The 72,089-nt window shown below is 34.5% G+C and overlaps 1 protein-coding gene across 1 annotated transcript; it reads right to left on the bottom strand.

The window, feature by feature from the left end:
* Window positions 1–23,484: 23,484 nt before the first annotated feature.
* Window positions 23,485–48,243, bottom strand: LOC127127427 (uncharacterized). Its single transcript, XM_051056607.1, has 24 exons — window positions 47,786–48,243; window positions 47,565–47,674; window positions 47,323–47,395; window positions 46,862–46,923; window positions 46,344–46,485; window positions 43,188–43,403; window positions 42,979–43,045; window positions 41,019–41,418; window positions 39,622–39,769; window positions 39,352–39,512; window positions 38,687–38,786; window positions 38,357–38,431; window positions 38,098–38,232; window positions 36,958–37,047; window positions 36,027–36,209; window positions 35,833–35,937; window positions 34,498–34,656; window positions 26,048–26,092; window positions 25,721–25,942; window positions 25,435–25,541; window positions 25,034–25,090; window positions 24,487–24,556; window positions 24,134–24,382; window positions 23,485–23,778 (listed from the first exon to the last, which is right to left on the bottom strand). Exons 1-23 carry the CDS (start codon window positions 47,924–47,926, stop codon window positions 24,221–24,223), a joined length of 3,030 nt encoding a protein of 1,009 aa, XP_050912564.1. The 5' UTR covers window positions 47,927–48,243; the 3' UTR covers window positions 23,485–23,778; window positions 24,134–24,220.
* Window positions 48,244–72,089: the final 23,846 nt, after the last annotated feature.

Genomic DNA, 72,089 nt, shown 5'->3' with positions numbered 1-72,089 from the left:
TATTACTCCTAATATTCATACCTATGTTTAAGACTTGACAACTCTTTATCCATGATCCATGAGATGTGATCATCAGTCTACAAACATAATAGTCTTAATGCTTTAATGTTATCCCACTTCACATTAAAGCTCGACTACGGATACTTTAAGAATAGTATCCTTATGTTTAATGTGTTCTCATGATTAAGTCACACTTAATACATTAAACGGACTATCTATTCTAGGGACTTTATTAATCAACCATAATAAAGAAAATGCCTTTTATTATTAATAAATAATTCGATACAAGTACCAAAAGTATTGGCCTCTAGGGCTTACACCAACACTCTGGTGGACTAGGTGAGAAAATGGCTGAAGAGAAACTTGTAAGAAAGATTCTCAGGTCCTTGCCTAAGAGATTTGCTATGAAGGTCACAGCCATAGAGGAGGCACAGGACATCTGCAATATGAAGGTGGATGAGCTCATTGGTTCTCTTCAAACCTTTGAAATGGGCTTGTGTGAGAATGCTGAAAAGAAGAACAAAAGCGTAGCTTTTGTATCTAATGTTGAAGAGGAGTCAGAAGCAGGATATACTGAAGGTGATGAAAGTATATCAGAAGCCTTAGCCATGCTTGGGAGACAGTTCAACAAGCTCATAAAGAAATTTGATCAACAGGGTAGACCTAATGTCAAGAACATCCCGTTTGACATAAGGAAAAGATCAACTTCTGAAGAAAAGTTCAACCAAGGCAAGGGAATCCAGTGCCATGGATGTGAAGGATATGGTCATATTAAGGCTGACTGCCCTATCTTTCTCATGATGCAAAGGAAAGGGCTATCTGTCACCTGGTCAGAAGAAGACACTGAGAGTGAATCTGAAGGAGAATCTGCCAAACATGTCACTGCTCTGACCAGTGTATGTGCCTCAGAGGATAACTCAAGTGGAGATGAGCTCACCTTGGATGAACTTGCTGCCTCATATAAAGAACTATGTGTTAAAAGTGCAGAAGTTTGTATCCAAGGAGAAAAGCAGAAGAAACTCATCAAAGAGCTAGAAGCTGAGAAACTAGAGCAGCTGAAAGTCATAGAGGGTCTGAAGGGTAAGATTTCCTTGCTGACCTCTAAGCTAGACCAAATGACCAAATCCATCAAAATGTTGAATAAAGGATCTGACACCTTGGAAGAAATCCTAAAGGTGGGACAGAAGTCAGGACTCATGTCTGACTTAGGAAGCACTAAGTACCCTTCATCTGAACTCAAAAAGCCTAAGGCTGTATTTCAGAAATTCAAGCAGAAGTCACATCCAATGTCGCAACATCGGAGAACCAGAATGAGCAATCATCAGAAGAAGAAATTTAAGAGATGGAGATGTCATTACTGTGGTAGATTCGGTCACATAAAACCCTTCTGCTATAGGCTGCATGGTTACCCAAACCATACCTCGCAAGGTAGGCCTAAGAAGAAGGTGTCTAAGCATAATGTCCCCATTAAGAAACAAACATGGGCGGCTAAGCAGACATCTCAGGTCAATCCTAAGCAGCAGGCATCTAAGCTTCACTCCTATCCTGAGAATCAACAATGTGTTGCTAACCTTGCTCACACATTTTCAAGGGCACATATCAGACAAGACTGGTACCTTGATAGTGGCTGCTCAAGGCATATGACTGGGATGAGCAACCTATTGGTGAATCTACATCCTCCTACCACCAAGTTTGTGACATTTGGTGATGGAACTAAAAGAGAAGTCGAGGGTGTTGGTAAGCTGGACTGTCCTGAAGCTCCAAAATTGAGTGGTGTATTGTTAGTAAAAGGACTAACTGTGAACCTCATAAGCATAAGCCAGCTATGTGACCAAGGATGCAAGGTGGAATTTACTAAGGGAGGATGTGTGGTGTTGAATGGTGACAATCAGGAAGTTATGAGAGGAACCAGGTCCAAAGATAACTGTTATCTGTGGGAACCTAAAGTCTCTAACTTTTCCATAATATGCTCCTCAGCCAAGGAAGAACAGAAGGTGAAACTGTGGCATAGACGACTTGGACATCTCCACTTACGGGGAATGAAGAAGATTATATCCAAGGAAGCAGTCAGAGGGATCCCAAAGCTGCTTATTGATGAAGGAAGAGTCTGTGGAGAATGCCAGGTGGGCAAGCAAACCAAGATGTCACATCCGAAGCTGGGACATCCTACAACTTCCAGAGTTCTGGAACTGTTGCATATGGACTTAATGGGACCTATGCAGGTTGAAAGTCTTGGTGGGAAGAGATATGCCTACGTGGTGGTTGATGACCATTCCAGATACACGTGGATAAGCTTCATCAGAGAGAAGTCAGATACATTTGATTTCTTCAAGGACCTGTGCATCAGACTTCAAAGGGAAAAAGGCAGTTGTGTGGTCCGGATTAGGAGTGATCATGGTACGGAGTTCAAGAATTCCAAGTTTGATGAGTTTTGCTCGTCTGAAGGAATAAGTCATGAGTTCTCCTCCCCTATAACTCCCCAGCAGAATGGGATAGTTGAAAGAAAAAATAGAACTATTCAAGAATCTGCCAGAGCAATGATTCATGCAAAGAAGCTCCCCATGCACTTTTGGGCTGAAGCAATGAATACCGCGTGCTATGTTCACAACAGAGTCACCTTGAGAAAAGGAACCTCCTCCACTCTATATGAAATATGGAAAGGCAGAAAACCCACAGTGAAGTACTTTTATATCTTTGGAAGTAAATGATACATTCTCACAGATCGTGAACAGAGAAGGAAGCTGGATCCCAAAAGTGATGAGGGTATATTTCTAGGATACTCCACTAACAGCAGAGCCTACAGAGTTTTCAACTACAGGACCAATGTCCTGATGGAATCCATAAATGTTATTGTGGATGATAAAGAGGAAGGGATCGATGTCATAGAGGATGTTGAAACATTCCTTGACAGTTCAACTGACATTCCAATCAAGTCTGAAGAAGTACAGGAACCTCCTCCTGAATGTGAAGTAGATGCAACCACCAAAATGCCATCTATCAGAATTCAGAAAGACCACCCTAAGGATCTTATCATAGGGGATCCTACTAGTGGTGTGACTACCAGGTCACGGGGAATAAGCTCAAATTCCTGCTTTGTATCCAAGGTTGAACCAAAGAATGTGAAAGAAGCCCTGACTGACGAGTACTGGATCACTGCCATGCAAGAGGAACTTGAGCAGTTCAAAAGAAATGAAGTATGGGAGCTAGTCCCTAGACCTGAAGGGACCAACATCATTGGTACCAAGTGGATCTACAAAAACAAATCTTATGAGAAAGGAGTAATTACTAGGAATAAAGCAAGACTAGTAGCTCAAGGATACACTCAAGTTGAAGGGGTTGATTTTGATGAGACATTTGCTCCTGTGGCTAGGCTTGAGTCCATCAGATTGTTGTTAGGGGTAGCATGCATTCTGAAGTTTAAACTATTCCAAATGGATGTGAAGAGTGCATTCTTGAATGGCTACTTGAATGAAGAAGTCTATGTGGAACAACCTAAAGGGTTCTGTGATCCTAACCAACCTAAGCATGTATACAAGTTGAGGAAAGCCTTGTATGGGTTGAAACAAGCACCTAGAGCATGGTATGAAAGGTTGACCGAATTTCTGACCTCAAATGGATACAGAAAAGGTGGAATAGATAAAACCTTGTTCGTGAAGGATGAAGACGGCAAAATCATGATTGCTCAAATCTATGTGGATGATATAGTCTTTGGTGGTATGTCAGAACAAATGGTATCACATTTTGTTCAACAGATGCAATCTGAGTTTGAAATGAGTCTGGTTGGGGAACTAACCTACTTTCTTGGAATGCAAGTCAACCAAATGGAGGACTCTATGTTCCTCTCCCAAAGCAAGTATGCCAAAAACATCGTTAAGAAGTTTGGTATGGATAATGCTAGGCACAAAAGGACTCCTGCTCCTACTCATCTGAAGTTAACCAAAGATGATGGAGGGCCTAGTGTTGATCAATGCTTGTATAGAAGCATGATAGGCAGTCTACTATATCTAACTGCAAGTAGACCTGACATCTCTTATGCAATTGGAGTGTGTGCGAGATACCAAGCAGAGCCTAAGATGAGCCACTTGAATCAAGTCAAAAGGATTCTCAAGTACATCAATGGGACTTGTGACTATGGAATGCTGTACTCACATGGGTCTGAGCCTGTCCTATCTGGGTACTGTGATGCTGACTGGGCTAGGAGTGCTGATGACAGAAAAAGCACATCAGGAGGATGTTTCTTCTTAGGAGACAATCTCATATCTTGGTTCAGCAAGAAGCAGAATTGTGTATCTCCGTCCACTGCAGAGGCTGAATACATAGCTGCTGGAAGCAGCTGTTCCCAACTGGTTTGGATGAAACAGATGCTCATTGAGTACAATGTCACTCAAAATGTCATGACATTGTTCTGTGATAATCTCAGTGCCATCAATATCTCCAAGAATCCCATCCAACACAGCAGGACCAAACATATTGACATTAGACACCACTTCATCAGAGATCTGGTGGAAGACAAGGTGATTACTTTGGAACATGTAGCCACTGAACTTCAACTGGCTGACATATTTACAAAGGCTCTGGATGCTACTCAGTTTGAAAACTTAAGGGGCAAACTGGGAATATGTCTCTCTGAGACCTTATAGCAATCATTGATGTTTGGAATGTATTTATTGGAACTATGTTCTGATTGGTCAACAGATCATAGCTTTACCACTTGCAACAAGAGGGTAAGGAGACACCCTAACGTGAGAAGACCTATGCACCTGCAGGAATTCAAGGACGCTGTTCATGCAGGAGTGGTTCTGGATGTCAGAAACAAAGTCATGGCATCTGATATGGTTGTACCTACAGTCAAGCAAAAGTGGGTGATTACTTGATCAAAGCTGTGAAGCAAGATCAAGTGGGTACTAACTTGGTTGAAACTGTGAAGTAAAACCAAGTCTGTAAGTCTGTTTTTTTCTGTTTATGTTGTTGGCTTTGGCAATATTTGTGACAAAAAGGGGGAGTAACAGGTGATACCCCAGACAACAGATTGGTCTGTGAAAACAGACGTTCATGACATATTCGAAGATTCCCCCCCCCCTGCAGCAGCTGATGTGTGTTGAAGTTTTTATTTAACTTCTGTATGTGTGCTGCTTTGTGAAGTTCTTATTTAACTTCCATGTATGTGAGTGTGCTGCCACTCTGAGTGTATTAGCTAGGTTTATTTCCTGCTAGATGTGTGATTCCGCTGCTATGAACTCTGTTATGGGGATCAAAGTGTTTTAGCCAAAAATTTGCCAAAGGGGGAGTTTGTAGGTGTTTAATTGGCTGCATTATATGGTAAAACACTAGCTGGATTCTATTGTCTTGACTGATGTCATGACATGGTGTGTATGTGTGACTGCATTGTAGGTTAGAATATCTAACTGTACTCTGATGTCTTGACTAATGTCATGACACACTTGAGTAGTTACTGCAGGATTAGCTAATACAGGATTTAGTGAATGTCAAACTGGAGACTGTGACATTCATCCCTGTCAGCAGCTACTGAGGAATAGAACAGTTGGTGTTCTATTAGAGCTCAGTATTCATTTGCAGTCTGGTTATCAAGGAAGAACCAGACCTGGCATAAGGCCTACTGTATGAATGTCAAACTGGATGTTATGACATTCATCATGGACAGTATATACTGAATAATAGACAGAGTGGTGTTCTGCTACACTTCAGTATGTTTCTTAGTTTGTTCTTCAAGAGGATAACAGAACTAACTTAAGGCCAAATGTGTAAATGTCAAATTGGATACTTTGACATTTATTAATGTAAGTTGTTACTGTAGTATGGTCTTTTTGGTCATGTACAGGTCAGCAAAATTGTACAGTCTGTTTTCTGGAAAAACAGACTCAGCATATGATCCTTGATGTCAAGCTGAATGTCGTGACATTCATTCCTGACAGCATATGCTATATTGTAGGTTGTTCAGTTTTCTGTTTCAGCTTTTTCTCAGGCTATTCTTCAGGGATTCAACAGCTTAGAGAAAAACCAGGAAATCAACAACCAAGCTACATTTAATGAACCTAACAAATAGCCTATTTGTTAGTAACCTAGATATTGAATTTATGGGAACTCATGTGACCTTAAATTCAAGAGAATACAAGTGCAAAAGCCCAGGTACTGCAATATAAAAGGAAGTCGTTCCTTCATTCAGTTTTGGGGATTTTGAGGCGTGAAGATTAAGTGTGTCCATCATACTTCACTGCTGTATTTTTGTGAGTCCTGTATTAGACATATCTTGTAAGCCAAGCCATTATCACGTTGATGATTGTTTTGGTATAGGGTGTTCATTGAGTTGTAAGTCTTGTGTCGCTCAAAGCTTTTAAGCGTGAGTGCTGTGTATCTTGATTAAAGTTGTCAAGCACAATCAAGAGTTGTTTGAAGTGTGACTTCAAAGTTGTCTTTAATATTGATTAAAGGTAATAATCACTGAGGTGATTGAGGGGGAGTGAGTAAGAACTCTAATCTTAGAGTAAGATTGAAATTGCATTGGGTAGGGATTAAGTGACGAGTTGTAAACGGGTGAGTTTAGCTTTGAATTAATACTACTGATAGTGGATTTCCTCCCTGGCTTGGTAGCCCCCAGATGTAGGTCATGTTGGACTGAACTGGGTAAACAATTACTTGTGTTATTTACTGCACTTACTGTTAAGTTCTGCATAATTCTTGTCTGTGCAGAATTGGATGTCATAACAACCCGTGTGACATCTAAAGTCTGATAACTAGAATTTCACATATCATAAAAATTAAGCAAGTTATGGCCTTGGGAAGTTGATTTTCAAATTAGGGTTTAGACAAAATGACTTATAATGTTTCAACATAGAAAATGATTTTCCAAGCAAAACTAGCTCTAGGTCTCAACATGAAAGTTGTTTGTAATGTCATTTAGAGTAACTTTCCACTTGGAATCATTTTCATATGGTGAAATTTGTAGGAGATAGGGTCTAGGGAGACCCAGCTTTGATCAAATGAATTCATCTGGCCAACCACCATCAACCAACTTGCTAACCTTCAATTCTCTTGACTTTTTAGGCTCATGGTAGACCATATATGCATAATATGATGAATTTTGAAGTGTCCCTTGAGAAATTTGATCAATTGGTGAGATAGCTTGTTGGAGAAGTTACTTAAGATACCCAGTCAAACTAGGGTTTCCAAGGCAAATCACCTTCAATCTCTTGAAGAATAATTGATCATTATGACATGTAGAGATCATTGGGACTCATATATGATGCTTTGGGACATTGTGGATCAATCTTTGATTATTCTTTTAGTCATGAGGGTCTCAAACCCTAGGTATGAACTTGATGAATTTTGATGATCATGCCCTACCTACAAAAGAGTTAGGCAAATGCAAAGACATATTTTTGGTATTTTGGTTAGTAAAATGATAAAATACAAGTATGATACAATCACATGGTGCTTGGTAATCTCTCCCAAAACAAACCCAATGAGAGTGGGGTAAGGAGAATGCCAAGGTGTGATCCCAATGCTGATGCATGTGATGAAATTGCATGAGGGGTCTTAGGGTCAAATTTGGGGTCTTACAATGGCGCATCGGGGGATAACTTATCACTGATGCAAAGTATTGAAGATGATCAAATGATCAACTTACAATAGATTTGTAACAATGAAAGTTATGCAAACCCCAAGTCCATCTATCAATAGCTTGACAAAAGGAAGACTATACCAAATCAAGGGTTAAAGGTTAATAATTTGATTAAATGATTAGGTTAGATAAGTTATAATGATCAATGTTCAATATGAACAAGTTAACCATAATTATTAATGGGTTAGTATAGAATAGAAACAAAATGGAACAAATGAAACCACAAGTTAGTATGTACACAAACAAAGCTTCATCTATGTGTCAAATGGTCCAAGTTGGTTTCTATAGAGACAATATATCCATGCTTCAAAGTACCATGAATGAGCCTTTCATCATTCATTAGTAACTTTTAAGCATAAAAGGTTCAAACATCGATAATTAATCCAATATCATGACCTAATAGACTTCATTAGCTACCCAAGTTCAAGACCTCATAAGTCCATAAATAATTGCTCAAATGACATAAAATAAAATACAATAAAATAGTAGAGACAAAAATAACATGAGTTTGTGTTGGAAAAAATTTTAGAAAAATAAATGTAAGTGGCAAGAAAATCAAATGAAATGGAAAATAAATGGGGTGAAAAATAAATAAAATAAAGGAAAAATGAATAAAATGGGACAAGTGAGCATGTTGGGAGTTAAACCCCTGACCTTGGGGTCATTGGGGGTCAACCCCCTCATCCACTAGGCCAAACGTCCTTTGGTGATTCTGAAGCACATTCATATAATAAAATAAAATAACGAAAAAAGAAAATGGGATGTGCGCGCTCGTTGGCCAATAGGAACAAGCCAACAAATATATTCAAATTTGAAAACGTGTGTTACCAGCTTCATCTTCAACCTTTGAACACTAAAATCAAATCCTCAAAACACGTGTTTTTCATTGGATTTGAACCTGGAAACATCAATTATGCACAACAACGAGTCAACATTCACACTTATGAGCCATTGATTGGCTCTGAGTGTAGAGTATTTTCCAGAAACTCAGAAGAACACACTTGACCTAAATCAAAAATTAAATGAAGGATAATGGATAATTGACACTCAAACCAAAAGGGTTAATGATCAGTGACTGATGTCGAGTTGATTGGTAACTTGTTTGAGTGAAGGGGGAGAGTGTGGCTACCTAATCAAAATCGATTTCAGGTATGAACTCCGATGAGTTGGTGCAACTCAGGTGAGGTGTTGGGAAGGTGAGTTAGTGTTTGGAAAAGTTTCAATGATTCTTAGGGAAGGATTATAGGTGGTTTGTTTGAATTGAAAAGCTTTGAAACTCAAAAATCGTATCTTTATTTTCAATGGTGGAACTCAAGTTTGCAGCAAGATAATTTTGGATTTCTAAGATTGGTTTTTGAGTGGAACATATTCCCCTATTTATGGGGAAGGTGATGGAGTGGTTTAGAGAGAGAATGAGGATGGTTTGCTTTAGAAAGGGCAAGGGTCGAAAATGTGAAAAGAGTGAAACTCGTGGAGGAAGGGTGGCTATGTTCTGACTTGGTTTCCCCTCCACTTAATCTGTTTGTATTCTAACATCAAAAAGAAGGGACAAAGATGCTTGAATCAGAGCTGTTATGGATTTTTCTTTTTGCCATTTTGGGGAAAAGGTGGCTTTTGACTTTGGCTTCGATTTGACTTCATGTGACCTTGATCCTCTCCATTCTGACTTGCAAATGTGTCTTGGAGTGTTTAGAAACATGTTTGGAAACAAATGGGATCATAACAAACAATTTTAGTGGCCTAAAACAAGATTATGCAAAATTCCGGTTAAGTGTGGTCTGGCTTGTGCAACATGGCAAGTCAACAACTTTGAACTTGGGCCAAATGAAATTGGTTCGTGCATTTTGCATGAAATTTGTGCCAAGTGTTCCTTGTCATATCCTTGATCAGATTCAAAAAGAATCAAGTAAAAATTAGTTGTGTTTTGGAAATGGAAATGTGGTAAAGTGGTGGTCTTGGTCATGTTTTAGGGCATGCTAGGCACATTGGACCAGCTTGGCCAATGCAAAAATTGATGTCCTTGCTCAATGAATTAGGTATTGGAACTTGAAACAAAGTTGAATAGAGACTAATTTAGGACATTTGGCTCAAATAATATCTTTAAAATCTTTCTAGATGAAAAAGTTATGGACTTTGGACCAAATCATAGGTCATTCTTGCCAAAATGTGACCAACCAACTTGACCTAAAAATGTGACTTTGAGATTTCTTGATTTTTATGGGTCAATGGTGGATGTTTGAAGCCCAAATGATCATATCATGATGTAAAATAAGGCTTGGAGCTTTATGGAGTGATTTTAGATCATGCTTATAGTTGAATCCAATGCCTTGAAAATTCAAAAACCAAGACCAAACCAATTACTTGTACAATGAATTCAATGGGTGTTTCAATGGTGAATTATGGTTGAAATTATCTTTAATTTATGTTAAATGAGTGGTGGTATGATATGGTTATCAAATGAAACAAGATCGTGGATCAAAGGATGCCCAAACTAGGGTTTCTTGAATCACAAGCTTCATCAAGAACCATGGCCAAACAAATAGGGTTTGGTGATGCAAGGGATATATTGAGATGATTAAATGGATTAGGGTATAACAAACTTTTGATTTTAGGGGTCCTCAATGACTTGGTCAAGATTCAATGTGAACCATGACTTGTACAAGCCAATGAGGGTCAAGAGCTAAGGCTAAAGTCCTTGGGTGGCCAGATGAATCTTTATGTGTCTTCAATGGGGACCCACCATCTAATTAGGGCTTGGAGAGTGAGTGAGATGTCTTAAGTAATCCTTTAAGCTTGTTGGGATGCTTGAGGATATAGATTAGGGTTAAGATGGCTTGGGCACACCTTCACATGATCAGAGGGTCTTGAGCTTCATAAATGAAACCCCATGACTTTGGTTTGTGGGACATTGTGGATATTAAGTATAAATGCATATGATATGACATGTGTGGGTGGATGCTCATGAATTAGGGTTATAGAGGGTGATGTAGAGGTAGGGTAAATTTGAGGGTATGACAATCTTCGATGTGTATCCTTTTTTGTAAAGATAGTGAAGGTGGTAAAGGTGGTGAAAGCGATGGTTTACTGATGCGAGCACCTTTGATAGAACTTTTTTTGGATTGTGAAATTGGAGAGTCCAGAAAAATTTTGTCGACATATCAAGATATGATGGAGATCGATTGGTTAAATTGTTACTTGTGTTAGTTTGACCTTCTTATCAACACCCTTTTTTTACCGATTATGCGGGTGGTTTTAGATCCATGGCTTCTGGATAGGAAATCTTACTTAACTTCTTTTTGATTTTAAGTTTCATGTTATCACCACCTTTCAAAAGTCTCTCTTAAATCATCTCCCATTATGTTATAATAGATATGTTTGATTTACTCTTCTTTGCCATAGCATCACATCCAACCGGAGTCTTTTCCAACAATGAGTATACCTTATCCATACGTATGGGCCTATCAATTTTCATCATTTTGGAAATTAAACAACCACACTTTGAGCTACCTTAACCTATTTTCTTTGCTCGCTTAACTTCATAATAAACAAAATCCAATCATGCTCGAGATATATTATTGACCAACCATGAATAAAGATTTGTTTCTCTAAATCTGTGTTCTAATACTATGATGCTTTGACTAAATTATTTTTGGATCTTGTTGTGTTAGTTTTGAATCATTTTGTTCATGGCTTCCTAACTCGTACACAAACCCCTATACTATTTCACAATCAGCTCTTCATTATAGCATGGGCATATCCAACTCTATTAGTTGTAGTATTTCTAAAGTGTCTAACCCGATTAGTATAAGCACAAACAACCTTCTCTTTCACCTGGTCTAGAATTGTGCTTTCAATATATTTCAAGAAATCCAGATATTGTCATACACACCCTTCTGAACAATATGACTGATTTGGCATATAACTTTTATGTAGAAGAATTTATTATAGCATTTCCAACATCCATTATGCTTTCCAATATCACACTAACTCTATGCCAAAAGAGAGTTTAGGCAACACCCTTTTACCAGAGCTTATATATATAAAGTGTTGCTAAAAACAAGAGTGGACACTAGGTAGCGCTTTTGAAAATAAGCGTCGGCTAAGGTATCCTCATTAGACAGCGGTTTATTATATAAGATTTGTTGTATGTTTGACAAAAAATAATAATTTAAAAATTATATATTAGATAGCACTTTTGTTTGACACATTGCTCAAAAGGAAAAAGCGTTGCCTTAAGTTATACATTAGGCAACACTTATATTTTAAGAAAAGCATCGTTTAAATAGGACATTAGAAAGTGCCCGAAAATAAATAAAAAGTGTTGTCGTAAGTAAAATTTAAAAAAAAATGTTGTGATGGTAAACCTTCTTAACCATCCAAGATTGTGTTCTTCTAATGATTATTCTCCTACATTTGTTTTTTATTAACACATTTAAAAAGAAAAACTAAAAATATCAAAAATTCTGTAAATTCTTGTATTCATTGGAATTGAACTCAAACCTTCTCACTTAAAGATATAACTTTAATATAATTTTAATCCATGCAACCTATAGCAATTATATGAATTTATGTTTCATATCTAATATTTATTAATACATTTTAGATAAACACAAAATCAACCACAAATATTTGTTAATATTTTTATTTTTCTATATCTATTTCAACTACATTATTTATTTCATCTCACTAAGGTTTATGATTTCTTCTCTTTCATTATTAGGATTTGTGATTTCTTTTCTTTCATTTTTAGAGTTTGTGATTTCTTTTCTTTCATTTTTAGGATTTTATGCTTATTTTCTTTATTCTTTAGGGTTTGTGAATTCTTCTATTTCTTTTTTAGGATTTTATGTTTGTTTTCTTTATTAGGGTTTGGGAATTTTTTATTATTATTAGAGAATATGAAATCATTTATTATGTCTAATTTTTGTTGTTTATGTCTTTATGTTACAACTTTTTGATTTGAGGTATTCTCATAGATCTCATGCTCGTATTACTATATTCTTATTTTTACATATCTTAGATTACTAGGAAATAAAAACTTTGCTTGTATGCAACGTGAGTTGGGTTTTCTTTTGGTTAGATTCTAGAGTTGTTGTTGTTTATCAAAACACGTTTACATGTTTAGCAACATATTGGGTACTAAATTTGGTGCGAGTAATAATTTCTCTTATTATCATTAAAGTTTTGTTAATTTGTATTTGAAAATTTGTTACAAGTTATAAGAAATCTCTGAAAGAAGAAATTTGAATTATGCTATTATGCAGATTCCAATATGAGTTGGTGTAGCTGCATACATGGAAACTTCATTGTTCACGAGGAAAAGATTAATAGCTTTCATAGGTGAACAAGGAAAAAAGTCTTATAGTATATTTGGTTTAACGTTGAATTTAAAAAAATCACGGTAGCTTTTCACGTTTACACAGAAGCTACCTTTTGGAGCTTCTAGAAAATCACGGCAGAGTGGCATTTGAACGTGAGTTTGATTGGTAAAAAGCTAAACCAAACATGCTATTAGTAATTCAATTTTGCAGATGCAAGTTTTATCTATAAAGTTTTAACTCATTAGCATTTTAATAATTAATAAATTTCTACAAATTATCATCATAGGTTTCATCTTGCCTGCTTAGCAAAACACGTTGTTGTCATGTTTGATGTAACTGAGTTTTTAAATTAAAATCTTCTTTAAAATCATAACTCACTTGAAAATTTTGTTGGTTAGAGTTCTAAAATGAAACCTTAAATCATAATCTGCTTGAAAACTTCGTTGATTAGAGTTATAAATTAATGTGAATCCAAATTATTCGTTTTTAATTTGTGTAGTTTTCTCGTCAACTCAATGGTATAGATTGCGGTTACTTTATCTTGAGGTTTATGAAAGAGACTCTTATTTCAAATCAAACTAAGATTTCAATGGTATGGAATTATAATTTGGTTACTATTTGAATACTTCATAATCTTTTATCTAATTAGTTTTAAATCAATCATATTAACTTTTATTATGAAGTACTTTGATGACTTTAAGTATTTTACTTTAAAGATAAATTGAATGAAATTAAGGAGGATTTGAGTGAATACATGTTTGGGCTAAGAATTATATCATAATTTTTCATGTAAAGTTGAGTTTTTATCTTGTTACACTTTGGTGTTTGTTTTTATTATTTTCTCTTTTACTTATTATGTAAGGATAAAGATCAAGTGGAAGTTGAATATGTTTTCATTTTGCAAATACGGATATGTCAAAGAATAGTTACTGGGAGAAGTTTGTTAGTTACCACTTGTGATCCTAGAAGTTAGATATATTCCATTACTCCAACAACATGTGGGGTATGTAATATCTCATGTCCTCTTAAATACTTTATTTGTTGTCAGTTGTGACAGATTGAGCTCTTATATGCTCTATTTGTTATCAGTTGAGAAAGATAGAGTAATTAGTGAACTTAGTTGATCTTAATTCTTACTCAATTCAATTGACATTTATTAATAAGTAAAAGAATGTACATTTTGGTAACATTAATGAATGGTCAATTCTCACTAGAAGAAATGTCTCTTTTTTGATATTTTCTCTCTTTTCCTCTTACCAACCATTTTCCCTTGTTAGAAGAAACAAAAGGAAGGAAAGAAGAAAGTTGGTAAGGAAAAAACAAGAGAAGAGAAAGAGAGATAGAAAGGAGAAGAGAAAAAGAGAATAAATAGAGAAAGACTTGGCAAGAGGAGGAATCAACTTGCTTCTTCAAGAATCATCCCCAACTTCCATCATCTTCTTGATTCAAGGTGGATTCCTAGTTAGACATAGCTATGGTGGGGAAAATTCATGAATGGGAAATCAGGGTTTGTGTGTTTTGCTATGATAATGAAACTGGTGTTAATATATGATGTTCTTGTTTTTTTCTATGTTTGCTTGTGATAATCCATGATATTTGGTGCCATTGATGCAGTATGATGCTATGTAATGATGTATATTTTCTTATCTCTCTTCCTGCTACATTTTGTTACTGGTTTTGTTCTGGCTTTCTTGCTAGACGAAGGAATAGCTTGTTAAGAGAGCGTATCAGTTCCCATGCAGAAGTTGTTCTACAACTTTCCCTAGGTGGGGACAGGTCTCGCTAGGGGAGATGGGTGATTTTGGTAGGACATGACATTCCAGAATCCTTTGCTTGGACCTTTTCGGGAGCTCTCCGGGTGATAATTCGCTTGGACGCCTCACTTAGAGCTCGCTAAGTAAGGAAGAGAAAATTTCCAGTTTTGAGCTTATTGTCTTGTCTCGATAGGAGCTCACCCCGAGCTCGCTAAGTGGGAGTTATGATGCATTGAGAAATAGGTAGTTTTCATGTTTCCACCATAGAACAGGAAACGTGACTCCGGTTTTTGAATGTGTTGGAAAACTAATAAAATGTTCTACCTTTTGGTAAAAAAAACATGCTTATGTTTCAAATATTACTTGGATATTACTTGGATAATGATAATGAACTATGATGTGTGTTTCATTTATCATGTTGTGATGTGTATGTGTATAAATTGCATGGTTGTTGAATAAAAAAGTTCCATGATGATAGTGAGAGTAAACTTAGAGTTATAGCTAGGTGAATGGAACTTGGAATTCATTATATACACAAGAGAAGGCAAGGCACTAAGTTCCTAGAAGAGGAGTCATAATTAGTACAATCCTAGTAAAGCATTAATTCAACTGAATGGAGTCGTAATTAATTATACACACTAAATTCCAATCGGAATGGGTCGTAACTAGTAATGGTAGGACATCTACTAAATCCAATTGATCGGAGTCATAATTAGTTGTGCGCTAGCTACACCAGCTAAATTCCAATTGGGGAGGGTCGTAGTTAGTAGTGGTAGGTCATGTGCTAAATCCAATCGAGCGAGATCGTAATTAGTTATGGGACTAAGTTCCTATCGGAAGGATTGTAAATGATATCAGTAACTTGCTTCTATTTGGAATCGTAAAGATACATTGATACTAGTAAGGATATCAGAAAATATGTAACTTAATTAATACGCTAATTGATCAATTTATATGTTGTCTGAATAAAATAGGATAATGTGAGAATACTATGGAATTGGTGTCATACTTGAGGCTAGATTTATCCGGACATAATGGGCGTAAAGAATGGCTTATTACACACTTAGCCCGTAAGTGTAACCATAAGCCTTAGTTTCTATAAATGGTATACATTTATTGTAATAGGCGGTAATCATTCTAGCATTCTCTCATGATACAGGGCTTATTCTCTAGTGCCCATGGATCGTAGGATCCCGTAAAGATTGAGATCTCTTTAGAGCCGAGTGGACCCATAAGATAAGGGAACTTGCTGAGATTATCATGTCATCCCATTATTGTTGTTGTTTTTTAGGTAGTTCTTTGCAGGTGAAAGGAAGGGATAAGCTTGCTTGATGATGCTTTGGTGATCGCATTTTTGGATTATGATCTTCTGTTTTGGATCATGTGGACTCTGTTATAGATCCTAGTTTTGTTTAGACACATTTGTATATCATGTTTCGTTTATGTATTTTTTTTTACGTGTGTGTATATATATATATATATATATATATATATATATATATATATATATATATATATCCTTGCTGATAGACTCTTATGTATATTCAGTATCAATTATACTATGTATAATATATTTTTTTAATTGTATATTATATGTGGATGTTACATGGTCAAAGTTGCACAATTGCAACCATGCATGAACTAATTTTTTCAATATGTACCGACAAATATGATACGCACTAGCTTCCAAATTACTTTATCACCTAATATATGTGAAATATATCGTGTACCATCATTGAAATTAATAAAAAAAATAGTTAACTAGTTAAGTTGTACATGTTTCTTTTATATGCTTATAACATATTCTAATTGTTACTTGAAACTTATTTGATACGTATGACATATATTGATTGTTACTTGATTTATATGACATATATTGATTTTTACTTAAATGTTTTTGTGCTAGGTACATAAAAATGAAAGATTTGAAAGAAGATATTATTGAAGTAATTAAATATCATATTCTCAATAAAAGAGTTTCAAGAAGCATACATATATTTTAATTTTAAAAATGAATGAATTATACTTTTATATAACATGGAGATTATATAATTTGAATAGACATAGGTTATCATTTTTATCCATATATGTACTTTTAAATTTGTATTAGAGAGATTATGAACTTTATGCAAATTTAAGTTAATTTACGTATGGTTCTTATTGATCATAATACATAATTAATATATGATTATGAGAATTATAGTATTTATAATATTTGAATTGAACAAAAAAAAATTGATATTGAAAAAATATTATGAATATTCACTTGCTCGGTCCTCTTATCTTGTTTTATAATTATATATTTCGTGAGAATTTATCTCAAACTTTAAGTCAAGAAAAAATAAGTGTTACCTAAAGATGGCTTGAGCTAACGCTTTTCAATCAAAGCAATGCCTAAAGTATGTATAAAACCGCACTTATTAATATAAAGTGTTTATTAAATATTACTTGAAGCAAATAAAATCATTTGTAAATTATATAAGACAACGCTTACTAACAGAAAGTGTTGCCTAATGATGACTTACAATAGTGCTTTTAGTAGAAAGTGTTGTCTAATGATGCCTTACACCAGCTTTTTTGGCAAAAAATATTGCTTAAGGAAGACTTATGTCAGTGCTTTTGGAAAAAAAATGTTGCCTAATGATGTCTTACGTCAACGCTTTTAGCCAAAGCGATGCCTAATGATACCTTCCGCCAGAGTTTTTATCACTAAGTGTTGCCTAAAGATGATTTACACCAGCACTTATAACAGAAAGTGTTGCCTAAAGTGCACTTAAGCCAACATTTTTACATTAAAAAAATATTGCATATACCTATAGCAGCACTAGAATATATAGTGCTTGAAAGAGCTGCCTAAAGTAAAAAAAATGATGTCTAAGGTCTTCTTTGGCATAGTGTAGGTTTGACCATTTTCCCGTCTTCACTCTGAATTTGTTTGGTCCTTATTGCAGGATTAAGTCTACCTCTGATTTTTTTTGTTATACATTTTAAAGCATGTGATGTATGAAACACTTTTGCAACCGAGTTCATCAGTGTGGTATCATGATTGGTGACAATCACCTCTAACATGTTTTTTCAACATAGTCTTACACACTTCCAAAGCCCATGTAACATTCTCCTTTTTTCACTTTCCAAAAATGCAAACCCAATTTAAAAAGTCACATTAGTAGAAGTAACAATTAAAATTTCCGAAAGTGGTAGCATATACTTGTTGGTTTTATATGTTGGATAAATTATCAATATAATGGTAAATATGTTGAGCAACCTTTTGGAATCCAGATGAGTCCAAAATATATCTCGAACTATTTTTCCATCCCTGTACACTATGTACCTAGATACATAATGATCATCATCAAAAAGCTTCAACAATTATTGCATTTCAGATTTTGGTTGTTCTGAGTGCAAACATTTTACACTTGCCTGATACTTGCGACACTTTTGAGTATTTTCCTTTTCAAAGTGGAAAGTGTGTTTTTAGGGTGAACCGTGTTTAATGTAATGTTAGAGACAAGTTTCTTCTCTTCAGAATTCAGACGACATACAATGGGGTGATAAGCTAACTTATAGCACAAAGCATGATAATGTATATAACAAACCACATTAACTGTCCATGTATTATTCGACTTATGGTACCCGCGCAACTTAAAAGGACACTCATAGTTCCTCGTTTCGATCTCATCGAGTTTCAACTTCTAGATAGGTTATTTATACTTACCACTTCTTTCGTATCTCATCATCAAAAATGCATGTTTTCTATCATAGCCAGAACCCGGCCTCGGGATTACAATGCCAAACACTAATTTGGCAGCCTTGATGCGAACCCATTGAAACATATGTTCACGTATAGCAAACTCCTATTTATTTGTAAATTATTTTCAAACATCTGCATAGACATCACCCGATTTAACATCCATAGATACAATAGCCTCAAAGGTAGTATCAAGGACAACATCAGAGTACACCATAACCACAACCATTCATAACAGAAGACAATTCAAATTCAATATCTAAACAATCCATATTTCAGATTTTTGACACAATGTAACAGAATTCAAATTTCAAAATGCTGACGCAACGTACATATTTCAGAAAAATAAATCAGGTGATCTCAAGTAATGGTCATTGAAATACATGTACATTATCTGAAATTTCAGCTTCTTTTGCTCCTTTTGATGTCAAAATACCAAAGAATGTTTTTTTGAAGTAAAAGTCTTGAATGATAATGGAAGGAGATTTTTGTAGAATTTTTCAAAAATGGTGTTATGATCATGAACGTTATGAAGATTGGTATATATGCAAGGTGATAAACAAATTCTTCGCTTGGATTTCTAGATATTGCAATCCATACGACATCCGGAGATTAATTTTTAGACATATTTTTAGCAAGATAGTAGGTGGCTCTACGAAAGATACTTTAGAAATTCTATAGGATTTGTGATCACTACATGGGGTGTAGTGAACAACGCCCTATGTATAAATAGGTGGATTGGATTTAATCCATTAATTAACTTTTCATATGGTGGATGGATTTTTTTAGGGCATTACTTTTCCCACTCCATGAGGTAAGGGTGAACATACTGAATATCTGTTTTTTCCCTTCCCTTTTTTCGGAGATACATTTTCGAACGCACTTAATACACACAAAATATGTTGCAAGTGAGCCACACCATGTTTATCCTAGAGATGATTCGGAGATGAATCTCCAGAATCACCATTGATGGTGTTTTCAGTTGACTGAGTTGTTTAATGAGATATTGTAATCAAATCAGTGACAATTTCATATATGCATCTCTAGACGCATCTAATACACACGACATAGGTGTTGCAAGTGAGTTACACCTCAATTACGTCAAAAACTAATCAGGAGATGCATCTCCAAAATCACTAATGTATGGTGTTTTGTGTTGATTGAGGTAGTTTAATCAAATCAATGACAATTTCGGAGATGCATTTCCGAAAATGTGAATCAGGAAATTTAATAAAACACCACCCTTTCATGTTCTCGTTCATGATCAAACATACAAGTTTATAAAAAAAATCCTTAAAAACCTTCATTCATTCTCTATCAACTTTTGCACTCCAAAATAATATTTTTGTGCTTTATCACATCAAAAGGAGTAAAGAAACTGCAACTTTCCTTCCACCTTGTTTGCATTAATTTGGTTTTTTTGTTTATAAATGAACATTGAGTCCGGGGATGCATCTCCGGATAAGGTTACATGTGTTCTGGATATGTTTGATTGTAGATATGGTGCACCCTGATAATTTCCTTAAAATTATTGTGTATGTGGATGTTAAATTGGATGAAATGGAGGATGATGTTAAACCAGGTGATGTCAAAGATAATATTAAACTGGTTGATGTTAAGGTGGATGTTAAATCGATTGTTTCTAAGGTAGATGTTCGGGCACAATTTACTTCTAAACACGATTTGTTGAGCACGAAAATGTGCTTCAATGGATCCACACAAAGGCAGTCAAACTTGGGTTTGGTGTTCTAATAGGGTGTATATTGATTTGACAAGATGTGGTTTCTCATAAACATTTTTTCTACTTCGGAGTAGGCCACCTAAAAATCCATCTAGACGCATCATGTGTATTTGTGGCTTTAAAAAACACAATATTTTGTTCAAATTTATTTGAAACTGGGGTGTCTTATACCAAAGAATCACCGGAGTGGACGGTATATTTCACAAAAAAGGTCGAAACTTGGTCGGATCACTTTCTAGAAAGGATGGAAGAGTTCACCAAGTTGAGCGAGATTGAAAGAGAATCATATAAGAAAAATTCAAAGGCGACACCACCCATAGAAATGTGGTGCCACATGTTTTAATTTTTTTTAGTTTTTATCTAACTATGTATTTAGATGGTGACTAATTTTTGTATGTATTGTTGACACTACTTGAGATGTGTAGTGTATATTCAACATTAGTTGTATAACAATTGAGGTCAATTTTAATAAAAAATTATTTTTCAACCTGTTAACAATTTTGTCCCTACATAAAACAGCATAAAATATGTTTTATCTAGTTTGTGGAGCGAGTCTAAAGATGTACTTTCAGATTAGCCCCACTTTAATTGCAAAAAATACCAAACAAATGGTATTTTGGAGATACATCTTTGTAGAAACCCTTATGTTGGAAAAAAAATAGGGTGAGCTCGGATATGCATATCTGAAATTCCTCTGAGATAGCGATAGAGTTTCTAATGTCCATAATGATCTAAAACTTGTATAAATATGGTGTCTCTCATCTCATGTTATTTGCAAAAACACATCACACCAAAGTGAACATATATTGGCATGTCGCATTTGTCTACTTAAACGATGTGAAGCCCTGAATTAAATTTAAGGTCACCGAGTACACCTCTCTTATAGATCTGAAGGTCATACTTGAGAATGTCCTACAATACTCAAACAACCGAAGGATTGTAAAACTTGAGTACCATTCACCCTCGATTGACAACGAATGTAAGATTTAATTCAGCAAGTTTAAGCTGAAAACGAATGAAGATTTAATGATTATGTGGAGTGCATTTTACCGTTATGAAACAAATTGTCTAATTGAAGTGGATGTGGCAATTGCAAGATTGACGGATGTTATTCTAATGATGTTGCAACATCCTGATAAAATGTAATGTTAATTCTATGTTAACGATTATCTATGTAATGTTAACGATTATCTATGTAATTTTACGTATTTTAATTTTAATTTATGTTTTCTTCAAGTTTCAGCATTTGTTGCTATTGATTTGTGGTTTGAGTTAACAGAGTATATTTCGAAGATACATCTCCGCAAAACTCATTAGTTTTGAAATAAGGGTTATTATACACCTCCAGATTAACCTTAATATGGATACGGAGATGCATCTCCGAAAATATTTTTGGGCAACACAGGGTGGCTCGCTCATGAAAACGTTAGAGTATGTAATTTGGATGCAACCGAAGTATCTTTAAAATCTAAAAAAAATGTGACTCTTCAACATGGGAAACTAACACCCCTTAAAATGAATATTTGACTAGAACAATATGATTATTTTAAATATATTACCGATATTCAAATTGGAAATGTTTATTCAATGTGTCATGGAAAACCTTCTTATGACTGAGATATAGGCATGATTATGGCTATGATTTGTAACTTATATTTTAGAATATACTCATTTAAGCAACAAAACTTTTGAAAGATTGTCTTTTTCTAATGAAACAACCCAGTGAATTTACGTGGATTCTATTAAGAAACAGCCTTCCAATCAATCGCGAGTGGGAATGAAAGGTGTACAAAAGCAAGAAAAACTGTTCAAAATCATTTTAGAAGTGGGAACGGAAGGTGGCAAAAGAGAAGAAGAAAGAAGGGGGCAATAGGATAGCCTGGGTGGGGGAAAGGGATGGAGCGAAGATAGAGAGGTAGGGATGTTGTAGAGGTGTAGTTAATTGATTGATAAAATACAAATACAAAATTTTGGAATAACAGGATAACTTAAGTAAAAAGTTGTTCGAAATCATAAGATGCCATAAGCATTTAGGTATTCTTTCTCTTTATTTGATTTTAAATTTAAGAAAGCCTCTAAGGAGTATTGGTTTTGAGATGCTACGATGTATAAGAAGCCATCACTAGTTGGGTTGGAGATGCTACAATGTATAAAGAAGCAATCATTGGTTGGGTTAGAGATGCTACAATGTATAAGAAGCAATCAGTTGGACTAGAGATGCTGCAATGTATAAGAAAACACAATCACTGGTTGGACTGAAGATGTTACAATGTATAAGAAAGAAGCAATCAGTAGTTGGTTTAAAGATGTTAAAATGTATCAAAAAGAAGCAATAATTGGTTGGGTTAGAGATGCTACAATGTACAAGAAGCTACAATGTATAAGAAGCAATCATCGCATTGGTTGGGGATGCTATAATGTATAAGAAAGAAGCAATCACTGATTGGGCTGGAGATGCTACAATATATAAGAAAGAAGCAATTACTGGTTGGATTGAAGATGCTACAATGTATAAGAAGCAATTACTGGTTGGATTGAAGATGCTACAATGTATAAGAAGCAATCATTGGTTGGGTTGAAAATGCTATAATGTATAAGAAGCAATCAATCATTGGTTGGGTTGGAGATGTTACAATGCTAGTGTATAAGAAAGGAGCAATCATTGATTGAGTTGGAGATGCTACAATGTATAAGAAAGAAGTGATCCCTGGTTGGGCTAGAGATGCTACAACGTATAAGAAAGAAGCAAACACTGGTTGGGTTGGAGATGCTACAATGTATAAGAAGCAATCACTGGTTAGGTTGGAGATGTTACAGTGTAAAAGGAATCAATCATTAGTTGGGTGGTGATGCTACAATGTATAAGAAGCAATCACTAGTTGGATTGATGATGCATCGGTGTATAAGAAAGAAACAATTGTTGGTTGGGTTGGAGATATAACAGTGTATAAGAAAGAAGCAATCACTAGATGGGTTGGAGATGCTACAATGTATAAGAAGCGAGCACTGGTTGGTTGGAGATACTATATAGTGTATAAGAAGCGAGCACTGGTTGGTTGGAGATACTATATAGTGTATAAGAAAGAAGCAATTGTTGGTTGGGCTGGAGATGCTACAGTGTATAAGAAAGAAGCATTCACTGGTTGGCCTTGAGATGCTACAATGTATAAGAAGCAATCACTACAATGTATAAGAAGCAATCACTGGGTTGGAGATGCCACAATGTATAAGCAATGACTTGTTTGGATGTGAGAAATGTAATGTGCACGTAGTACTTGTAATTCAAAGAATCGGTAAAAATTTCACTACACATCCGAATGTATCCAAAAAAACAGCATCTACAAAACAACATTTCACATTTTACTGCCATTCTCAACAAAGTAAATTAAACACCGGACTCAATGCTGCACCTTCTTTTATATAAAAATAATAAAGGAGCAACATCCTATTTACAAAGTTCCACGCTGCAAAGGGGCTAAGACAAGTGAAAATGAATGGGGAAAAACCATGACCTTACAATTTTAAATAGATGGTATCAAAAATCATCAGCCCAAATAACAAGCTTCAACATCACCCTGCAAAAATAGTTTATTAACATGTTAGATGCAACTTCACGAGAAAGTCTACTCTAAATAAATTTTCGTGTCATTTTGATCTGTCATTGAAATGGCTTATGCCAGATAGTTACAAAGGGAAACTTTATATAAACAACCAGTCCATTAGGTGCTTTTCTCAGGTGTTTTCGTGTTAGTTCTTGACAGAATACATTTTATGTGGTTATACAAATTTTGAAAAAATTATAAATTTGAGGAAATCATGGTAGTTAAGAATATTTTAAGTGAAAAACAACATTAAATATTTCTCTATACGTGCTAGAGAATCAAATAGAAAAGCCAAAAAGATAGGTTTTAAAAAAATGAGGAGCTATACCGTATAGGAAGTATGAATCTATAAACAGAAGAACCGAGAGCATGCACATAGCACCACTAGATCACAAGTATTAAAAGTCACACCCAGTTATGGCATTTTTAATGCCTGCTTCAACTGTGCAAACGCAGATGGATGCATACTGCTCATTGTAGCATTAAAAGATTCTCCATGAATGGCAGCACATGTTTGTAGATTATCTCTCACAGAATCCTCAAGTGACAGCTGATTTATTTGGTCTGATAGTTTGATCTACAGAAAAAATAAATAAATGCATAAATTCATATTATTCATACAAATATTGAAACATACACCATTCCAGAATGAATATTCCATATAGCTTTCATAATAATCACCTGTCTTTTTCTGAACTCTTTACTAGGAATAGTGCCCTCATCGGGAGATGCACTGGAGCTCATGTCACCACTGTTATTGAGAACATACATAAAAAATATTTATGTTTGTAAAACATGATGGTTGACATTTAAAACAAGGGATAATATTAATAGAGTCTAAAATGTAGGTTGCTTTTTGAACTAATGTCAACTGTTAACAAGTACACCCTCCGGTCATGATTATAAGCAAAAATAACTAATTTCACACTGTTTAAGAAAGTTAGTTAACTGTAATTAATTTTATTGATTTCATATACAATCAAAATAAAATTTACGATAATATCCTTAGCTATATTTGATGAATTAACTACCAACATTGCTTTTGAATTAAATGAAGGGCGTATTAGTAATACAATCATTAATTAGTTTTAAAATTATAATATTTTGCTTATAATAGTGACCAAGATTTAAGGTCACTTTTTGTTTATAATAGTGACCGGAGGGTGTACTTAAATCATCTGAATGAAGTGTGAAAAACAGGATTATATTAAAAGTACAAAAACCTAACCTGGACTCTTCTTCTGTCAAGTCATCATTTCTGCCCAGAATTACACTAGTGCAAACACTGCAGAACAAAACATATACAGGGTCATTTGCTCCTTATTTGCACCTAAGTTACTCCCTTTTGATTTATAATTATATATAAGCAAAAATAGCTAATTGTAGAGTAATTAAGGATGTTAGTTAACATCACTTAATTTTTTTATATAATAAAAAACATAATTGTAGTCCCCAAATCTCTATAAAGACTTGTTTTATGAGAACATTTATTGAATGTAAATAACATATTTTAATGATAACATTAAATATGAAGTTGAAATTTACTTATACTTGATTCCACCAAATAAGACTTGTTTTTTTCAATCATGTTAGTCCAGATGGAGTATAATATTTAGAGGTATTAAATACCTCAAAATTTGATCGAGTTTGTCAAGAACTTGAGGCAGCCTTAATGTCAGAATTATTGAGAGCGCTAAGCCAATTGTCTTCTTCTGGATGGAAGAAACATTATCTACCTGGAAAATCATATGTTGAATAAGAAAACAGATGCATAATATTATGAAACTGTGTCGGAACCACACATGGGGGTCTCTACACAATAAAATTGGTCAGAGTCAAATGTGAAACATGCTTTCCAGATTTGTCCAAGCACAGACAAGATACAAATCAAACTTTAAATTATGGTCACACCAACCTTATCAACCCAAATGTCAACCAGACAAAGAAGTATATTTTCTTGAACTGGGATAGATGCCGTCTGAAGCAGTTGAGAGGTCGATGGATCTGATGCTAATTGGGCAAGTGAATTTGTATTCATCACCAAAACTCTTGCGAGGATGGCAGCAGAAGATGCTTTAACAGATGTTTTGGAAGGGTCCCGGTCATCTCCACCACTCAAACATATGACAATTAATTTCTGGAGAAAATAAAATGATACTAGAGTTGAAAATTACGTCCATAGATTTTTAACTATAAACCATAAGCAAACATACATATCTTACAAGTATATAATTAGACTTACTTGTAATGTACTGCTAATAAGTGGCGGCACTTCCATGGGGAAACACTGTACAGAGGAAAAATAAAATAAAATATACTGATTTTGAGGATTTTGGGTTATGAGATGAAGGTACAGAAAAATGTTACCTCAAAATTAAGCCACGAGCAAAGGAATTTATGATTAACAATAGGATAATTGATAGCAGTTCATGGCAACAAACAAAGCAAAAATCCGCCATAAAATCAGATGGCACTACGGCATATGGCAGAAGTAGAACGGCAATAATAACGGTTAAGAAAATGTGGTTGGACCTAACTCAATCCTAGAAAATCGGCTTGTAGAGTGACGATTGCCCCCACTTATAAAGACATGTTCCAAGTAATATATTGTCCGATGTGGGACTCTTAACACACCCCTCACGCCCAGGACTGGACTTCTGGAGCGTAGAAATTAATGGTGGATGGCCCGATAGCGGAAACCTAATAGTAGGTGGTCCACCGGATCTTAAACGAGGCTTTGATACCATTTTAAAAAAATGTGGTTGGGCCTAACTCAACCCTATAAAACCGGCTTGTAGGGTGAGGATTACCCTCACTTATAAAGACATGTTCAATTAATATATTGTCCGATGTGGGACTCTTAACACACCCCTCACGCCCAGGACTGGACTTCTGGAGCGTAGAAATTAATGGTGGATGGCCCGATAGCGGAAACCTAATAGTAGGTGGTCCACCGGATCTTAAACGAGGCTTTGATACCATTTTAAAAAAATGTGGTTGGGCCTAACTCAACCCTATAAAACCGGCTTGTAGGGTGAGGATTACCCTCACTTATAAAGACATGTTCAATTAATATATTGTCCGATGTGGGACTCTTAACAACCGGCTTTGGTTCTCACTAAAATGAGCATTTAAGTCTTAGGTTCATGTATATTTGGATTCATGCATTTAGAAAGTTGGACTATTATTTATTTCTCCTTATATATATAATATGTAATTAATTATATAGTGTGTATAAATATCATAGTTGCAGAGTGTTTTACTCACTCAAGTACATTCAGAAAATTTCTTATTTCTATTTTTCACGTGGCATCGGAGCTCCTAATCTAGGGAACTCTAGTTCTGCTAATCATTATTTAGAAATCTGACTGGGTATTTTTATGTTGTCACACAACCCTTAAAACTTGATTGGCCAACACTTGTTGTCAATTTTTTTCAATTAAACCCTATTTGTTCTTTCTGGCCTCCATTTGCACAATTTCATACTTCTATCAGTAGTTGTCTGTCCAGCCATTGTCTCTACACTTTTCGAAAGCCGTTGGTATAGTTTTCTACCACCGTCAATACAACTTTGCACATTTTTCAGCAGCCATCTGCATAGTACCAAACGCCGCCCCTACATTTTCTGTCATTGATATCTTATACATAAATATTTGGTTGTTGCTTCTGTTTTCTTTATGACCAATATTATGGAAAAGTCATCAGGTAATTGCAGTGTGGCGTATTCTGGTAAGCTTCCACCCTTATTTTGGATATTAGATTCAGAAGCCACAGACCACATGACACCCTCTTTGAAACAATTCTCCATATATTCCCTTGTTCCAGTAATAAAAAAATTCTACTGCAGATGGTACTCTGGTAACTGTAGCTGACATTGGTGATATCTAAATAAATCATTCAATAACCCTAAAAAGGGTCCTCCATATTCCAAAACTATCCATGAACCTAGTCTCCATACAAAAGCTTACAAACGATTTATCCTATAGTGTGACTTTTCATAATGATTGTTGTATATTTCAGGATAAGGAATCAGGAAAGACGATTGGACGTGCTAGAGAAAGGAGTTGCTTTTACTATCTTGAAAAATCAGGTCAGTGTACAAAAGTCCACTTGTCTCACTCATTTATGTCAGAGTCAACACTCTCTAAAAAGGAAAAAAAAAATCTTTTTCATTGTCGATTAAGTCATCCTTCTTTTGGAGTCATTAAAATTTTGTTTCCATCTTTTATTCAATAAGGTAGATGTTGAAAGTCTTCATTGTGATATATGCGAGGTTGTTAAACATAAGCATTTACCTTTTCCATTAAACAACAAAAGAAGTTTTTCCCCTTTCTATCTTGTTCATTCAGATGTTTGGGGTTCCTCTACCAATCCAAATGTAACCCGGTGTTAGGTGGTTTGTTACTTTTATAGACGATTGTACCCAAGTTACTCGGGTGTTTTTACTCCAAAACAAGTCTGACGTCAGTACTGTTTTCCCAAAGTTTTTCTAGATGATTAAAAATCAATTTGGAGTAAACATCAAAAGGCTTAGGTTTGATAATAGAAAAGAGTACTTCAATCATGTTCATACTACTTTCTGTCAAAAAGAGGGAATTGTCCATGAGTCTTCTTATATTAAAACACCACAACAAAACGAAATTGTAGATAGATTGTACAAACTCCTCGAGACTCCAACCCTTTCTTGTTCTATAGCAACAAAAGATAATTCTGCATTTCTTAGTGTCAGTCCCAGTCATATTTGGATAGTAGATTCAGGTGCCTCTGATCACATGACAGTTGAATCTACTTTGTTCTCTTCATATAGTTCATGTGCAGGTAATCAAAAAATAAAAATTGCAAATGACTCTTTTTCAGTCATTGCATGTAAAGGGTCAATTGTGTTGTCTCTAATGTTAACTCTTAAAAATGTCCTTCATGTTCCAAATTTATCTTTTAATTTAATGTATGTCAGTAAATTAGTCCAAGATATAAATTGTCAAACGATTTTTTTTCCGATCTCACTGCGTCTTTCAAGATTTGAAACTCGGGAAACATGATTAGACAGTGTTAAGGAGAGTGGAGGACTCTACTACCTTGACAATGGATCTGCATCACAACTACCTTCAAAAACAATAAGTTCTTGCTTTGAGTCTTTTTCTGTCTTGGTATGGCATTTAAGATTAGGTCATCCTAATTTTCGTTACTTAAAACACTTGTTTCCTAAGATATTTCACAATAAGAACTTTTTTTCATTTAAATGTGAAGAATGTGAGTTCGCAAAGCATCATTGTTCTTGGTTTTCAATACAGCCTTATAAACCACAAAACTTTTTTCTATTATTCACAGTGATGTTTGGGACCCTAACCGTACAAGTACATTCTCTCTCAAAAAATGGTTTATCACATTTATAGATGACAATACAAGAGTATGTTGGGTGTACTTGTTAAAGGGGAAATTAGATGTTTGTCAGGCTATAAAGAATTTTTTTTCAATGGTGCAGAACCAATTTCAAACAAATATCCAAGTCTTTAGAAGTGATAATGGCAAATAATATTTTAATACTATCCTAGATGATTTTTTTCTAAAAAATGGAATTGTACATCAAAGTTCATGTCCTAATACTGCTCAATAAAATGGAGTGGCTGAAAGAAAAAATAGACATTTACTAGAGGTTACTAGAGCTCTACTTTTTTCGAATAAAGTACCAAATTATTTGTGGGGCGAAGTTGTTTTAACAGCTGCGTATTTAATTAACAGAATGCACTCGAAAATTCTCAATTTTCAAACTCCAATTAATGTCTTCAAAGATGTTTTCCTAGCTCTCGTGTTTTAACTGATTTGAATTTAAAAATCTTTGGTTGCTCGGTCTTTGTTCATGAACATAAAAACGAAGACTCGTTTTAAATTAAGGACATGAGTTTTTTAAATAACTTATCTTTGCCGGTATCACAAAATTCTGAGACTTTTACACCTACACGAACAAAAAATGGTCATGATTCTTTATCTGATCCTACTCCTTTTATGAGTAAGGAACCTTGTGAATCCGAGTCTACATTTTCTCTTGTAAAAAACAATGAGAATCCAAAAAACGATGACAATGATGATCTAGTTGAAATACTACAAAATAATGAGTCACTTCAAGAAAATAAATTTGAATTAGGAAACAGGACTTGGAAAGGAAAGGTTTTTGTGAAAAAACACCATAAAGGAAAGGACCGGTCCACATCTCAACACTGTCAGGAAGCTGAACCGGAGAATGATCAGCTTTCTAACAAAAGGAAAGATAAGTCTATCTCTGTTTCTGAGAGCCGTATTTTGTATCCTGATATAGATGATCATGTTGCCATTAGAAAATCTATCAGATCTTGCACTAAACATCCCATGTCCGATTTTATATAATATTCAAATTTGTCTACATCTATGTCTGTCTTCACCTCAAAATTGTCTAGTGTAGAAATTCCAAAAAGTGTACAGATTGCTATAGAAATTCCAAATTGGAGGGAAGTTGTACTTGAAGAGATGAAAGCTCTTGAAAAGAACAAAACTTGGAGTGTTACGTCACTACCAGATGGCAAGAAGACAGTTGGATGCAAATGGATGTTTACTGTGAAGTATAATTCAGATAGGTCAATTGAAAGGTACAAGGCTCACTTGGTGGCTAAAAGTTTTACTCAGACCTATGGTATAGATTACTCAGAGACATTTGCTCCTATTGCAAAATTGAACACTGTCAGAATTCTTTTGTCTCTTGCTACTAACATGGATTGGCATTTGCATCAATTAGATGTTAAGAATGTCTTTCTTAATGGCGATCTAGAAGAAGTATATATGGACATTCCTCCTGCCTTTGAAAACAAATTTGGATCAAATGTGTGCAAACTAAATAAGTCTTTGTATGGATTAAAGCAGCCCCTTAAAGCTTGATTTGAAAAATTTCACTCAGTCCATGAAGAAACAAGGTTACATCCAAAGACAGGCTAACCACACCTTGTGAAGGATTATGGATCCTTAGAGTCCTAGAAGAACTTAAGATAAAAATTGAGCTTCCATTGAAATTGTACTCTGACAGTAAAGCCGCTATTAACATAGCTCATAATCCAGTTCAACATGACAAAACCAAACATATATCGAGATTGATCGACACTTCATAAAGGAGAAGTTAGATGCGGAAATCATATGATTATCCTTCGTGACTTCAAGTCAGCAAACTACGGATATCCTGACCAAAAGTTTGGCAAGACCTACTTTTGAACATTTGATAGACACCTTGAGCATGATAGATATCTATGCACCTACTTGAAGGGGTGTTGGAAAATATACTATTTCCGGTTTTATTATTGTCTTTAATACTACCTTTATTTTTCTTTATTCTCCATTAAGGAGAAAATCAATTGTAATAATTGTATCTTCACTATATAAACCTGCCTAAAGCTGAGGAATAAAATATAATCGCTTTTACCTATTTTTTCCAATACCTTTCATGAGGAGGAACCGTACTTCACTCAACCTTATCTTCAGGCGGAGAATTTTAAGCAAGATGAGCTTGAAAGTCTCGATCTTTCTGGTCTTTAGTCAAATACATTCAATTTGTCTAGTATTAAGTCAAATGCATTTGGTCATGACTCAAATATACTTGATCTCTCTCATTCTAGTCATGATTCAAACACACTCAATCTCTCTGATCTCGAGTCAAATCTACCTAATTCTTCCAGTTTCGAGTCAAATAGGCCCAATCTTTCTTGTCTTGAGTTAACACACTTGCACCAGACCCATCTGAGGCTGAAGAAGTAGTAGTTGAGTCAAATCAATCAAATACACCAGTAGTTGAACTTTGGACCTGAAGTGGATGTAAGATTTGGAAGGAATCTGGTTTACATGAGAAAGTCAAAGGCCATTCCTGATCGACACAAGTTCAAGAGTCTGACTCGACTCCTTCAAATGAGGTCATTAATTCTTCTGAATTACAAGATAAAATGATGACCCAAACTACAGATAATGACCTAGAACTTCCAATTGCTACAAGAAAAGGTACCAAAGAATGCACCAAACAACCTTTATATCCTCTGTCAAACAATCTTTCTTTTCAAAAATTCTCACCTACCCATTGAGCCTTCCTTACAAACCTAAACACTACTTCCATACCTACTAATGTTTTTGAGGCATTGTCTGATGAAAAATGGAAGCAAGTCATGAATATCGAGATGGACGCATTGAAAAAGAATGGAACTTAGGAGTTAGTGACTTTACCAGAAGGAAAGAAGTCAGTTGGATGCAAATGGGTGTACGCAGTAAAATATAAGGATGATGGATCAATCGAAAGATATAAAGCCAGGTTGGTTACCAAAGAGTTTACACAAACCTATGGAATTGACTATTCAGAGACATTTGCTCCAGTTGCAAAGATGAATACAGTGAGAATTATTTTGTCACTGCTGTCAATTATGGTTGGGAATTATAACTATTTGATGTGAAGAATGTCGTCTTACATGGGGAACTTGAAGAGGAAATTTATATGCATGTACCACCGGGGTATGAAAAAAATGTGTCTGACAATGCAGTTTGCGGGTTGAAAAAGGCATTATATGGACTAAAACAATCACCTCGAGTATGGTTTGGAAGATTCACTAAGATTATGACATCTTTAGAGTACAAGCAAAGTCAAGGGAATCACACCTTGTTCATCAAACACTCGCCACAAAGGGGGGTAACAGTTCTCTTAATATATGTAGATGACATTATAATGACAGGAGATGATTGGAAGAAGCAACAAATCTTGAGTCATTGTTTGGCTAAGGAGTTTGAAATAAAAACTCTTGGAAATTGAGGTGGCACATTCACGAAAAGGTATTTTTGTATCTCAACAAAAAATACATTATAGATTTACTCAAAAAATCCAAATCTTAAATTGGATAATACAGAAGAAGATGTTGTAGTAGATAAAGAAATGCATCAACGTATAATTTAGAGATTTATTTACTTGTCCCGCACTAGACTCGATATTGCATATGATGTAAGTATGGTTAGTCAGTTCATGCACTGTCCTAAGCCGTTCATAGAATCCTCCAGTGTCTCAAGGAAACTCCAGGAAGAGGAATTTTGTTCAAAAGAAATGGAAATACAACCCTGGAAGGCTATACTGATGCAGATTATGCAGGCTTAATTGTTGATAGAAGATCCACTACATGGTACTGCACCTTTCTTGGAGGAAATCTTGTGACTTGGAGGAGTAAGAAGTAAAATGTAGTAGCACGTTCTAGTGTTGAACCTGAATTTCGAGTCATGGCACAAGGCATTGATAATAAATCAGCTATCAATATAACATATAATCCAGTTCAACATGATCAAACTAAGCATATTGAGGTTGGTAAACACTTCATCAAGGAGAAGTTTGATAGTGGATTGATGATTTGCATCCCATTTGTGTCCTCACAAAGGGCAACTTGCGGATATTCTCATTAAAGAATTGAGTAGCTCAAATTTTGAACGAATTGTATTCAAACTGAAAATAGAGAATACTTATTCACCAACTTGAAGGGGAGTGTTAGAAATATAAAAAAATACATTGTATATTTCCCACTAAAATGAGCATTCATGCATTTAGAAAGTTGGACTATTACTTATTTCTCCTTGCAAACAAACATAAACAAACATAATATGTAATTAATTATATAGTGTGTATAAATATCATAGTTGCCGAGTGTTTTACTCACTCAAGCACATTCAGAAAATTTCTTATTTCTATTTTTCACAATAACAATACAACATAAATAGAGAAAAAATGTGTAATATAAGTAAAAGTCTAAGAGGACAGAACTTAATAAGAGAAATAAAAAGAGAAAAGGGATAGAAATTTGAGAACAGAGATAAATAGACAAACAAGAAAGAATGAAAAAGAGAAGTTGAGAATCAAGAATTGATATTTTAGCCATGCCTAGTTTATAATACGTTTACTATAATATCGACACTAATTTGTATATCAATCAATGGTTGGTATTACTCACGTAACTCTTTAAAGTGAACTACTCGTTTAATAGGAGTTGGATCCTTGTTTCAATTCAACTTATCATGATTTCTTTTACATTTTATATAAAGTGATAGCTGGTAATTCTTTTAAAGGATTCATCAAAAAAAATATTTTAAAGGAATATATCAAGTTGATACAAGTACAAAGGGAATTTTGGTGAATTAAAAATTTCTGAAACAAACTTATAAAAAGTCGGGCAGCATGTTTCAAAACAAAAATTGTGCTGTATGACGGGGCGATAGCCCCAATTTCACTATACTCGGGTCCATCCCTTAGTTCACCCATGAGATGCAGGTTTAGCTAGGACCTAGAAAAGCACCTAATACGAATTTAATTAAGCGCTTGTGGATAAGAGCAGGGGGGATTTAGGCTTCAGAAGATCTCAGAGTTGCTGTGTTGTGTAAGTCAAATTGTTGTTGACGGGTTGTGTGTGTACTCCAAGTATTAGTACTTGACCTAGTTAGTAGCATAAATAGAAGTCTGAGGAACTAAAAAGATGGCAGATATCCTACTCACTCTAAAGACATGATTTTGTTAGCAATGATGATAGAATATTAACAGCTTATCAATAATATATTCAATGTTATTACAGCTATAGCGCCTACACAAGAAAAATTATATACCAAAAATCCGAGTAGCTCATACCAATTTTAGAAATAACAATTGATGAGTTGTGAATAACATACCTGAATTAAGATATCAACTACTGGAAGAATAGAAAGCAAGCCTTTGTCATTGACATTCCCAACAACTAAATCAAGAATTTTAGCAATATTTGTTGCATGCATGCTTAAAAAGTCATTTCCACCCAAAATTATGTAATCTTCAATTATGTTCACTGCAACCTGCACTTCAGATTAAGAGAACGTAAAAACAATATTAAATCAAGGTCAATAAAAATGTGCTGCTATGGTAAGGGAGTAAATAAATAAGCAAGAATATGCAACAATAATGGCTATAAGAAAAACCGAAGGTTTCAAGCAGCTAAACACAGCACACAAAAGTAAAGAGATGCCCTTAGCTAAAATATTGATACATATACATCAAAAAAAAAAGATTAAGGTAGTAAATAAATCAGCAAGAATATGCAACAATAATGGCTATGAGAAAAACCGAAGGTTTCAAGCAGCTAAACACAGCACACAAAAGTAAAGAGATGCCCTTAGCTAAAATATTGATACCTATACATCAAAAAAAAAAAAGATTAAGGGCATGTTTGATTTTGTTTTGCAAAACTGTTTTTTAGTCTTTAAAATTGGAAAATCATAAAACTTGTTTGGTAGTCTAGTTTTACAAAACTATTTTTGAAAACTATTCACTATTTGAGTTTTAAAAACTAAAAAACTAAAATAGGATTTGGAGGTTTTGGTTTTGGTTTTTAATTTTGGAAATTTGGGAGTAAAAAAATAAGGAAAAGTGGTACAATTTTCATTAATGGAAAATTTGTAATATTGTTCAAACTTTAAAACAATTTTCAAAAATTAGATTATCAAACATGTTTTTCTTTTTTTTTTGTTCAAAACTCTTTTAAAATTGATTTACAAAATAGTTTTTAAAAATTAAAAACTAAAACTCATTCGAGCCCAATATTTTTGCGTTGTGCCACAGAAATCTAGATACCGAGTTGTCTGAAAACTGAAAGAAAACTATATTGATTTGAATTCCACATATGTTAGTAGATAACACAATTCCCAATGCAATAGAATGAACCATGTTCTTTAACCAAATCTTCTTATACATAAAACAATTATCTATATATATATATATATATATTATTAGGTAGGAAAACATGGGCAGGAAGGGGAACTAGAAATAGAAGAAAGTTATTGCCATTAATTCTAACATTATGCACGCACATAACACAAGTACATGAAACAGTTGTCTCAATTCAACAATCATCTATGCTTAAACTTTTAGATCAATAATTCATCCAAGAGCAGCCATCATAAACACCACCTTTCTTTTGAAAACAAAGACCAAGAGTTTATTTAAAAATTTATTTGCATGGAGCTAAGTCAAACCTGCAAATGGTCAAAGTTTCTTTCCATAATCCCCACAAGGCGTGAAAAGTATGATAACAATTGAGGCACCAATGATGGAGCTTGGGAAAGTGTGGCCTCCCATAACTGAAAGGTTATGCAATAGAATTTTCATTATCTACTTTCTCACAAAAAGATGCCCATCTAATTGGAAATAAACAAGACAACGGGATTACCAGCATGCTATCTTCAAGAAGATTGAGTTCATCTGGACTATTAATATCAATTCCATTCTCTAGAAGTGGCAGTAGAATATTGTAGCAAATGGGTGATTGATAACCAAGTGCAATCACAAAGTTTCTCAAAGCAACCAGAAGCTGAATCTGCAGCAAACTTTCACCAGCAGATTCCTCCCAAACCTTGCCACAAACAACATCAGCAATAGAGAAATAAGACAAATTCAAATTCCTAAGCATGATGTTTAATTATAGCTACTGAGCCATGCTATCATTATCACTTTTCTGGAGTAAAATACATATAAGAATCTGATCAACATGCTAATAAGTTTATAATTGTTAAGAGTCTCGCATTTGAACATGTGCTTATAAGTGGGGGCAATCCTTACCCTACAAGCCAGTTCTATAGGGTTGAGTTAGGCCCAATCACATTTCTTAACATGGTATCAAGAACCTCGTTTAAGATCCGATGAGCCACATGCTACCAGGTTTCTGCTATCGGATCACCCACCATTTATTTTTCACGCTCCAGATGTTCAATCCTGGGCGTGAGACGGTGTGTTAAGAGTCTCACATCGAACAATATATGGCTTGAACATGTGCTTATGTGCTTATAAGTGAGGGCAATCCTCACCCTACAGGCCGGTTTTGTAGGGTTAAGTTAGACCCAAGCACATTTCTTAACAATAGTTAATCCATTAAACTAAACAAACTAATTTCTACCTCCTTGGCTACTGATATGAAAAAATTGTCTTAATTGTCTTAATTCTCTATTGCTGGTATGCACATTATGCTATATGCACAGTATGCTAATCACAATTACTAAAAAAGAAAGAAAATCAAAATGCACCTCTGTTTTTCTTGTGAGCCAAACCAAGCATAAAATGAACAAAACAGACAAAAAAATAAAACATAATCATGCTTATATTACCTTTTGAAAAAACTGCACCAACTTGTTTGCAAATGGAATAACTTGACTAACATGTCCAATAAGGATAGAGATCAAATTCAAAATCTGAACCTGAAAAAACATTTTAAGAAAATATCAACTAAAACTCACTAATGGGTCAAATTTGGAAAGAAAACTCAGATTTATATTACTATCTAAATGTGTTTGCTCTTGCAAACCTTCACTTAATTCTAGATACCTATTACAAAAAGAAAATCTAAGACAATGCCTAAAAAAAGGGTACCCCTCTGGATGCAGATACCGTACCATATAATCAAATATAATGCATAACTAGGATTTCTACCAGCCAAAGATGACAACAGTTGATAACAATTAAAAACTTCAAAAGCCAGGCCATGTAAACAGCAAATTCTGATACTAAAGGAGGTCAAACAGTCATCCAAGCCTTATCCCATCCAGTGAGGTTGACATCATCGATCCACCAATACCATTAGGAACTACTATACCTATATCTCAATAAGGTTAAAGGTAAGCTCTAGTTTGATGTGACCAGATGCACAACAGAAAATAGTGTTGATAGAAATATATCAAAAGCTTGGCATGATTTGACCTATTACAAACTAAAGTTTACATCTATCCAAGGGCAAAACTAAAAAAAGTCCACTACTATCAATGAAGATTGCAAGGAATAGTCATTGAGCACTTCAACCCTAATCCTGACAGACGTAAATCCTCATTGTTGCTGATATTTTTTATAACCTTACTTGTTATGAGATTTTGCACACTATACAACCATCTGTTTCCCTGACAAATCTCTTAAGATTCCTTGCCAGATCACAGTACAGGCATTTTAGGTTGGGTCACATGACAGGCCACGGCTCTTATTTAAATCAACCCATTTTATAGCATCTTTTCCGCATGCTTTTGTATTACCATCATCACCATAAAGGAATCAATTCATTACTCTCTACTTTGGAGGGGAACCAAAAGAAAGTTTGAACAGTTATGGTTTCCAGCCACAATCCCTCATCTCTTTTGCATGAATCTTAATAACCCAACGGTGGAGGATAATTCTCTTCCATCCTCAGCATTACATATTTCCCAAACAGTCTAAATGAATTTACTTTTCCATCAAGTAAGTTGCATAGCAGTAAATGTTACCTTTGAATCAAATTCTTGAACTTCCTCAAACAACTTAAAACATGAGTCCCAACAGAGAGGAAGAAGATCAACAAACTCCCTCTCAGAAAAGTTTGCATCTTCAACATGTAAGCAAAGGGATCGACAGGCTGCCAGCTAAACAATAATAATTTGCATGATTAGATTGAAAGAACCAAAACAAAGATAATGAGGCACAAATATATTGATAGAGCAGAGAAACATAAGTAAAGCCAAGAGAACATGGGGCTATGTTACATACCCGAACAGATAAATCTTTACCCTGTAACAATCTGATTAAAGCACAATATACAGGCCTTTTTGTCTCATCTTTAATCTGTGAAAATAGAAAAATGGATAAGATATACAGTAAAACAAATATATTGTTCCTTATTTGAAGATTATAGACAGAGTAAGAGACGAATTATTTACTATAATAAACATGTTCTATGTCCACATTGAACTATTAAACCTTTAGAGATTATGAATTGCAATATTTAGGTCGTGAGAGAAAGTAATGCATAAATCTTGAGTAAAATTTATTATGAAAATGTGGAAATATTTACTCAGAGCAACTAAATCAATTTTATACCTCAGAAACCCACTGTCCCAAAATTACTGCAACTTTACGATGAATAATGCGCAGGTTTGGATGATCATTAGAGAGTTCGTGCGATAAAGCTCCATTAAACCTGCAATAAATGTTTTAGAACAAATTTTAAGAGTACTTTGGGCTCCAGGCAGAGCTTAACAAAAAAAGAGTTTAATATCAATAATATAACAGCTTTGTGATTCCTTAAGAAAGACATGTTGGAATTTCTGGTAAATCATGCACATTTCAACACATTATTTTCAAGGGTTTGGTGACAAGAAAATAACATTTTGTTGCAATGTGCTTTAAGGCGTTCTCTTTTTTGGATGGAAAAGAATACGCCCGCATCTTCTAAGGTGTGTATCTTCACCTCTGACTTAATATAGAATCGAACCATTTTTATGGTTTCTCTTTGGTGCTTGGCTCATGGATTTTAAAGATGATAAGTATTTTATACACAGGAGACTGGACAGCTCTACTACACTGACTAACTTTTAGGAGTTCCATCCATTTCTATCGACTTTTTGCTTTCTTTGTTGAGGATTTTTTATCTACCAGCCTCTTGTACTTCTATACCTTTTCCTCTAGTATAATCAAAATATGGAGTAGACGTAAACATACAAAGTAACCAAATATTATAGATAGCATAGTTGATTTAGACTCACCAGTCTTTAAAGCTAAGATAGTTTGAGAGTTCATAATAAACATAGGCGGCAGCACCATAAGCAGCATCTTTAAGAAGCAATGCAGAAGTAATTTCTGTCACTGAAGTCGGGCAATTGTTCATAGTCTCTTGAAGAAGAGAAACCACAACAGGAGCTAGCAGCTAAATTAACAATCAAGATCGCACATACATATTAGTCTATAGTCAATATAGTCATTGAAACATCTCAGAGAAAATGCAAGAAAACCTGTGATGTTTAAATGTCGCTTACTTGGCTATTATTTTCAAACAATACAATATACAGAGCTTCAGCACAAGGCCTCAATTTTTCTGTCCACTGGACCATATCCTGCTCATGATGAAAAGACTCGGGGTTACGGTACCACTCCTCCAAATCACTTGCAGTCAGCACAAAATACCTGTTGAAAGATAACAGCACTGTTTAGTCTAGAAATAGAGAGCATAATCATGAAGATATTTATAACTAACTCTTGTTGTAAATGAAAATTATGTAGCTGAACCTCGGCAGCTTGTCAGTATGCAAAATGTACAATAATAACAGAAAGTTTGTAAATTTCAAAACTTACAGTTAACATTTTAAGACATCTGCTCAATCAATTATATGCAAACATAATGAATAATTCAAAAATAACCTTTAACATTTAACACACTCTTACATGACAGTAACATTACTGAACTGCACACTCATAGGTTTTCCATATGTTGAAGTTGAAAGCAATGAATTAGATATTGCATGGTAATTCGGTTTTATATCTACATGCAAGACTGGGTCCTGCATAATGGTAGGACTTCTATAGGGGGTGGATTTCAAGAACTGAAGAGGTTTACAATTTGTGCTCTAAAATTGGTTTGTAGCTCCTGTGTATGAGCACAATAGGAGTTCATTGAAACTGTGGTTTTTATTTTCTAGGTCCATACAAAGAGAAGAAATAACTTGTAAGAACAAAAGATGAATGACTAGTTTTATGCCCTGTACAAATTGAAGTGAAAAGTAGAATAGCAAGAAAAAGTGTTGCGCTTCCCTTTGAAGATCTGGCGATGGATGGATAAGTGAAGTTGTTAATAAAGAGAATGTTAAGCAAACTAATTGTACCAATGTTGACTTAGTTGGAAATTCAAGTAATCCAACTTCAGATATCTTCAAGGTTAAGGAGGTCTGATTATGTTGAAGAACTTTTTCTATCTGGGGAAGAGTTTGATGATGACATTGATGTTAATATTGGAGATGATATTGATGATAGTGAAGATGATACATTAAGAAGATTAGACACTTGAAGGCAGAATCATATGTTTTTTGAAATGTTTTCACTTTTGAAACTTATGTTATGATATTTTATGTATAAGGGCTTTATCTACATGCTTTACTAATTTGCATTAATATGGAATTATAATTTGGAAAGTTGAATTATTTGTAATACTTGTGTTCTATTACGTATGTGTTATTTATTTTATTTTATTTTTGGTTAAGTCGGGAGGGTTTATGGGCCGAGTTCACAGACCCACCACAATCTTGCATCATAGACTTCCAAATTTGAAAAAAAATGTGTATAAACAAACATATGGAACCTATTTAGTCCTTACTTAGCTTAGAAAACAAGACATATTGCAGATCAAATAAAAAAAAACAAGATCTTGCGAAGTGAATACCTTGTTATCAGTACATTACACAAAAGAACTATTCGATCATTGGGAAGAAGGGAGGTTACAACACCACCAACTGCACTGGAAATATTTTTCTTCATCTGCTCTAATGTAACTCCTTTTTCATCCACCACCCGACCAGTAAGACATGGCTTGTATTCCTTACATTCCAGAATATTCTTAATCATCACCATACATTGAATAAGAAATTGTTCAAACGACAATAGATTTGGCTCGGGATCTGTTATTCTATTCAAACAGAAGTCCATGACTGATGAAAGCACAAATTTATCCCCAAAGGAGTAAGGATGCCTTCCTTGAATGGCAACTAAAATTTTCATCAATTTGGTACATGCCCTCTTTAGAAAGTCCCAAAATTTAGGATACTGCTTTTGAAAAGACGAATCTGCAGACAAAAATGTCCCAAGAGGTAAGACTAAAACCAAGAAATAAGTAGCACAAAAGTTAACAAATGCTATTTATTTTTTCTTTCCACCAATATGAGAAGTAGACACTGTAAAGTGAGGAGGGAAGGAAATATTTAAAGGTTCAATTTTTAATATGGCATCTCGCTACATAGTATATAGCCATTGTCTATTACTAGAGAAAAATGCAGAAAATACCAACCATTGTACTACAACCTGGGCACAGGAAGCTAAAGATATATTAAGAAACACATAAGTTTCATATTTGTTGGATACAGATTTTACAAACAAAACCATTATGATATGAGATTAAAAAAGCAGTAGTCATTGTATATTTCTAGATGTCCTTCACAAAATTATCCTTGTAAGATACATTCACTCCCAATCTTATCTTTCCTTGTAAACTCACTGATCCACCTTAGTATTCTTTTTTTGCTATATTAGTTATTTATTTATTTAACTTTTGTTGACACTTCACCGCCCATTGTCCACTACCATAGAGAAGTGTTGGTCTTACAGCTTTTCCTTTGAATTTGATAGTAGCTATACAAGCACAAAATATGCAGAGTACATTTCTCAATTCCATCAAGACAGCATGATTTCTGTGTGACTTCCATATCAATCTACCGATCAATTCATAAAATGGATTCAAGTTACTTAAATGATCCAGTAGGTGAAAAGATGTGATACTCAAGCTCACCTCCAAAACATTGCTAAAATACGTGTATGCTTGGTTTCACGTTTGAAGCACCCAAAATTGATTCTAGACATGTAGAATTGATTTTGACATGTTTGGTTGCTCTCGAGTATGCTTTCCAGAATTGATTCTACTTGAAGCTAGGATTTGTAGCTTTTGAGTCTAAACGTGATTTTTATACTGAAATTTCCTGTTCAACTTACTTTTGTAAGAATTTATCCAAACATAAATCACTTTATCTTCAACTCACTTTTAGTCATAATAAATTTTACATAATCAATTCACTCAAAATCAATTTTCTTCTCCGCTGAACCAAACACACTAGTGAGCATTTCATACTGTCCCTCATAATCATACTCAAACAAAAACCCTTTGACTCCCAAGCTTCTCTACACAACTCAAGCTTTGTACATACTGCTCTCAATTCACCAACTATAACTATTTCATCCAGCATCTTGAGAGTATACATTAAATTTAAAACATTAGTTCTTGGGTGTGCCCAAGTACATCCGATACTAAGGGACTAAAATTTGGCCTATTGTACAAATCTTCCATTACTCCTACTATGTTTGCATGCCAATAAGAGGAAACTTTATCTGCATCATGTTCGGATAATCAACTTCCCAATTCAAAATAACTAGAGAAAAGGGTAAAATTACACTATCATTCCACAAATATGTAAACTTGACATGCAAAAGAATATATAATCTAGCTCACAATGATAAAATGAATCTTGCCTGGAGACAAATGATTATTAATATTTTACTTTTAACAACTTAGATTATACAGTTGTTTGACAAAAACACATGGATAAGCACAAATGCACAAGAAATAGAAGTCTCACAAAATGGAAGAAATGATTGAATGGCACTTAAGAGAACAGGTGAGACTTCCTTGACTGGCCGAACCTCCTACAAAATAGTAAATACGAGGCCGAATATTTTAAACTTTGAATTGAATTACTTGAACATTTAAAAACAAAAGGGGGATAAATCTTCAACACACAAATCACAATCACAGTAGAGGATGAAAACACAACAGATAGATAATTACCTGAAAACACTTGGAATCACTTTGAAATCCTGAAATAATTAATTGTCGTATGATCTTTGAGCATAACAACCATCTTTCACATGTAAGATGAAGTTCGCGATGCTGATCATCAGCATTGGAATTATAGTTTTGAGAAAGAGCAGAAAAACCATGCAGTAGTGTCTGCACATCACTTTGCCAGAGGCGCCAGCTATAATCAAAGAATTGGGACGATATCTGCCAAAGAAATTGGTTGAAGATATTCAATTATTCAAAGATTATGTACAGAATATTGAACATTAATCTTATTGAAGAAAAATCACATCAATCAGATGCAGACTTTAATGGCAGCAGAGGGAAGATTCATAATATTGGGCGAAAACAATAGGGGGGGGGGGGGGGGGGGGGGGGGGGCAATATAAACCCCATCAGAGTCTAGATGTTAGACCATGTGTACTTCATAAGACTATTTAAGGGAAAATGGTAATTATTATAGTGGCAAAAAAATGGGAATATGGTCCAACAAAAAAACCAGACCCGTAGCATGGATGGGAGAGAATACTTCATCTGAGGTAATGAAGGTGGGCAGGTTTATTATGGCCGCTCCCCTTCAGATATTTAGAAAGAAGCTCCTCTTAATGGTGATACAATTCACTTTCACTAAATGGATGAGTGAAGACATGGATCTAAGATCTAAAGTAGGATAATTAGTTAGGTTTTCTTTATACCAGTAAGCAGTAGCTATAAATAAGGCTTGCTATCCAAGAGCTACGAGCAAGTAGAACTGGTGTTTATTACAATGGAGGTAGTAAGAGATCGAGGTCAGTATGTTAGTAAAAAAAAGGTCGGAGGCTCTTTTAGTGAAAATATTGTCCTTGTCTTTGTTTATGTTTTGGATAGAAAAAAATTACTCCAAGTCAGTCACCCTCGTCTGACAACAAACAGACTAGTCAAAATTTAAACCCTGTTTAATAGTTTCATCTATAATTTGGTGAGGTCTACCTCTACCTCTAAAGAATAGGAATATATTACCAAATAGAAGAAGATAATTATAAGGTAAGTTTCACTAACCTCCCCTGAGGTTATGTAAATATGCTCGACCTCCCCTCTATTTTCTCACTCGGGAAAAACACCCCCTGCTGTTAGCTCCATCCACCTTTCGTTAAAAAAAATGAAAATGCCTCCCTTTCAATAAAATAAAATAAAAAAAATCTTTTTCTCATTTTGGTTTACCCGTTCTTGAAAAGTCCAAGAAAACAAAGATCGTGTGGAATGATGGGAGACACCACATCAACAGGTCCAGTGATTATAATACCAACAACTCAAAATACAAATCAAATGGAAAAAACCAAAAGGAGAACCGCAGCAAGTTCAGTCCCCACCACCATAAAAGTGGACTCCTTTGCTTCAAGCGCGTGTATCTTTTGTCCGCCACTGTAGTGCCAAATGTTGGATTCTTAGTGACTCTAATCGCAAGCCACCACTGCTAATGATGGGTGGAGAGAGAAGAAGATGTAGAATGATTACAGAGGGATAGAGACTGTGCTGATTGTGGAGGGATGTTGTGTTGAAACAATCAACCAGAGATGTTGACCAAAGGAAAACAACAAAAGTTAGTCAAAGGGTCTCACGAGTAATTCTTCCAAATTGGCTTAGTACTGTTTTGACTTGTATTCTTCATGTTACGATATTTTATTCTTGCAATTCTGAAGCCAAAATAAACATGACAAACGATAGAGAAGATTGCCTTCATCAATAAAAAAAGGTGTTTTTAGTTTTAACAGAATAACAAACGGTGTTAAGTTGTAAAGGAGGGGTGGTTATCTATTTTAAAAGAACTTAAGGAGGTCAATGCCTACTATAAAATTAGAGGGGGTTTGTGTCGTTTAAAGAGACCTCAATGGTGAACAATGTAATTTCCCCTAAATATAAATATGAAGAAATTAAATAGAACTCATAGGATAAACAACTCACCATTCATCCAAGCTATATCATGTAGACTAAAGAAGCTATTCTATATATGATGATTTTTACCCTTGGCTAAGTTAGTACTACATCATCTACACCAACATGCATAATCTTTTATCATATGTAGCAGTAACACAAAGATTAGGTACAATGCTATGACTACCCGTCCACAATTTCTACTATTTTTTGTGCTTCAGTGCTTTTGAAGCATTTAATGCTATATTCTCCTAAACGATCCTACAAATTACTCATATAAAATAACCAACAGATTTACCTTGAGAACTCAAAACATTAACAATACTTCCTTCTTTAAGTATTTAGGAAGATTATTGGAAAGATTCATTCGAAGAACATAGGACTACTTTTAAAAAAGCTTAACCAAATACACTAGAACATAATAATAAATGCTTTAAAAAAATGTTATCAAGGAAAAGCACTAGAGCAAGCATATAGTCTAGCACTTAAAATCATTCTCAATACACTAATTTTAGGCATGATGATTTGCTTCACAGATTTGTACTCCCTCCGTTCCTTTTTAAATGTCACTTTATTGAAAAAAAATTGTTTCTTTTTAATCGCACTTGCAAATTTCAAGGTAGTATTAATTGCACTTTTTGTCAAAATTTCCCCTAAGTAATTATGACAGAGAGAGAGAGAGAGAGAGAGAGAGAGAAAGTAAAATGATTGTAATAAATAATTAAGGGTATTATAGGTAAAAGAAGAATTATTGTTTGAAAAATAACAATAATGATTAGCTTTCTTGTGTAAAAAGTCAAAAAAATGACACTTAAAAAGGAACGGAGGGAGTGGTATTCTAAACAACTTCTATAAGGCGCAGGACTATACTAGCATTAAAAGTCCCTCTTAGTCTACAACAATCAGCTCAAACCTACCAGCCCAATGGTTTACATTCAAGAAACAACCCGCCAAACGCAATGAGTCACATGCATATGTTCCAAAGCACACAATTGAGTGATATACATCAATACCATAACAAAATGCAATTTAAGCATCTCTTAAGACCTTAAAATTATCGAGGAAGCGCTAAATTATTTGAGGCACACCTTTTACTTTGCTATTGGCCTAGTGGACAACACATACTCAATTAATGATAGTTGGCATTTTTAATTTTGAAATGTACAGCATAAAGGCAAAGTTAAAGACAATGTTAACAATAAAAAATAGAAAAGAGTACATAAGGAATCGCACCTCTGCAAAGTTGCGCTGGTCTGCGGTGAGCCGTTTCGTAGACAACTCCTTTAAGGTCCTAAATAGAATCATAAAGATACGGTGGGAGGCAAGAACATCTGCTGATTGAAGTTGTTGTGATAAAATCAAAAAGATGTCTGGCCTGAGAAGTCGTTACATTAGCATATTAACACATAGAGCTTGCTTTAACAAGAAATGATAAAATCAGAAGGAATAAGAATGCATGCATAACAAACTGACAACATAACTGAACATTTATGCAGCAAAAAGAATGCATTGCAAGTTGATAAAGCTCATCTCGCATAAAACTTAAAAATTGAAACATTTTTTGCACAAATGAAATGAAGTCAAAATAAAATTTAGACTGGTCAGTTTTCAGAATATGTCAATAGTAGTTCTAAATAGCGAACCAAAACAGACAAATAACAAGAGAAGCAGATGCGAGGGGATTGAAATTTCAATTGCAGTGTAGACAGCATAATATTCTGGGACACAATAGAAATCAATATCAAAACTACCATTCTTTGGGATAATCAATGCGAGCAATCTTGGATATTAGCACTGCCAACATTAGAGCTATCTGCATTTCAAAAGATGAAAGAAAACATTATGACAAATTCAAAAGTATTGCCAGTAAAATAAAATAAGCAATATAAAACACTAAAAGTCTACTAAATTGGAGGGAGGGTGACTGTCATTTACTATGAATTCTAACCCTAAACACCATGACAAAGAGTCTAAAATTTCAAAATGAAACAAGAGAGAACAACTTGGAATCCTCTGTGCAAATCCAACAGCACTGATTATCAGTCAACAAAGGCATCTCTGAATGAGACCATTTCTAGGACCAAAAGCGACCACTTTTGTTAGGGATGGTACCAGACTAGAAATTTAAACAGAATCATGAAACGCCAAGTATGAAATCACTAACAAGCAGCATCCAAGGCATGTAAATTATAACACAGTCCTAATAAAACACCTGATCACTCTCTTCTCTCAAATGCATCAACAACTTCTGCCTCAAATGCATTTTCTCCTCATTGCTAATTCCCCTGAACAAAAGGAAGACATACAAAAGCCACATTACAATCCACACACTGCATGTTTGATCCACCTTGATTTTTACACCAATAACAATGAACTCTCAGCAGCATTTCAATTACAAACTTTTTTCTGAACATACAGTAAGCTAATATCATATTCAGAAGCAGAAGTGCTTACGAAGAATCCCGGCGCTGGCGCCAGTAGCGGTTAATACTGTTTTTAAAATAGACAGTAGCCATTAAGCGCACATCAACTTGTGACGCTAAATCATTGGCAGTAATCAGTTCCTGCAGTTCCATTCATCAAAAGCAACAGTTCAATAACAAGGCAAAACAAAACTAAAAGACAAAAACCACAATGCGAAGTTCATCGGAACCCTAAGAGAGAGAAGGAAGTACCAGGAGGCATGAGCAGAAGCCAGGCCTAGACTCCGATTGCGCAAGGGCTTCCTCCGCGGGGGCACGGAGGCGGTGATCGGCGCTCATGGAATTGGCGAGGAGCGAGTACATCGCCGGCACGTCGGAGGCGGAAAGCGCCATGAGTAAACGACGTCGTAGAGAACTGTTTGTTTGCGGTTTTGTGTGCGTTTGAGTGGAATCAGTGTTCGGTGTCACGGTGTGAGAGGGATTTATTTATTTATATTATTATAGTTACTTTGAAATGGAAGAAAGATAGAAGAAGAAAAAAGAGTGTGTGTTTTGGTGTGAAACTTTTAAGAGTGTTTGAGATTGAAGTATTGGTGGAAGCATTACACATTTAGCAGGTTACAAAATGGGGGTGTATAGGCTAATTGGGAGGATCTTTTGGGGGTTTCAGATTCAAACCAGGGAGTACTGCCACCATAAACCTCTTTGATGCCAACTCATTTAGCTTGATTTTTTTTATTAGGGTATTGGGTTTGTTTTTGTTTTTCTTTTCATAAACATAAAAATGAGTGTGACATCATAAACTTTGCATTGAATCAAATGACTTAATATATATTATAAACTTTTGAAAATATTATGAAAACTTTTGTGAAGTTTAATAATGTAAAATGTAATCAAATTATTTTTTATATAATTATCATTAATAGTGGTACTTATGGATATATGGATATTATGCATTTATGGAATATCAAAGCATTTGCTTTGAGACTTTTGTTGTAGTTTGTTAATAGTCGATCATGACTCATTAATCAAATGAAGCTTTGAATTCTCTCTTGCACTTTCAAATTCTAAATCTTCCGACATTACACATCACCAATAATATTATGTTTCTTATTGGTGCTCTCATAACTGGTTTTGATGGAGAAATTTTCATTGTTAAAACCAGAAAACATATATATATATATATATATATATCTTCCTCATACTCCCTTCTAAGAGGAAGGATATACTTAATTTTCTGTCATATCTCCCTAGGGATCAAATAACTAAGTTGTTGCCAATGTCACTCTCCATCAGGATCCACTAATCTTCTGCGCCAAAGTTGTTTAATTTTGGTCTCACATGGTGCCAACTAGTATCAATGCAGATTTCTTTTTTCACATTGGAGCTTACAGAGTGGATCAATCTTAATCTTAGTTTGAATCAGTATTGGGCCAATCTTTCGGTGGTGGGTTGCCATAGTCGCTGGATTTGAAGGAATAAGAAGTATCATGATGATAATTACAGTAGGTCATCCTCGATGGAAATGCATATACATAGTAGAATGAATGACTATGTGGAAGCTATGAAGAATAACAAGATTATTGTTGGTAGAAATAAGATATTGAGCATGGTGGGTTGGAAGCCATCAGAGAGGGACTAGGTGAGTCTCAACATAGATGGAGCTTGTTTAGGTGGTAGAGTGTCAGGGTGCGGAGGTATGATCATAGGCACAAATAGTGAGTGCTTATGACTGTTGGAACAAAATTGGTTAATATTATATTCTTTAGATTTTGATGATAACAAAGTACTTTAAGAACAATTAGGTATTCTAACATTTGTTCAAGTATGAAGGAGTATATCATTTAGAACAAAAAATAAAGAAATGCTCAAGGAATCTGAATTTGAAGATCAGACTCTAGCTCTGAATACTACTTTTGAAGATTCTGACTTTGATGAAGATTCAAACTCTAAAGAAAGTCAGTCTCTAGTGACCTAAACTCTGAAGCGTCAGAAGCCAAATAAGAGAACTCGGGTGTGATCAACCTCTGAAGAGTGAAGTTTGAAGGAAAGTCAGCCTCTAAAGTAGAAGCTTTTCTATCAAGGCAACTCTGACAGATTCAGAACCTTTATCATCACGTAAATACTTAAGGAAAAAAATTTCTTTGATGCATGAGCCTCAAAGGATCATTACTCTTGCATAAAGGTGTTTGCTTTATATGTCTAATCAAGTACAAAGGTTAACCAACCTTTTGGTGAAAGTCTTCAATGTCTCTTTTCTCTCTTCTGTATTTAAAGAGATGCAAACCTAAGAAGAAAACTACCATGTTGTAAATACACCACAAGACTCTGAACTTGACATTCAAAGAGAGGTTACTCTGTTAATATTTTTAGACTTAGAACATATTAAACATTATGAAAATTTTAGAAGTTCTTAAGTCTTAGAGTGTTTCTAAGATGTATTTTATTTACACCCACTACAACAAACAAGACCTTAGACAGCGCTTTTTTTAGCCTTAGACAGCGCTTTAAAGCGCTGTCTAAACCTCCGCTGCTAAAGGTTTAGACAGCGCTTTTTTAAATCTTAAAAGCGCTGTCTAAGCCCCCCCCCCCCCTTAGACAACGCTTTGGCCAAAAGTGTTTTCTAAGACCCTCCTATTTTAATTTTTTTAGGTATACCTTAGACAACGCTTTTCAAAAAACGCTGTCTAAGCCCCCCCCCCCCCCTTAGACAGCGCTTTTGCCTAAAGCGCTTTCTAAGACCCTCCTATTTTAATTTTTTTAGGTATACCTTAGACAGCGCTTTTCAAAAAGCGCTGTCTAAGCCCCCCCCCCCCCCCCCCCCCCCCCTTAGACAACGCTTTTGCCTAAAGCGCTTTCTAATCCCCCCCTTAGACAGCGCTTTTTACAAAAGCGCTGTCTAGGTATACGAAAATTTTTGAAGCTTTTGTTTTAAACCACATTTTTTCCAGGTTTATAAACCAGAATTTCTATCTGTTTTCAACCAGATTTTGACAGACAATTATCAAATTTTATACATGCCATTTTGGCCTTTTTTCTACCAATTTTTGGCTAACAAATATATATATATACCAATTCAAACCAATTTTGCCTTAAATGTATCAAAATATATACAAATTTATGTACACATTTACAAGTCATTACATATACTACAAATGTACACATTAATTACACAAATTTATGAAAAAACATTGAGCTCTATCATGAATTGACACCACTCCTCTTTGATTTCGTCCACTTGATCCTTTGTATAAAATGCACACTTGAATTCCTCAAAGTACTACATAATAATATAACATATTTTGAATTAATTCCAACTATTTAATTATATGAGATATGTGTAAATATAAAAATAACTCATAAGTTAGAAATACATACATCGGTGGGAATCATTAATCGGCCCAAAGCAAGAGTATCTCGCATAAACCTCAACATGAAATACCCGCAATCTATTTGATTACGTTGTTGAGGACACTACATATGAAAAAAAAATATGGATTATAAATCCTAAGTTTTATCAAGTGTCATCACTAATATAATAAAAAATATGGTAATTAAAAATATACCGCCACTTTAATCCATGTAATGGAGTTGGCGCCCCTCCTTGAGGTTTGGATATCTCGTTGGGCCCGAAAAGCTTGTAGGACGCTAATAAAATAAAAATGAAGCAATTAGAACAATTCACATAAACTAAGAAAAATTTTGAACATTCTCACTTACGTGTCAATTAGGACCTTCATATCCGGGTATGTTGTCCAATCATTTCCTAACGAGTCAAGATAATACACAATTTCTCGGATAGGATTGATTGCGAGCAACAACCAATATCCACTGTAATGATTAGGCAAATGTTAGATGGTAACTTGGAAAATAATTATAATAGATGAATTTAGAATGAAATGCTAACCCGGTATTAAACGGTATAAAAAACAACTTCTCTGCATCTTTATTGTCATTGAGGATCCGAAGAAGGTACTCCGTCACGGTATCCGGTCTATTTAAGATTAAACCTAAGTTGACGGTCGCGGGTGCTAAGAATCCGAATGACTCGTCCAAATCATTGGGGCGCATCAATTTGTCATACAAAAACCTAATATAAAAACATCATTAACACCTCTTTTGAAACATAAAGTAAACCGGATTAACATAAAGTAAACATCATTAACATAAGTTGTTTAATTAATAAAACAAAGTAGACCGGATTTACCTAATATATGTATTGACAACGTTGACGCCGATTTCTTCATGACCAAAAACTTGCATGAAGTCTTCATTACCAATCATTTGGTCGTAATCAAAGCCGAAAATCCCTACCTCCATATGTACATTCCGAACACCTCCGGTCGGTATATCGGTCATCTCTAGAAATGTCTTGAGGCACGACCTATACTTGGTGGTAGGTTTTTTCCTAGCTACGGTCTTCTTAGCACCAGAACTTTTTACCCGTGCGGAGGCGTTGCTAACCTCCTTTTTTTGTTGTGCGGAGGCATTGCTAACCTCATTTTCTTGAAGCTACATGTCATATAAATAGTTAGATCAAATTAAGAATGTAACAACTTCCATGAATATATGTCATATAATTGTATATTACCTCTTTTCTTGAAACCGTGGACTCGGTATGCCGTGGAATCGCATTATCTTTTGATTTGGATTTTGTGGGAGTCTATTTAACATAACCAAGGAAAATATGTAAGTAAAATTAAGGGCATAAATTTTAAACTTTGAATATACACATTAAAGTTAACATAAGTTTTAAGCATACCTCATATCCTACGCATATGAGGTTTGTCGGCCATGCAACAAACGAACCTACTGCTTCGTGCACCGTTGTTGCATCCGAATCATCGCTAGGATATGGTAATGCTGCATTTGGCTCAACTGCAATATCAACTGATACCTTCAAACATCCAGCAGGGAGCTCTCTAGTGTGGAGTAATACTCCGCTAACGTTATGCACTTTTCCCTTGCCAACCATCCGATAGTATGGTGACGACAAATACAGCTGACAATGGGAAATGCCCTAAAACCAATAATAACAAGAAATCGTTAATGTGTATATATGTCAAATACATAATTTAAGCAAATAGTTCAATTTAAGACAATTATATGTAATTACCTCTGGAATGTTCGGCTGAAAGGTACAGTTGATACTGTTTTTGTCCGAAGCATCTCTGTATACTGTTGAGGCGCTAGCCTCTCTTTCTCTCCTCAATGCATCAAGCTCAGCTTGCATGGCTTCCAGTCTTGCATGAAGCTCCCGATTACTAGGAGCCTTTCCTTTTTTAATACTCAGGGAGGTCGGAGTGACTTCAAATCCCTTACCCCTCACCCGACCAGAATACTCAGGGACATCTAATGCCCGACTAAGTATGCCCTTAGTATCATCGGGAGATAAAGACTGAGATAGCTCCTCCTGAAAAATCAGATGAATACCGTATACTTGTCAAATATTTGTGTATAAAAATGTTATTCAATTAATGAAAAAATGTTATACTTACACATTTCTGGTATACGTGTAAAACTTCTTCTTGAGGAACTCCAGATTTGCCCACACGGGCTTCCTTCCACAAAACATGTGCAGGAAGAGATGTTTCTGAACTTTCCTCCTTCTGCAGCTACACATTATGTCATACAATTTGATCAGATAAAACTAATATATGATGAACAAATTTGTTATCGCAATTTATAAATACTTACCATGGATTGTTCTAAGCGTCCATATCCGACACGTCCTTTTCGGTACGGATATGCGGGACTTGATGCTCTTTCCCGATTTGTAGCACTTATTCTTTGAAAGACCGGGTCTTGTCTTTTGGATTTGAAAGCTTCCCATTCTTCAGCCGATATCAAACTTTCATATTTTTTAGGAAGCTCCGCATCCACAAAATTACCATCCGCATCCTTAAGGAACTTGGATGATAAAAATGTCTGAAACCCTCTTAGAAGCTTTCCGGCCAATTTCATACAAAAACCTCTTCTTTCTTCTTCGATGTTAAAACATCGCTAAGAAAAACATACAGATTGATAGTTAGTATCGGTAATTGAAAAAACATAATTGATACCGTATAATTAAGGGCCAAATGATTGTACCTTTATCTCACTCCAAATTTTTTCTTTGGACTCATTCAGCTCTTTGTTTCTCCAATCATCACATGTAATGGGAATTTCATTCCTTACTAGTGCACCGATAAAACTAGTTAAGGTCTGCCCATTAGGTTCTATAAGTTGTCCCTGGTTGTTCCAACAGATATCTAGTATGATGCCTCGAGATCTTCCTTGGACCACCCTCCTCATTACTGTGATGCCTCTTCGAATTTCTTCTTCCGCGGATACTTTTTTACTAACTTCCTCATGTTGGTCATCAGCCATGTCTAACCTGTAATAAACCAAGGAAACCATCAAATATCAAATATAACTTATAATCAAAGCAATTGAAAACAAAAAAATAAAGAAATCATGCATTATCAGATATAACTTATAATCAAAGCAATTGAAAACAAAAATATAATGAAATCATGCATTATCACATATAACTTATAATCAAAACAATTGAAAAAAAAAAAAGAAGAAACCATGGATAATTTACCTAAGTCACTAACATCTCTTTCTTTTCTTTGTTGGAATATTAATCACTTGTTTCTTAGCAATGCGTACGGATGAATTGATCCAAATTCCCTCATTATGATCGTTTCTTATATATGACTCATCCGGTATAAGATCCTCAACTTCATCATTTCTATTCAACTCATTCCGTCTAATGCATGACTCATTCTCAACATCAATATCACATTGATCGACACCGCTATCATCAGTCACTTTGTTAGAGAAAAGCACTATAGACCATTTTGTACTCTTCGGGTCATTCACATAGAACACTTGTTTAGCTTGAGATGCTAGAATAAAAGGTTCATCTTTGTACCCCACCCTAGTAAGATCAACTTGCAAAAATCCAGACTTATCCATTCGTATGCCACTACTATTCACCCACTTGCAACCAAAGATGGGAATCTGAAACTTCTCGTAATCAAATACCCAAATGTGCTCAATAACTCCAAAATATGACAAATTTGCATATTTGGGGTTTAAGTCCTTCATACTTGATATATGCATTGCTTCAGCTAGCACGGTGATACCACTATTTTGCATAGTACTCTTATCATCTTGTTCTTTGGTATAAAATGTGTATCCATTAATTGAATATGCGCTATGAGAAAACACATGCAAGCTTGGACCATATGCCAAACATCTCAACATTTCTGTTACCGAAGAAGGATCTGAAGAGCGCTTCAAATAAATATGATCCTTCAACCATTGTATGAAACTTTGATTGTGCTCTATAACTATCCAATTTTCATTTCTGTTCGGATTTAACCTTCGGAGTACATCCTTGTGCATTTCAACATATGGCTCAACCTCATTATTATTGTGCAGAACATACAAATGAACTTGATCCCGTTCATCCCTTGATATTGTCACAATTTTATTCCCAATTAATTTTTTACCTTCCATTTTGTCGAAAATCTGAGCTCTGGGGAGTCCAATCGATTGAACGTTAGACAAATATTCAGTACAAAACTCAACAGCTTCTTCAACAATGTATCGTTCAACAATACAACCCTCTGGTCGACTTCGGGATTTCACGTACCCTTTTAATATTTTCATATACCGTTCAGCAGGGTACATCCATCTCATATAAGCTGGTCCACACAACTGTGTCTCTTTCACAAGATGAACAACTAAATGAACCATTATGTCAAAAAAAGACGGAGGAAAATACATTTCAAGCTCACACAAGGTAATTACAATCTCTTTTTGTAGTGTTGGTAAGATCTCGGGATCGATCACCTTACTACAAATTGACCTAAAGAAAAAACACAATTTAGCTATGGCACTTCTTACTTTTTCTGGCAAAATAGAACGTATACCTATCGGTAGAAAATGTTCCATTATAACATGGCAATCATGTGTCTTCAAATTCTTCAACTTGAGGTCTTTCATAGAAACAAGTCTTCTGATATCAGATGAGTATCCTTCTGGAACCTTAACTTCACTCAGAGACTTACACAAAAAAAATTTCTCCTTTCTAGATAAAGTAAAAGCAGCAGGTGGTAGATATGTTCGTCTTCCTTTCTTCACGGGTGCTAATTCAGTTCTCATTCCCATTTTTAACATGTCCTCCCTTGCTTTAAGGCCATCCTTAGACTTGCCTTTTATATTGAGTAATGTACCGATAACACTTTCAAATACGTTTTTTTCAATATGCATAACATCGAGAAAATGTCTCACGTACAAAGACTTCCAATATGGCAATTCAAAAAATATCGACCTTTTCTTCCACCCACCTTTCACAATCTTATGTGCAAAAGGCTTGCCAAACTCAGTACACACATCTTTCACCTTTTCAAAAACTTGTTCACCTGACAATGCAGGTGGAGCTCTACGATGTTCGGTGTCTCCATTGAATGCTTTTCTCCACCCACGGTAGTGATGTTTAGAATGTAAGAATCTACGATGACCGAGAAACACATTCTTCTGGCAAAGTTCCAATCGAATCGTATCGGTTCCGTCTTCACAAACAGGACACGCACGTTGACCTTTAATGCTATACCCAGATAGATTCCCGTATGCTGGAAAATCATTAATTGTGCCAAACAACATCGCCCTCAAATTGAAACTTTCTTTCCTATATCCATCATAAACCTCCACACCGTTCTCCCACAAAATCTTTAAATCTTCGATCAGAGGTGTCAAGTATACGTCTATGTCATTCCCTGGTTGTTTAGGCCCAGAGATTAACATAGATAACATCATGTACTTACGCTTCATACATAGCCACGGAGGTAGGTTATAAATCATAAGAATCACAGGCCATGTGGTATGTGAGATACTTTGAAGACCATGTGGGTTCATTCCATCAGTAGATAATGCCAATCGAAGGTTTCTTGCTTCTGATCCAAACTCAGGATAATCATTATCAATCTTCGACCACTGTGGTGAATCAGCCGGATGCCGATACATTCCATCAATAATTCTTTCATCTGCATGCCAAGTAAGATGTCTTGCATCGGTTTCACTACGAAACATGCGCCTAAATCTCGGAATTATCGGAAAATACCATAAGACTTTTGCGGGAGATAATCTTTTCTTATATCGAGACAAACCGCATTTAGGGCACTCAGTTAACATTGCATATTCGTTACGAAACAAAATGCAATCGTTAGGACAAGCATGTATCTTATCATAGCTCATGCCAATAGAGCACAACATTTTTTTTGCCTCATAGGTTCGATTAGGAAGAACATTATCATCCGGTAGCATTTCTCTCATAAGGGCCAACAACTCTGTGAAACTTTTATCCGACCATCCATTGCCCGCAGAAAGTCTTGAGAATTTAGTGCAACCTTTGTACAACGGTTTCTCTGCATCGCTTACCATCCTCTCAAACATTTCAGGACAATCATGAAGATCTTCTTCCAGTGTTTCTACAATCTCTTCAACTCGATCACAATCGTATGTTTCCGTGTCTTTGTCGTATGAAGCATAGGTCGTATTACTTTTTCCACTCGATTCAACATTCTCGTTAATTTTCTCACCATGAAATATCCAACACTGATAACTTTGATCAATTCCATGCCTCAGCAAATGCGATTTCAATCCATGTGCGTCAACCTTACCAATATAACAACAACGCAAGCAAGGACAATGCATTCGTCTGGGGTTTTCAGCGTGTTGAACAGCATACTTAACGAATTCCGCAACCCCACTCTCGTACTCTTTGGTCATTCGATCGGCACAGATCCATGTTTTATCCATGGTTTTCCTACTTATTAAAGTAAACAATTAATCCAGACAAAAATACATAACTAAGGTAGTATCTTTGAATATCCTAACAAGAATCCAACTTTTTCTATTACCTCATCACTTTCATTTTTTATATTACAAGAATCAAACTTTTTCTATTACAATATACCTATAAGTATACCTATAACTATATTAGAGTTCGTTCAATCATTTTATGGGAGAAATCTTGTTCCTTTAGAATGAAAGTGAGATGAACAACACTTTCACAGTTAAAAAGAAAAAAAACTACCTATTCAATCTTCAAGTATAATCACTAAGGAAACATGAAGTTTGAACAATATTGAACATCTAAATCCAAGCCTAGTCATGACAGCCCCAACATGCAATGCATTTCAAAATTCATCATGCATACCAAGCAAGTATAAAGAAAATCAAATTGCATACACATATACATACACAATTCAATATACATACATACACAAACTAACAACTCCCAAATCACCAACTATCATTAAACATTGCATTTGTAACACCAGCAACTAACCGATTAGCATAGCATTTTCAACAAACAGTTAACCATAATTATCATAATTATAAATTTCAATGAAGAAACATGTACACCAAAGCATTAGTACATAGCATTACATGGCAAACTTCGTGCACATTAACATAACATACTTTTACTTCTATGACAGTTGCAGACCAAATTTACATAACAAGACCAAGCAATACATATTTTTCAACCAGCATACATCAATTCACGTGCAATCCATTAACACCATTTCAAAAGGGGGCATGAATGCATTGCTAACAATCATTTCCTACAGTAACAACCCTATTAATCATCTTAACAATGGCAGTTGTGGTGGATAGTAAAAATTTGATCAAGATTGCAACAGGGCAATGGACAAACCACAAGCATTGAGTGTAGATTCAAACAGGGCAGCCATATGCTAACACCAACCCATACACATACGTTCAGCCATGGATCTAATTGCACACATACAAGGCTATAATAAACAACAACGGGTCCATTCAAGCAGAGCAATTAACATAGGCAAAACATACAAGTGCAACAAGTATAAAAGAAAGAAACTATTGCAGTAACAATCCAAGTTATTTGAACTCATGGCATTACAATCAAACAAGCACATTTTTAACACCAACATTTCAGTTCAAGCCAAAGTCAAATAAGCAGGCGTTGTGGCATTGCATAACTAGTAAGCTAGCTAACTAACACAATAGCTCAGTTAGCATCATTGACAAATCCAAGAACACTCCAACATTCTAACTTCATTCTATGACAGAAATCCCACTGAGTTCATTAATTTTTCTTATTGTAATTGACAATGGAAATCAACTGTGATAACATCATAAGCATAACTAAACTAACTCTATTCTAAGCCAAGCTAATTATTTAACCGTATTGACTAACATCTAACAAGTTAGCATTATGTTAGCATTAGAGCAGAACGTACCGTATTCAACTTCAAAAGATGGAAGAAGAGGAAGAGCATTAGAGCAGAACGTACCGTATTCAAGTGATCTCCTTGCGCGGCAACCTTCGATTGTTTGGGTGACGGCGGAGGTTCGGAGGTGAGAGGCGAGTGCGGCGGTCGATTGTTTGGGTGACGGCGGAGGGACCCTCGAAGGCGGAAAATAGGGTTTTCGGAAGTTGAAGGAAAATAGGGTGATATGGGGATGTCGTGTTTTGGAGTGTCTGCGTGATGTTGTGTGAGTTGAGAAGAAGGTTATGGCTGATGGAGATTGAGGGGAAGAGGAAATGGCGGAAGTTTGTGAGGTGAGTGAAGAAGAGGGAAAACAAAAGAACAGAGAACGAAAGCGCTTTTGTGGTCTGAAATTTTATTTTAATTAGACCTTAGACAGCGCTTTTGTGGAAAGCGCTTTCTAAGGTATGCCTTAGACAGCGCTTTCCAAAAGCGCTTTCTAAACCCCCCCTTAGACAGCGCTTTTGGTTTTAATTTTTTTTTTTTAATTTAAAGACTTTAGACAGCGCTTTATCAAAAGCGCTGACTAAGGTCTATATTTAAAAGCGCTTTCATTATTTTCTTGGAACATTTTTCGTGTTTTATTTTAATTTTAACCTTAGATAGCGCTTTCTTTTAAAAGCGCTGTCTAAGATGCGCTGTTAAAAGTCATTTTTGGCGTAGTGACCTCTGATTGTATATCAAGTGTAAGTTATTACCCAAATCTCTTAAACAACTTGTTATAGAGTCTGAAGTCTCTTGCTTGTATGCTTGAGCATTTGAAGTCTTTAGCTTGTGTGTTAGAGCAAGGAAGTCTCAAATTTGTGTGTTTGAGCAAGGAAGTGTTGAGTTTGTATGCTTGAGCAAGGAAGTCTCAAACTTGTGTGTTTGAGCAAGGAAGTCTTATACTCATGTGGGTAAGCAAAGGAAATATCTTGCTTATATTCTTTATCATTTGTAATCATATTTGGTTATAGTGGAAATCCCTTAGAAGTATAAGGGGACTGAAGTACTCTCAAGTTGTGAGAGGAACTAGAATAAAATTCTTGTGTTTTGTGCTTTTACTTTACTTACTTCTAAACTATTTTGATGCTATCATTTGTTTACATTTGAGTCATATTCTGTTTCAAAATCTGATAAAGATATACAAGAGTTTAGACTCTAAGTGACTCTAATTTAGATTCTGAAATGAAGGATTCAGACTTTGATTAAGTTCAATCAGAAGTTAACCAAGTCTTTCTAAGTCAGACTCTGAACTAAGTGTTCAGAATCTGTTTGAAAGTCATCATAAGTGAAAGCTCTCAAGGCTTAAAGGAAGAAAAAGTCAATGAAATTCAACCATTCCCCCTTCTTATGTTTTTCTCACCTTTAGTTGGCATCAAAGAAATGTCTATGTTGAACACTTAACAATGGTGCAGAAAAGTTTATGAGAAAAACACATTTGTTTTTATGGTTGTTGGAGGTCCCATTAATCCATTTGGTATGGCCAATCATGATTACAGTAACTCTGATAAAAATAATTATACAGCTAGACCACCAACTTTTAGTGGAGATTCCGCTGAGTTTGAATGGTGGAAAAGCAAGATGTACACTCATATCATAGGTCTTTATGATGAGTTATGGGATATCTTAGAAGATAGCATTGATATTCAAGTCAATAGTGTTGGTATGGTCTCTGATAGGAAATCTCTCGCACCTGCTCAGAAGAAGATCTACAGAAAACACCACAAAGTGAGAGAAATTCTTGTATATGCTTTTCCTCATTCTGAGTACATAAAGATTATTGACAAATCCATTGCCAAAACTATTTTCAAATCTTTATGTGCTACCTATGAAGGAAACTAACAAGTTCAATAAGCCAAAGAAAATCTTTTAATTTAGCAATATGAGTTATTTAGAATGAAAAAAGATCAGAACATTGAAACTATGTTCTCAAGGTTTCAAATACTTGTGTATGGGCTTCAAGTTTTAAAATAAAGGTATACCACATCTAATCATGTCAAGAAGATTCTTAACAGTCTTCCTATTATATATAAACCAAATGTGGCAACTACTTAGGAAGCTAAAGACCTAAACAATATTAGTGTTTAAAGTCTGGTAAGTAATCTCCAAAATCATTAGTTAGAACCCAATGGATATGAATAACCAATCAAGAAATCAAAGTCCCTGGCTTTGAAATCTGTTTGGAGGACTAAGAAATCTTCTCAGACTTGGGAGCATAAATAAGCCACTCATGATTAAGGTTCTGATGAAGATTTTGATAAAGATTTTGGTGATGATGAAACGACTTTCATCATAAAAAGATTTAAGTATCTTGCCAACAAGAACAATGGGTTTTTTGGTAGAAGATTTAGTTTTAGAGGAGCAAGCTCTAGAGATAACAAGGATGATCAGAAAGGTTGCTTCAACTCCCAGAAGCCTGATCATTTCATTTCTTATTGTCCTTATCTTCAGAAGGACAAAGCTAAAAAGGAAAACTTCCATAAGAACAACTTCAGAAGTATATTCAAGAAAAGTTCCATGGTAACATGGGATGAACTTGATGATAAAGAAAAAGTTGACAAGAGTAAAGAAGATACCAACCTAGCTTTGGTAGCTTCAATATTCTTAGACTCAGAATCAGAAGTTGGTCCTGAATCAGATTCAAAGGATACAAAATAGGTATTTTCTAAACTCTTTATATCTGAATTAATTACTATATGTCAAGATCTTATGATAGATGTCAGCAGAAATCCAGACATATGAACATTATAAAGAAGCAATATGGTCTCATAAGATATGAACTAAACATCTCTAAAAACAAGATTGAAAAACTTGAAAGATATTGTTTTAATAAAGGATATGTCTGACAAACCTCTTAATGAGTATGAATTGGCTTTTCAAGAGTTTGTCATATATGGCTTTAACAAAACTAAATTTGCATCCATGATTTATGGTGTAAGTAGAAGTAAAGAAGAAGTTCTTAGTCATCCTAAAAAAAACTTTTAATCCTAGAACTGAAACCTTGATGAGACCTTCAGACTCTTCTTCTTCAAGCTTTGCTAAAAAATGGTTATACTCTCATTTTGTGTCTGCTAGTAAAACAAGTAGTTCAGACCAATCGTAACCTATAATTGCAGAGTCAGAGGTTCTGAAGAAATCAGAACCGAAGATCCCAAGATTAAAGGTCCTGAAGAAATCATAACCAATGATTCTAAAGTCAAAGGTTCTAAAAGAATCAGAACTTGAAACCTTAAATTCAAAGGTTCTGAAGAAGGTAGAACATAAGACATCAGGTTACAGGGTTCTGAAAGGTCCAAAACCTAAGACTACAAAACATTCAAGACAATAGACTTTTAAATCCAAAGTCTTGAATGATAGTCAAGAGTATTATCGTCATCTGAATCTTTGTAGGATTTTGAATGTGATTGAGAATTAGAAGCAAATGATCCAAGAGTGATTCATTTGCATCTGATTATCTATTCACAATTTCTCAATCAACAAATCAATACATTCATAAGACATATGTGTTTTCTACTCATCACGCCATGCATTTTGCTTTACATAACGCTTAAAATATCAACCGGAATAAATTTCCGGATCTAGAGACATACCGGTCGGTTTAATTTTCAAATATACACAGAATTAGCGGGCAAAAAATTTCAAAATCGAGCTTGCAACGACAATATTATTAATTTACAGTTCGCGTAGTTTAACCTGACGTACTCCTTTTTAATTTTTTCGACTACTTTTTCGATCGCATTTTGATCAACCTGTGCCTTTTAACCGCTCATTTTTTATTTCAAAATTTGATTAAAACCGGTATCTTTCTGAGAATTTTATATCGTACTGATCATTTTTGTCATGTAGTTTAATTTATATAACATTTTTGCGACGGATATTTATTTATTTTTTATCTGATTATTTTTGTTTTCTATTCAAAATAATCATCAGAATTAATTAGAATTTTCTACGTTTTCGTTTCGATTCAACTTTGATTATTTTGATTAGTTTATTTTTATTTGATTTAGTTTTTAAAACTATTTGTTTTCACTACTTTTACTCATTACAAGCTTTATTTGGTTTATTAAATATATAAATAAATAAAAGACTTAGCCAATCCACATAAACAATGGCACATATGTTATGATGTTCCCGATAACTCTCCCATTCTCATATTGATGAACAAAACAAAAAAAGAATAAAACGTGGAAGAAGGCATAACTTTATTCTCTAGTAAACCATTTTTCCTTTTCCATATATCTCTAATCTGTCACATACCTCTCATCATTTTTTCATGAGCTACACAAATATCACCCAATCACATATTCTCTCTCATAATTAAAACCACAAAATCTCCTTCTTTTTCTTTCACCTAGTGATACTATGAACATTCCTCTCATATTCATACAAACTTCCCCTGCAACTCAAAAAAGGCCACAACTACACAACAACATCATTTTCTCCTATTCATCCCATCACCAACCTTCCTTCATACACATAGCCCCTCATAAACTACACCATTATTCTTCACTCGAAAAACACAAGACCATCTCTCTTACTACACATAGAAACTTCAAAAAGTCATATTCACAAGTTCCAACCATTAACTTCTTACAACACCAACCTTGCTTCATTACTCAACATTGATAAACCATACAACATCACTGCAACCTTGGACCCCCATACACAACACTTTCAGACCATAAAACCACCATAAAAAACTCAATAGTATACCACTTCTTCCTCTTTTCTACACATCTTATATCATCTCCTTACCATACCATTTTATTTCTCAAAAGCTTCATATCCTACAAATCACGATTATCACAACAATAACACATCAACCTCCAGAAGAAAAAAGCTTACCACGAAGCAACCTCATTATCATCTCATAAAGGGGACTCTTTATTCAAACTCATAACAAAAACTCACTTTCTCCAAACAACAAAACAACATTCTCATCATCTTCACCAGCAAAACTATATGTTAGAGAGAGAGAGAGAGAGAGAGAGAGAGATTGTTTGTTCATGACTATTATTTATGTTTATTGAAGTTGTGGTGTTGTTACTTGTTCTTTTTTTAGGGGGGGAATTCAATTTTTAAGTTGTCGTTGTTGTTCACTGGCCGAGCTTATGGGATAAAGAAGAGAAAGTTATAATTTTGACTTTATTCCCCCTTACCACATGCCATGTTGGTATTGGTCCATGTTAACAATATAAAAAAGAAATAAAAGAAATTTATAAAGTGAAGAAAAACAATAAAAGGACCAACGATCCTTTCTTTCTCTCTTATTTAGTTTTGTTTTATTTTATTTATTTACTATTATTATTAATTATCCTTATTACTAATTATCATTATTATAATTATTTTTATTATTGATTATTATCATCATTATGATTATTATTGCTATTTTTTTGTTGATTATTATTGTTATTATTACATTTATCAATCCTTTTTTTTATTAATATTCATTGATTATTATTATTACTATTATTGGTAATATTTATTGATTAACTATTATTATTATTGTCATTATTATTAATATTTATTATTACTATTATTGATTAATTATTGTTATTAATTATTATTATTATTATTTATTATAATAATAATAATAATTATTTATTATTATTATTATTTATTATTTTAGTTTTTTATTTTAATTTCTTAAATAAAAATTTTGATTTCTTATCTCGTCGATTTTCAGATATGTTGCAATTTCGGAGTTAAAAATTCAATTTAATTTCATACGCTACTTAAACGCATAAAGTTTATTGACCAACCTCAGCTACAGTTATTTCTACATGAATTACTTAACGATTGCTTAACATAATATTAAACTCATTAGTTTGATTGTCGTTTTCTTTTACCTTTAAAAAAATGTCATTTAAATCATCAAGTTGTTGTATTTTTCAAATGTGTTACAATTCGGAGTTAAAAATTCAATTTAACTTTAGAAACTGCTTAAACCTAAAAAATTTATTGACTGACCTCGGATAGAGTGATACCTACATAAATTACTTTATGATTGCTTAACATAACGCTAAATTCAGTAGCTTAATTGTCGTTTTATACCTTTAAAAAACATCGTTTAAATCATCGAGTTGTTGGATTTTCATATGCGTTGCAATTTCAAAATTTTAAAAATTCAATTTAACATCATAAACTACTTAAACGCATAAATTTTATTGACTGAACTTAGATAGAATAATTCCCACATTAATCACTTTATGATTGCCTAACATAGCGTTAAACTTAGTAGTTCAAAACTTCGATTTATTCTTGGTCCCTTGGCTTTCTCTTGGGCCTTCTTGTAACAACCCAATTTTAGTATTTATTTATTATACTATTATTATTATATTTTATTTTAATTATATGGAGTGTTAATTAATTAATTGGTTGTTAGATAGTAAATAATTGATTATATTAATTAATTTTGGTGTGTTAATTAATTATTTAGTTGATATGAGATATAATTAAATAATCGTATTAATTAACTTAGTGCGTATGTGGGGTTAGTTTAATTTAATTGAACTAATTAGAGATATTTAAATATTATGTCTTATTGGGCCTATTAATTAAATTAGAAGTATCATGCTTTAAACCTAAATAGAATACTAGTATATAAGAGGGGAGGAGAGTGAGAATCATGATTCATTTGATCATTTGAAGGTAATAGAGAAAGAGGATAGGAAAAGTAAAGAGAAGAGCTAGGGTTTCTAGAAAATTGAAGAGGTAAGGGGGGAATCCTTATTATTATGGGTTAGTATGATTGGGTCAATGGGTAGAAGTATGTTTAGGTTAAAATCCCTAATTTTATATGGTTGTGGAAATTATTAGGTTTTGATGAGTATTCTTGATTTGTGGTGATTTGATTGTGTTAAAACTGCAAATTAACGTTATATACTTAGAGTATTGTATGAGTTATAATTTTCTGAACGTTTGGTTTTTTACGGAATCGAAATCGGAGGTCCGAAAGTCCTCCAACGATGAAAACCGCAGAAAATTATGCATTCTGTCCGTCGCAATCGCGAGCCTTTTTTTATGTTTTTCGGTCGGAATCGTTTTGGTCATAACTTTTGATCCGTAAGTCCAAATCGAGTGTCGTTTGAAGCATTGGATATCTGAAACAGAAGGCTATAACTTTGTTTTAGGAATAAAATAATTTTGGAGATTATTTCATGGACGTTTTTGGGGTTGAAGAAGATGAAAATTATGTTGGAAAATTTAGAAAACAACAACTTTTTAGTAACGCCTTCGTGCACGGTTTTATTCATAACTTTCAACTCGTGAATCATTTTGGGTTGGGGTTTAAAGCATTAGAAAGGTGACTCTAATAGATATTATGTGAATGATGTATTTGTTATGAATGTTAAGATGGTAGAGATGATCTTAATTGCATATTATGTGAATGGTGTATTTGTTATGAATGTGTATATGTACCATTGGTGGATAATTCATAGAGTTGAATTATGGTGATATGTGGAATGTTAAGATGGTGGAGATGATCTTAATTGCATATATTGTTGGTATTTGTACATTCATTCATGGCATGGTCGGCTTCATGGTGGAAGCGGTGAAACTGTGGGTTCACATGGTAGCATACGTTGATCCTTAATTGGAAATAGGCGTGGTAGATGTAGCACACGTTGATCCTTAATTGGAAATAGGCGTGGTAGATGTAGCACACGTTGATCCTTAATTGGAAATAGGCGTGGTAGATGTAGCACACGTTGATCCTTAATTGGAAATAGGCGTGGTAGATGTAGCACACGTTGATCCTTAATTGGAAATAGGCGTGGTAGTGGCTTTGATCTTGTCCGGATCGGAAGCGTGGCTTGGATTCTAGATATTGAATCGGAAAGCGGTGAAACATTGGGTTCACATTGAGGTACCGCATGCATAGAGTCACATGTCTTGCATTGAGTCACATTAGAGTCATGTGATAATTGAGTGTATGCATTGTTGTGATTGTGATGTGTGTATGAGATATGGTAATTGAATTTGGTGATGTTTGAGCACATAACTTGATGTGATTGTGATGTGTGTATGAGATATGGTAAGTGAATTTGGTGATGTTTGGATACATAACTTGGAAAAATATGTGCTTATATGATAATTGTAATTATATGTATTTTGGGGAATATAGTATTGGATTTTAATATTGTACTCCTTGAGTTTGATGGATATTTGAAACATGTGAAATAAATGTTGATGAATATTATTTACATAGTTATACAAAGTGTGATGAATTCCTTTAATTGTTGATTTAGTCATTGTGCTTGATTATACTTCTTCATAATGATTTGAATTCTCACCCTTTCTGTTTGAATGTTACCTTTACATGGGTATTGCGCAGATACTCAGGAGTAGTATCGCTGAAGTAAGTGGAAGGTAGCTCATTCGAGATTTAGCCGGAGAGCTTCCGTATTTTAGTTTGAAGACTAGGTAATGAGTCAATGCTCTGGTCATGTAACACTGGGTAGCTTAGTAGTATTGAACTCGTATCCTATTTGGATAAGTATTATGTTATTACTTGTGAACATGCTTAATTGCAATTGCTGTTGAGAGGCCATAGTGCCAAATATTCTGGTTATGGTTTTATTTTATCTTGAGGAGATGATTGAGAGATGATCATGGTATGGGACATGGATCATTTTATGAAATGCATGAGTATTCATTCTTTTCCGCTGCGAACGCATATTCTTGAATATTCATGAGAAGTGAAATGTGTTATTTTAAATGACCAGGTGTATTGTGTATTGATGAGGAATGATGTTTGGTTTTTGAAAGCTTTTAGTTTTTGAAAACGTCGATGTGACGCCCTTTTGTTATATGTGTGCTTATTTACTCTGATTATATGTTAAGTATTTTGGGGTAGAAAAAGGGGTGTTACACTTCTTACAATGAAATTATTGTCTATTTATAGTTTTTTATTGACATTATATTATTAATTGATGTACAATATCCTCATTCGACAAATTGTATCCCCTTTCTTGTAATGTGTAATAAGTTTACCGCTTTCATTTATTTTTATTATGTTAGTTGATTGTTAACTCAAGATTAAAATCAACTACTTTCATAAAAGAATAAAAATAAACACTTGATCCAACATCAAGTCTTTTTCCCACATTAAATTCAAATTAATTGCAAAGTCGAGCATCTCTCCCAATAAATACAAACTTTTTTCATAAATCAACTTCAGACATTTGATCCAATGTTAAATTGTTCCCCTTTTTAAAAAATTTCATGATAAAAATGGAAGATTTTGATTAGGTTTAGACTTTCTCTTTCTCGAATGTTTGGATATTATTGTAGAGCTCCATGTTTGAACATTCATCTTCCATATTAAAATATAATAATTATATGAATTATGTAATTGAGAACTCTTATTGGTGTCTCGATAACGAAAATTCAATCATCCTTTGGTTCAATCATTGGTGTGGTGCCCCGCTATATCACGACTTCGAGGATCTGAATTTTATTGGTGATCACAATGTCAACAAGATCATTGTCAATGGCAAGTGGTATTTCTCTAAATGTTCCACCCTCTCTCTCTCTCTAAGTGCGTATTACTAATTGTCATATCCCTTTCGACCTTAGACCGGACAAGAGAATCTGGAATCTCTCCCCTGCTGGTGATTTACCTTTAAAGGTTTCTTTCAATTCAAAGCGGAATAGAGGTATCTAAAGGAGAGGTGGAGTTTGATTTGATCCATGTCGATTCTACCTTCAAAATCTTGTATGGTGTGGCAGCTTCTGCATAATATGTTACCTACGGATGATAAATGGAAAATAAGAAGTTTATCTTTCCCTTATTGATGCGATCTTTGCAATATGGCAGAGGAAATGGAAACCCACTTATTCTTTGAGTGTGAGTATGAAACAAAGATTTGGAGTTGGTTTAGGATTACACTTAATGTCATTTCCTCCATTCATGGTTGGCCAAAAATCTGGCGTATTTATGGAAAATTCGGGTTAGATCAATGCAAGATTATCACTAAAGTGGCAATCATTCACATTTTCAACTACATTTGGATGGCTAAGAACATGGTAATATTTAATGGCTATTTTTTTATTTCCTCTTCCATCTCTTATATTTTGGTTGTTGTTTCTACTGCTTGGAATTCTGTTATTACTGCTTCCCATTTGAGCATTCAAGATTTTGTGACTACTGCTTCCAATCTTTGTTTATTGCTCATTACCACAATCCACTGCTCATCGACTGTTTTCCATGTTAAGGTTACATTCTCATTATTTATCTCTTATTTAATATACATTTAGGGCTTATCCCAATACTTGAACCTTATTTTTTTAAAAAAACTTATACAAATCTCATATTTTTCTACCATTTTCTCAATCGCAACAATATGAAGATTTAGGCATTTAGGGTTCATTAGTTACATAGACTTAGTGTTTGATTCGGGTAATAGTTCAATAGTTACAATAACCATTTAACTTTAGTGAGATGGATTAGAGGTTTAATTTTTGGGTTTAGGGTTCAAACTGATTTTTTTGATCCATAGTAAATCCTTGTTACACAATGTTTGTTGTTATAGTAATGATTTTATCATTATGTCATAAGTGTTATTAGTTTCTTTAGGAGAATTCCACGTGTGGTATTGACTTAGGGATTCCTTTTTTTGTTTTGTTTCATTTTGGATTTGGATATTTGTTTTTATCTTTGTTTCTTTGTAGTGTAGCGGGGTATTCGTTACCATTAGAGATATTGGCCAAATCCAATATAAATCATACAAGTCGAGTCGCCACCGCACTTCTATTTATCCAAAGGAATGGTTAGAAAGCGAACAAAAACCTAAAAGTTTTATCGAATCAAAAACTAGTAAAAGAGAGTCAAAGATCTGGGTAAGGGGGTTGGTTATACAATGGGAAGGTGTTAGGCACCCAAAACATCCTAGGTACTCCTAGGGAGCCCTTTTCACATTTGTTGTAAGGTTGTTGTTTTTTGTGAAAAAATTGTTTGTGCAAACATGATTGAAGAGATGAGAAGAGAATATACAAGTTTATTTACATTTGTGTTTGGATGGATAAACCCATTGCCTACGTACCATCTTAAGAAAGGTAGGATCAAAACCTCGTAGTTCGGGGTAAAAATCTCAAAATGAGTTGGTGAATTGATTGGTCCAAAAGCCTTAAGGTCTTTTGTTATCCAAGGGAGAAAACTCAACCAACAACCACAAATCCGCCATGTGAGGATAGCTTCAACATGCTAGTGAAGGGTTAACCCTATAATAAACATGGAAGACTCATTGTCCATCACTAAGGATATAGGTGAGTATTACATCTACCTCAAGGATAACTCAAACCTAATAGCTAAAGGTTATGAAAAAAATTTGATTAAGAAAGTGGCCATTGAAACCACAAAAGCATTTGAATGGGTTATATTTACCAATGAAAAGCATGTACAAAATTTGGTCAAAGTTGACTTAGAAGTTCAATTCAAAATAAGTGTTATGAAAAGAAAGTTTGAAAATCAAAAGTATAAGGCTTAGGTTTCTAATGTTTGAAAACAATTGTTAAATGTTTGCACAAAAAAGTTTTGGCTTAGGTTAGAGTGGAGGGAAGAAGAAGAATGGCTAAGATCCTAAGCAATGCAAAAAGGTGAGGGATAAGAACAAAACCACAAAAGGAGTTCCTCCCTTGAGATCATATGGATGATCCAAGTATCTCTCATCCTTTGGAATAAGCAATCACATAGACATGAACTCAAGCAATCATCAATCAAAGGAACTCTTGGACGGCTCTTCAAGGCATCTTGTAACTCTTTCTCTTAGAAGCTCATGGCAATGGTTCCTCAAATTTGAATCAAGGTGGAATCCCTAGCACAAAAGCACACACATCAAAGAGTTTTATGGAGCAAATCAAGAATGGACAAGAGTGAGTTTAGAGGTTGGGTCCTTCATGATCATCTTCAACATTAAGGTCCTTTTACTCCAATTTTTGCATAGGGAATGTCCTAGAAACTAAGTCCATTTGTCCACTTCTTTGCATTTGGTTCACAACAAACAGACAAACACAAGCACAAAAGATATATACACAATTATGTGCTCAAGTGAGCAAAAGGCAAATGGAATTAACATAAACATGTGCTCAAGTGAGCAAAGGAAAAAGCAAATGAATAATATGTACAAGAATAGTAAATTGCATAAAAGTAAAGTGCAAAAAGTAAATGTTAATGGTTAATGATTAGTGTTAGTAGTTAGTGTGCCATAAGGCAAATTTAGCGCTATGTTAAGCAATCGTAATTGGACTTATGTAGAAGTCACAACTATCTGAGGCCGGTCAATAATAATGTAGGCAACAACACAAGTTAGAAGTCTTGATTAGTGAACCAAGTTCCAACAACTTGCCACGCCAAAAAGAAGAAGATAATTGATCTTGTATTGGTTTAAGTCTTTTGCATAATTTAGGAAACAACCTATCCTTAATGCAAAGCCATTCACTTGATCAATTGATCAAGATGAATTAGATTTGAATCAAGGAAGGTTAAGTCTCCCCAATCAATGTTAACTTATCAACCTTCAACTCATTGATAAAAAAAGAAAAAGAAGAAGAAGAAGAAAGAGACAAATAATGGAAAAGGAAATGGAAAGAATAAAGTGCATAAGGTGAAATAAAATGTACCAATCCATGTGTGTTGACCAAATGACATTGAAAGTCAAAGTCAAACAATGAGAAACCAGAAATGGGATGAAGATTGGAAGTCAAACAATAAACAAAATATTTTTGATATTTTTAATATTAAAATAAACTTGAATTAAAAATAAAAGAAATGTCAAACTTCAAAATCACTTCAAATCAACCTTGAAAGGTCCAAGTGATTTATCCCAAGCTCAACAAGGTCAAACAAAGTTTGACAAAAAAATTCAGCATTTTTAAAAGTCAGAAACTATTTTTTAATCAATTAAAAATGAATAAAATAATCTAATTGAACTAAAATCTCAAATAAATCTCAAATCAATTAAAAAATTGATGAGAATATTTTTCATAGATCCATCATCATTCAAATAGGTTAGGAAAATATTTTTGTATTTTTTGAATATCAAAAACTATTTAAAATGAATTAAAATAAAACAGAAAAGAGAAAATTCATAAAAAATATCAAATGACAAAATAAAAAATATTAAAAATCAAAATTAGAAACTAGAAATTATTTGGAGAAGAATGCAATTGGTGCCATATTTTTTGGATTTAAAATGAGAGAGATATGATTTTTTGAAGTTTAATGAAATAAAATGGAAATTACAAAAATCAGAAAAAACCAC

The sequence above is a fragment of the Lathyrus oleraceus genome, chromosome 3, assembly GCF_024323335.1.
Source record: "Lathyrus oleraceus cultivar Zhongwan6 chromosome 3, CAAS_Psat_ZW6_1.0, whole genome shotgun sequence".
NCBI lineage: Eukaryota > Viridiplantae > Streptophyta > Magnoliopsida > Fabales > Fabaceae > Lathyrus > Lathyrus oleraceus.
Note: the sequence above shows the minus strand (reverse complement) of the source record. Positions and strands in the feature narration are given on the sequence as shown.

Bases quoted from the DNA above. Each gene is read 5' to 3' on its own strand.
- LOC127127427 (XM_051056607.1), bottom strand. From the start codon at position 47,926: ATGGCGCTTTCCGCCTCCGACGTGCCGGCGATGTACTCGCTCCTCGCC. The intron at 38,432-38,686 runs GTATAAAATTGA...CTATTTTCACAG, and splicing joins TGGGACAGTGGGTTTCTGAG to ATTAAAGATGAGACAAAAAG. The intron at 36,210-36,957 runs GTAATATAAGCA...GTTTGTGGCAAG, and splicing joins TGGTGCAGTTTTTTCAAAAG to GTTTGGGAGGAATCTGCTGG.